General features: G+C 28.8%; 4 protein-coding genes across 5 annotated transcripts; 2 read left to right on the top strand and 2 right to left on the bottom strand.

Annotated features, from left to right (window-relative positions):
- The first annotated feature begins 5,510 nt into the window (after positions 1-5,510).
- Positions 5,511-11,811, top strand: LOC137830210 (fatty acyl-CoA reductase 1). 2 transcript variants are annotated; one of them, XM_068637404.2, is made up of 10 exons: positions 5,511-5,721; positions 5,804-5,907; positions 9,353-9,555; positions 9,625-9,725; positions 9,852-10,053; positions 10,130-10,291; positions 10,471-10,552; positions 10,844-11,113; positions 11,225-11,352; positions 11,448-11,811. In XM_068637404.2, exons 1-10 carry the CDS (start codon positions 5,658-5,660, stop codon positions 11,599-11,601), a joined length of 1,470 nt encoding a protein of 489 aa, XP_068493505.2. In that variant the 5' UTR covers positions 5,511-5,657; the 3' UTR covers positions 11,602-11,811. The 2 variants fall into 2 exon arrangements, with proteins under 2 accessions (XP_068493505.2, XP_068493513.2); XM_068637412.2 differs by lacking the exon at positions 10,844-11,113 and having other exon boundaries at positions 5,512-5,721.
- Positions 11,812-32,171: 20,360 nt separating this feature from the next.
- LOC137831281 (fatty acyl-CoA reductase 1) lies at positions 32,172-36,153 on the top strand. Its single transcript, XM_090297686.1, has 10 exons — positions 32,172-32,235; positions 32,318-32,421; positions 33,897-34,099; positions 34,169-34,269; positions 34,396-34,597; positions 34,674-34,835; positions 35,023-35,104; positions 35,399-35,668; positions 35,780-35,907; positions 36,003-36,153. The coding sequence occupies exons 1-10, from the start codon at positions 32,172-32,174 to the stop codon at positions 36,151-36,153; spliced, it is 1,467 nt and encodes a 488-aa protein (XP_090153812.1).
- Positions 36,154-44,175: 8,022 nt separating this feature from the next.
- On the bottom strand, positions 44,176-50,340 carry LOC137807088 (TCP-1/cpn60 chaperonin family protein). The gene is made up of 12 exons (XM_068607574.2): positions 50,197-50,340; positions 49,458-49,488; positions 49,317-49,373; positions 49,090-49,155; positions 48,880-48,991; positions 48,134-48,262; positions 47,623-47,694; positions 47,330-47,445; positions 46,611-46,687; positions 45,843-46,328; positions 45,015-45,330; positions 44,176-44,627 (listed from the first exon to the last, which is right to left on the bottom strand). Exons 2-12 carry the CDS (start codon positions 49,461-49,463, stop codon positions 44,481-44,483), a joined length of 1,584 nt encoding a protein of 527 aa, XP_068463675.1. The 5' UTR covers positions 49,464-49,488; positions 50,197-50,340; the 3' UTR covers positions 44,176-44,480.
- Positions 50,341-51,810: 1,470 nt separating this feature from the next.
- On the bottom strand, positions 51,811-52,619 carry LOC137833708 (uncharacterized). Its single transcript, XM_090297685.1, has 2 exons — positions 52,239-52,619; positions 51,811-52,107 (listed from the first exon to the last, which is right to left on the bottom strand). The coding sequence occupies exons 1-2, from the start codon at positions 52,617-52,619 to the stop codon at positions 51,811-51,813; spliced, it is 678 nt and encodes a 225-aa protein (XP_090153811.1).
- Positions 52,620-72,089: the final 19,470 nt, after the last annotated feature.

The following is a 72,089-nucleotide window of genomic DNA, read 5'->3' as shown; positions in this document are numbered from 1 at the left end:
AAACTTTTTTTTACTTAAAGAGAAGAACTTCTATATGGTAGAAAAATAAATAATTTGGTTGTAATATTTTCATTTAAAATTTAAAAATGAGCATTTTGCCTTTGAAGAGTATATAAGATGAGCTGTTAATGAATTTTAATAACTATGATTAATTGCTGATAAATTTTTTTTTTTTAAAAAGCACTCATTCAATTCAATCTTTCCTTTTATGATTGAGAGTGACAATTTTTCCGTACTAAGGACCATTTGACACACTACCTATCATTGATGGAACCATTTTTCTAACCATCGCATCAGATGCTTACAGTTACGTATTTAGAAAAAAAAATGGAAATTTGTACTTTTCAATAAATTTTTAAACGTTTAACCTCTGTTTGTTTATGTCGATTATATCCAAGAGATACTGTTGGATGCAATAATCATCACTGGATTTAGTTTTTGTTTTGTTTTAAGGGCTGTATTCTTGAAGAGGAAGAAGAACAAGAATATCAATGGTAGAGATTTATAGAAGAGGAGCGATTGAATTCGAATAAATAGTTATTTTTTTCTCTCATTTTAAATGCAAAGATTGAAATTCAGGCAGAGCGGTGGTGTTTTCTGTTATGTTTGTTATTTTTTTTTACTTTAGGGTTTAGAATTTAGGATTTAAGAACTAGATTTTGATTTTGGTGATTTTGAATGGTTAGATGAGAGGGAGTACGGACAATTTGAGATAGAAGGAAAAGTTCTAATTAATTGGAAGATTAAAAAAGTTGTATTAATATGTATTAGGTTAGGATGATAGGACGATCGCGAGAAAAAATGATTATTATAAATAGATGTATATAATATAAACAATAATACTTTTATTTCTATTATTTTTCCATCATAGGGTATGATATTTCATATTTTGTTCTATATATTTTTTCTTCTTTATAAATAAATTTGTTGTACAAATTCATTATACATATAACATTTTTCATTATAAAATATCATCTAGCATATCTACATGGTTATGTATCTACATACAATCTAATTAAATAGACAAAAACTTTCAAAATGTATAAATAAACATAACGGTAAATTTGTATATACTTAGATAATATTATTTTTACGATTATTTTCATGTTTCGACAGTGTTAAATAACTTGTATTTCTTCCGAAAATAATTATTCAACGGTGTCAAACTAAATTATTCAACCGTATCGAAAATAATTTACCATATTTTAATTAACTCAAATCTACACAAAAATACCTCATATTTTATTATTTAAATATTTTTAAATGAAAAAATAATTTTATAAACTTACATTCTACATCTTTTAAGAAAATTAAAAAATTCCTCAAAAAAATCATATAACTCACAAACTTCAGTAAATATTTCTCACAAATACACACTAACATACATCAATCCAAACACACGATTTTTTCACATTTTTTTTTCTCAAATCCTCACACATTCACTTCCTCATATCCTCACACAACTTTAAAACACATGTAAAGTGTAAGAAATCATCTTCCTCACATATGAAAAAAAAAAAAACATGTAAACCATATCAAATTTACATTATTATCCTTCAATATTTTGAAACCTAACACAAAAATGAATGAAAAAAAAATATAATCGATTATTAAAAAATGGCCAACATAATTCACACAATTGATATATATATATATATATAATAAAAATAAAATATATATTAAATAATATTTTAAATAAAAATATTAAATATTTAAATTATTAATAAATAATAATAATTAATTATAACTATAAAATAATAAAAATAAAAATACTTTTATAATAATTTTTTATATAATAATATTATTAATTATAAAAAAATAAATATAATTTTTTTTTAATTGAAACAACTATTTCTTTAGATAATTTTTCATGTTCTTGTCAATTTCACATATTTTACTCGAAGTCATTTGTAAGATGATATTGGAAACAACGTTTTACTACATTTTCAAGTTTTGGTGGATATCTTTTAGATATACGTAATTAAAATTATATTTTTAAATTAAAACAAGATAATTTTATAAAAAAACTTAATGTATCGATAATTATACATTATTCGTAATTTTCTTAAAGTTAGTTATTATAAGTTATCAAAAATAATAATTTAATTATAAATAATTAAAATTCATAAATATATTAATCATATTTTATTTTTAATTATTTTTAAATATAAGAATAAATTTAAAATATTATTATTTTATTAATTATAAAAATATCATTTCAACTACATATATCCCATCATTCACAAACTTTAATAAAAAAAATTCATACATATTTTAATCCAAATAATCTAAATTTATTTTATATTCAAATTTATTCATTAATTCAAAAAAAAAAACATTAATAAGAGGCTTTTACATAATGTATGTAAGATTGAATCAATTCTACTTACAAACTATTTTTGCAACTTGCACTAAACCTAATTTATCTTAGAATTTTATTTTTCTTATTTTTACTGATTAACCATTATTTAATTAATAGAGTAAATTAATATTATAAAAATAAATATTAAAAAAAACTCAATATATTTTTACAGGTGCAAGAAAACCAAATGTAACCATAACGTTTACAAAAATTAAAATCCAAATAAAATGCGCACTATAGGAACAAATTTTGTATAGTGCAATTATATGGTACTGTATGGGTTGAAACAGAGATATTCGTCAACATATCTAACTTCACACGCTACTGAAGATGGAACCAAATTCTGATAACTTGTCATGAACCAAAACTCAATAAACATGTAATATTAAATAAATACAAAATATTAATCAATAATATAAAATAGAGAATATATTTTATAAAAGGTATTGTTTTTATGGTCCAAAATTAAAAACAAAAATAACCAATCTTATATCTCTTTCATAAATTTATTATAAAAATATATATTTTTGTTAACTAAATATATTTCTTATTAATTATGATATTTTAACTAAATTATAATATATTATAGTTTTTATCTATTAAAATATATCTTAAGACAATAGTATCAATAATTATTAAGAAAGTAATTTATCATAAAAAGTTGGAAAGTAGAAAACGAGAAAATGTATATTAATAAATATTGTAAATATAAAAACAAATTATATCAAAATATTTAGTATTTAAATTATGTTTCATATATTTCAAAAACAAATGGAAAGTTTAAATCACTAACTTTAATACAGAAACAATCTATACATAAAAGCAGTTATAGAAAAATAAGAAAACTAATATTTAGTTCATCAATGGAGTCTTTACAACCACAAGAGAGAAAAAAAAAATCTACAATAAAAAATTATTATTTTATAAAAGAGAAAGTAATTTAGAAAAAAAAACATAACTTTAAAAAAAAATCCGCAAGATTTTTAAAACATTTTACATCGGTAATGTAATATCCAATAAAAAAAAAATTAAGAATATCATCACATATTTGTTTTTCATTATTTTCTGTTTTGTCTAACATAAATTGATTACTTAACATCTCTTATATTTATCATATGAGGAAAAAGTATTCCTTGTATGGACTAAGGAAATGACACCCGTGTTTTAATATTTAATGATAATGAGGTTATTTTCATTTCGTTATTATTTCATTTTAAATTTTTTGTATATTATTATAAATTTTGTAATAATGAAATTTTATAATCTATAAGCCTATTTTTTTTATATAATTAGTTAATATTATTTTTAAATTTACCTATCACATCAAATTTGAAGATAAATTAATTAATATTTTTAATAAGCAAAATGTGATCTTGAGGTACCTAAGCTTTTTTTATCACCAAATAATGAAAATAATAACGTGTTACATTTTTAGATGTTCTAATTAAGGTGGTTAAAAAATTCAAATTACAAAATTCAATCCATAATTATCAATATCTATATTAGTTTTAATCCATTTAAATGGATTTATTTCAAATTTAAATCTATATTTTTGGATTTTAAATTCAATCCATTTAATTGGATATGGATTAGATATAGATTAGATATATTTTTGGATTATCCAAATTGCATTTTGAGATGAATTTTGACTTGTCCCGATCAAAGTTAAGCCAAGACAATCCAGCCGAGCAGGCCCTGGCCGATGTTTAACCAAGCAGTACCGGACCCATATCGAGTCGTCCGGGCCCGAACCGATGTCGAGTCATCCGGACCCGGACCGATGTCGAGTCATTCGGGCTCGAACCGATGTCGAGTCGTTCGGGTTCGGGCCAATGTCGAATTGTTCGGGCTTGAGTCGATGTCGAGTGGAGCGGGCCCGAGTCGATGTCGAGTTAATTGGACCCTAGCTAATGTTGAGCCGAGCGAGCCCGAGTCGATGTCGAGTTAATTGGACCCTGGCTAATGTTGAGCCGAGCGAGCCCGGGCCGATGTCAAGTCGAGCGGGCCCAGGCCATTATCGAGTCTTCCAGGCTCGGGCTGATGTCGATTCGTCCAGGCTCGGGCCGATGTCGAACCGAGTTGGTCCGCGTTCAGGTTGAGTCGGATTAGGCCCGGTTCGAATCAAGTTAGTCTGTGTCCATATCAAAATGGATTTAATGTAATTGACAAAATGTATTTAATATAATTAACAAAATGGATTGAATCTAGATTTATTTCACTTTAAATAGATTTAAAAAATATCCATTTAAATTTGATCTGGTTTAAATGGATATGGATTTTAAATCCAATCCATGACCAGTACTAGTTCTAACTCAATTACCATATTTTTTTTTATTGATGGCAAAAGTTATGTATAAATATGAAAAAAATATCCATATACTCAACACCCTACTCTTTTTTTCTACATTGTACTAAAAAAAATCACTTTTTATACAATTATTTCTTTATCATCACATATAATTATCTCTTTTGTTTTGTTGGGTTAAATTAAATTGTTTGTCCACATATATGCAGGTTATTGAGAAAATTAAATTCATTGATAATATATTGTTTTGCGTGTATATTTTTTTTATTAAGAAGTAGATTTTAAGTATATTTTAAATTTATAAAATTAATTTATAAATGAGGTTTATATTTATTTAAAAATTATAAAATATTTTTATTTTTAATTGATGTAGAATTTTGAACATCATCAAATCTATTATGTTCAAATGTGTTCCACACTAAAATTTATATATATATATATATATATTTTATTTATTTATTTATTTTGTAAAAATATAATTAAAAATAATGCTATAAATAAAATATCAAAGTGCTAGGTTGACAATCATACACCATGTTATTTTTTTTTATGAAGTTAAGTCATTTTGAAATTATATTATATCATATTATAATTATAAATTAATATTTTATAAATTATTAAAGTAACATTTTTCTAAAGCTATAATTAGCAAGTGCCCATGTTTTGTGTGTGTGTTGGAAGGACAAATAGACAACTTCTTAAAGTGCATCTTAAATCATCCCTAACACTCATAGAGTTTAATTTATTAAAATTGCTACATCATTTATTGGGTTGGGTGGCACTGGTAGGTGTCATTAAGGGTTCTTATTCTTTCTATATATATATATACTTATCTAGTTATATTGTACAAGTAAAAAGCATTCCTAAATGATCATCTTCACCATATAACTCTCTCTCATACATCCTATCATTTCAACATCCTCTATCTTCTCCAAATCTTATTCTTAGATTTCTTCTACAATTTCTACTTATAGCAGTTAGTCAGAAAAGATGTCTGAGTTCTTCAAGGGAAAGACCATTTTAATGACTGGCACAACAGGCTTCTTAGCAAAAGGTACTACTAAATACACAATGCATCTATAATAAATAATTTGAAGTTTTTCACCTGCCACTGAATTTGTCTATTACATGCGCAGTTTTCTTGGAAAAGATTCTGAGAACCCAACCCCAAGTACACAAACTGTATCTTCTGGTCCGAGCAAAAACCTTTGATTTGGCTGCACAACGCTTTCAAAATGAGGTTAATCATAATCAATACTATAATAGTATACACATGCTTGCTATATGAGTATATTATACTACAAAATTAACTTTTATGAATAGTAATTCTCCCAAGAAACAATGTAAGAAATCTTTGTGTGAGAGCAACATCTGCATTTCATTTATCTTCTCAGAAGATAATTCTTTTTTCATTTCTCACTCTTCATATTATGTTATCATCAAAACCATTACTTATTCTCCCTTACTTGCATTCTTCTTTCAAATCACTCTACAACCATGATTCCGTTTTTGCACTACTTTTCTATGTTGGGCATCTTCATGTCTCATATTTATTTTTCCATAGGCTTTCTCACTCCTTAATCTTCATTTCCATTTTGCTAAGAGAGTCAAAGAGTTTTATATCTTTAACTCCAAGTTCACCTACTTCTTTTGTTTTAAAACTATCCTCCCATTTATCTAATTCAATCTTCCTATCCTCAGAAGTTGGTAATTTGTAAAAAGACAAAAGAAAAAATGGTAAGCTATGAGAACAAATTTTATGATCCAAAGTCTACCGCAAACATTAAGAACATTCCTTTCCAATAATTGTTTCTTGAATTTTTTTCAAAACAGGTTGCCAAAAATTATATTTCCTTGGATTTTTTTCTCACTGTCATGTCTACACAAGTGAAAGTAATATTCATAATACTATAGTTAAGGATTCAAGATTACCTTTCTAAATTTTGTCTCTCAATAACCTTTAGTCTTGCTATTGTGAAAATTCACCTTAAAAACTTAAGCAAGTTCACTGAATTTTAACATCACTTACTAATAATGTGTCATTTGTATATTATAGTATGTTCACTATCACCTCCTTGCACCTCACTTTAACCTCTTCCAACATTTTTCTTCTAATTGCTTACCTTACAACCTTGAAAATCTTTGGACAACAACAAAAAAACAAAAAACAAAATCAAAAGATTACCTTAATCTAATTAATCCACATATTATTACAACCTAATTTATCTATCATATAGTCCATAAAGTCTTATGTGACTGAGTAATATGATTTTTCATAGTTTACTTTTATTATGATACAATTCTTCTTTTTACAAATACGCTTCTTTCACCAATTCATTTACCATCAAGACACTATCTAACAAACATCTAGATTCTATCTTTTATGCTTTGTTTGGATTCAAGGATGAATTTGAGGGGAAAGAGAGTAGAAAGTGAGGTTGTTTGAATTAAGAGAAAGAAAGTGCAAAGTTAAGAGAAATGAAAGGAAAATTTGTAAAAGTTTGTGAGTGATGTGATGAGTGTAATTGATAAAAAAAATTAATTGATGAAAGTGTAAAATTACAATTTTTTCTTTGTGGTTAAAATTAATTTAAAATGAAATAAAAATTCTTATTTGTACATAGAACTTGTGTTTGATTAAAACATTATTTTTGTTACGGTTAAGTACAAGAAAATCATTAAATAGAAACCAATTTTAGAGACATAAAGTAATTACTTACTATATTGTGACTAAAGTTAGTAGTTAAAACTTGGTAGCTAGTTAGTTATAAATTTAGAAAATGATTTAATTTTTTTTAATAATAATAGAAACTACTTTAGATACCAATAATTTTTTTAGTCTCTAAAATAGTATATAATTTAGTCGATATAATAACTAATTATTTTTTGTCTCTAAAAATTGTTTATATGTAATGATTTTTTTGTAGTGGGTTGGTGATCTCAGTTGAAAAAAATATATATAAATCATTTGAAATTGTGGATATCTAAAAATTGTTGAAAATGAATTTTGATAAAATTAAATAAAATTGAAATAAAAAAATATTATAAAATATTTAATAAAATAAACCAAAATTGATTAAAAAAACCCAATGCCTAATGAGTATTAAACATAGAACCGTCCAATAATATATGATGAAAAAAAAGAGTTAAGTTACAATAACTAGGCGGGAAAAAAACAACAATTATGTCATGACAATTATGTGAAGTTATTAAATCTTTGTTAGAGTTTATCAATTCTTTGGTGAACTCTCTCAAAACCTTTGTTGACATTGATGTTTAAAGTATTTAAGTCTAACCCAAATGCAAAATACCACACACGAATAAATAACAAATGATGTTTAAGACTTACTTGTTGATAATCTATGAACCAAGCACATGATGTTTGACCCACATACAACACCACACCAACATGCTCCTTCATCAAAGCACCTACACCAAAACGTTCCTTCACCAAAGCACCTACACCACAATAATCATACAAGTCAGCCTTCAGTTACCTCCAAATTATACATAGTAAAAAAATGTGAGGATATATGTGCTACATTTTGAAGCATAATCGATTATTACCCATATAATTGATTATCTTCATCCTTCAAACCTCCATTGTCATTTCTTTCAGCCATGACACCTTATCTCTACACTTCCAACAAACTCCAACAACCACCCTTCCACATGCAAGTCCACGAAAACACCTCCACGAACAACAACTTCCTTCAAACAAAACTCCACCACCTCAACTCACATGCAGCTCACACACACCACAAACTCATCTCACACGAACAACCACCAAGTTTTCCAAAGAAGAACAAAAATGGGAAGCTTTACCAAATCCATTCACGAGTATTTAATGGAGTTTTCAAACACTCAACTTCAATAGTCAAAGGACTATTTGCCTCATTTAGGAATCTTTGCATGCATGGCCAATGTGTAGATCATGAATCTCTATCATGCATAGTGTAAAAGTAGGGCACTTTGGTCTTCTCATGCATGTCCAATTGACTTTCCCTCTATTTCTTCATACTTGAGGGTGACACTTCCTTGACCCTTTCCTCTCACATCCACGCTCATATTTCCTCGCTAATCAACTGATACAAATATGTGACCTTCCCTCAAATCCATCTGCGTAAACAATATGTATCCATAAACAAATATAGTATTACACCTTGCACATACATATTTTTCCCTTGCTTTCTCTTCCAAACTTATACCCTTCATACTATCTTTTACCATTTTGTGCCCTTCTCGAACTATCTCGGGTTGAATCTCCATGCCTACACTATCTTAGTCGATTGAGGTGTATATTCCTATTCTCATCCCATATATTTTCAAGTCTCCTCCCAATTTTTGTGATGTTTGCAACATCAATAAAACTTGATCAAACCAAATTTTTGTCCTTTCATGTTAAGATTTTCGATATATCTAAAGATCTCTTATATTCACTCCCACCTTTAAAAATTCTTCCCATATCTTTTCCTCCATAATTAATTGGGAAGTGCGAGAAGAAGAAGGTGTCCTTTGCTTCTCGCATGATCCCAATTTTCTATCTTCCCCCTCTTTCACTCATCACCTTTTAACCTCGGGATAATGAAAAATCAATTTTCTTACTAAATTTTATCATTGACTCATTTTCAGTTGTTCATATTGAATTGTGGCATTCATGCATTTCTTTAATGATCATATTACAGGTCATTCGCACAGATTTATTCAGAGTGTTACGAGACCAATGGGGCGAAGATTTTGATTCTTTCATTTTAAAGAAGATTGTGGTCATATCAGGAGATGTTTCTCTCCATAATTTTGGTTTGGAAGATGAAAAGCTCAAGATTAAGATGTTTGAAGAGATCAACATTATTATAAATTTTGCAGCAACTACCAAATTTGACGAGAGGTAAATTATCTAGTAGGAACCAATAATTTTTTCTTCTTCATATTTTGATTCATTATTATTTTTCTACAGATTTGACATCTCAATGGATGTAAATACAATGGGTGTCTTACACGTCTTAAACTTTGCAAAGCATTGTCCTGAGATAAAGATTTTTATGCAAATATCAACTGGTAATTGTAGTTGATTATAACTTGATCATAATGTAATATAGGTTACTATATTTACCAAAACATTATTCAGTTACCATTAAGCCAATTTCCATTAATAACACATTTTTTGGTATGAATGAATGTTAGCATACGTGTGTGGAGAGATTAAGGATGAAAAAACAATTGTGCAAGAGAAACCCTTTGAGATGGGTCAGACCTTGAAAAAGTCCTCGAAATTAGACATAACTGAAGAAATGAATTTGTTGAAGAAGAAGATAGATGAACTTCGATCAAAGAATGCTACTGAAAGCACAATAAAAAATGCATTGAAAGATTATGGAATTGAAAGGTACATCAAATTCTTATTTTGTTATAAAGCTGATATTCATTAATCTATAAATGAAATTATTTTTGTGATGTATCAGAGCAAATTTGTATGGTTGGCCAAATACATACACATTCACAAAAGCAATGGGAGAGATGCAATTGGTTCATCATAAAGATAATGTTCCACTAATCATTATACGTCCCACCATGGTTACTAGTACCCTTAAGGACCCATTTCCTGGTTGGATTGAAGGCTTGAGGTAAATATTTTTAACATTGTCTCAAATGTGTATTTCATTCCAATTATTCCACTTCCTAGACAAAAAAATAAACTCTTAATTTATCAGTTCTACTTAAAGTTAAACTTTTAGAGTTTATTTCATCATGTTCAAGATTTTCTTAAAGAGAAATTATAAATTTATTTATTTTGTATTTGCAGAACTCTCGACAGCATAATATGTAGCTATGGTCAAGGGAAAATAACAAACTTTCTTGGTCATCCCAAGACAATTTTGGATACGGTAAGTTAAATGTATAAATTTAGTTTTGGTTATATGTATTAATCGATACTTAAATGATTATGTAAAAAATAAAACATCAAAAGTTTAAACTACTTATCATTTAATGTGTTCTTTTATATATCTAAAAAGCATTGGTTTGTTTTGCAAAACATCTATGGATGTCTAAAGAATAACTCATTGAATTTTTTTTTTTTTTATAAAAATATTTACCTTATAACATGATTTTGTTGAAAAAAATATTACTAGTTCAATTTTGTGTATATACTAACTACTATGTAATATTATATGCAGATACCTGCAGACATGGTTATCAATTGTATGATGACAGCAATTATTGCTTTTTCAAATCAAACTCCCAAGAATTTCGTCTACCACATATCATCATCATTAAGAAATCCATTCAGAATTGTTGATGTTCGTGATTACTGCTATCATTATTTCATTAAATTCGCGTTGAAAAACAAAAATGGAAAGCCAATAATAGTGCCCAAGCCAAATTTGATATCAAGTAGGGCTGTTTTCGACATTTACATGACAATTCGATATGTTTTTCCACTAAAGGTTTGTTGACTACCAAGTTTAACTAAATAATGAAGCAAAACTACAATAATATGTTTTGCTAATCTTTTAAGGTTTCATGTTGATCTTTGTGCATGGGTTTGATATATTTAGGTCTTAAATGTGGTGAACAAAGCGTTTTGTCAATGCTCTCGAGATGTTTATGACGATAGCTACAAAAAATTCAAAAGGGTGACACGACTAGTTGAAGTATACAAACCATACCTGTTTTTTAAGGGCGTGTACGTGTTTTTCCTTGTCTATAATTACTAGAAATGGTACATGAACTACTTTTATTCGTAACCATCATTCTCATACAAATTACTTTCGGTTTCAGCTTTGATGATTCAAACACACAAAATTTACGAAGAGCAACAAGTAATAACATTGAGGTTGCTGCTGGATTGAACTTTGACCCTAATAGCATCGATTGGAAAGACTACATGATGAACACACACATTCCTGGTCTTGTAAAGTATGCGTTGAAATGATCTTAGAAATTATGCTTTGAAATGGTTGCACACTATAGTCTTTGTATTTTTATAAAATTTTATTGTTCGGTTTACAAAATAAGAGTGGACTATCACAAAAGAGAATTGAGCATTATTCATTCCATTCATTATTTAATTTTACTTTTACATTTGGGATTTCATTTATGTTGTGAATGTTTAAATTGTTAAATGATATCACTCTTCATTTCACAGTCATACTTCTCATTTTTGTTGTCAATGTGGTTCTTCTTTTCTACAATTTGAACCATGCGGTCTTAATTAATTGTCATACATTCAAACTATTTGTATTCTTATCATTACAAGAAAATTATTAAATATCAATTAATTTAGAGAGAAAAAATAATTAGGCTTTATAATAAATAACTTAGATACTATTTTATAACACTACAAGAAAATGATTAAATAACAACTAATTTAGAGACCAAAAATAATTAATCATAGTATTGATTAAGTTAGATATTATTTTATAAACTAAAAATTATTAGTATCCAAAGTAGTTTCTAATTTGGTATCTAATATTAACTACCAAAGTTTTGACTACTACTAACTACTTTAGATTCTAAATTAGCCTTTAATTAAATTACTAAATAATTTATAATCTAAAGCAATTAGTAACTAAAACCTTGGTATATAAATAATCACCAACATCTTACCTAATTGTAGTCATTAAGAAACCTCCACTACATAACCCAACCTTGTTTAGCACCAAATTAATGCATGATTAAGCAAAAAGCATATGGATAAATTCCAAACAGAAAAATCCATAGTATCCAGCAATACCATATGTTTAGTGAACACGTGAATTTCTTTCTGCACCTCCATATTTTGTTCCTGTCCTCCATAAATATTTCAATTCCAAAATTACCATTGGACAAAAGGTGTAGGATCTGTTTTTTCTTTTTTTCATTTCCGAATTGTATAATCCATAGACCTTACAAATTCTAAAATTCATAATACAATTTTGTATTCTGAATTTTAGAGTTCAGAACATATCAAATACAATACTACAAGAAAATCATGAAATAGAAATCAAATTTAGAAATAAAAAATAATTAGTTACTATAGTAACTAAATTAGATACCATTTTAGAGACTAGAAAAATTTTTGGTTTCTAAATTAGTTTTTATTATTGTTAAATACTTTCTAAATTGGTATCTAATTAACGACCAAGGTTTTAACTACCAGTTATTTAAATTCTAAATTTGGTAGCAAAAATCTTAGTAGCTAATTATATACCAATTTAGAAACTATTTAACAATAATAGAAACTAATTTAGAAACCAAAACAAAATTTAGTCTCTAAAATGATTTCTAATTTAGTGATTATAACAACTAATTATTTTTTGTATCTAAAATTGATTTATATTTAATGATTTTCTTGTAGCATTTCGAACTCTAAAATTTGAAGTACAAATTTATCCGAATTCTAGAGTTCCGAAGATGGGTGCCAATAAAAAAGATGAAGAAAAGGAAGTTGTCATTTCATTTCTTCTCTGGAGGAGGTTCAAGGAGGAGGTGCAAGAAGAAAGTGTGGAGGTGCAGGAAGAAATTGCTGTCTGTATATAGTAATAAAAGCATCAATAAAACCAAACTGAAGGTAACTTTGAAAATAAATGTTAATCTATACCTATATATAAAGGGGATTCCCCTCTTAACTGCTCTTAATTTTTTTTCCTATTTTATCCTTATATTAATATTTAATTTTATCATTATATTATGGTTATTGTGTCATTTCTTATTTCCCTCCTGCTCTTTTTTTTTCATTTTATCCTTACTTAATAATTTATTGTATTAATTTATTTTGGTTATTTGGACATTTTATAATTTCAAAAATTAATAAATTAATTTTAAAATTTATTCTATTTGTTATTATTTAACTGGAGAGTGGAAAGAGTGATTAGTTACTTTTCTATTTTAAAGATCTTCTTCTCTATTAAATAAAAAAATTAAATATATTTGTAATATTTTGTGGACCACTTTAGCGGGAGAGTGGAGATTTGTTACGTTACTTTTTTTTATTTAAACTGATATTCTCTTTTATTAAAATTGTAGAATTTTAAAATTGATTTAAGAAACGGATTTTATGATTCTCCACTACACAACATAAACCACGTATCCTACTTCTCACTCTCTCATATATAGGTACCTACTCCTCACTTTCTCTCTCCACTACACATAACACATTTTTTTTTACCATACTTCTCACTTTCTTTTCTCTTTCTTTTCACTTTCATGTAAATAAATAAATTCATTCATTCTCTTTGTCATATGTAACTTTTAATTACCGCTCTCCACTATTTTATTAACATACTCTTTAACAGTATACTCTTTAACTTCTCATTTTAATGTTATTAAGAGAAGTTGTTTTTGAAAAATAAAAAAATACTAAAGAAAGAGAAATAAAAAATGCGGATACACACTACTCTTTAATTGTATACTCTTTAACTTCTCATTTTTATTTTATTAAAATAAATTATTTTTGAAAAATAAAACAAATACTAAAGTAACAAAAATAAAAAATGCGGATACAGAGTGTCTGCGTTCCCGCTAGTTATTATAAAAAAAATAGTTACTATTGACTAGTTGATTTAGTTTTTGCATTGATTTAAACGTGTTTGTTTTAATTTCATAATTTTCTACTACATTTGTTTCACTTTTTTTATATTTTATTATGTAATTTTTTTCTTTATTACACATAGCGAGGACAATGCGAGTACAAAGGTCAAATAAAATTTACTCTGCGAGAACCATAAAGCGGAATAATGTGACCGTGCGTATAATTTATTTTTTTTCCATAAATAATAGTGTATATGTTAAATATTTTTATTTATTATTTCATTAATATCATAATATATATATATATATTATTGATGTTTGAAAATTGATTATATTCCAATATTAATAAATTTAACGGGTTCAATAATTAAATTCTATTATCTTCAGTTATGAATAATTTGTATTTATTTAGACTTACATTTACTTATAAATAAAAATTTAAATTTATGTATTTTCTATTTTAATATTTTTTTACATTATGATTTTTTATATATTTATAAATAGTAAATATTTAATTTTAAAGTTTTTTAATTATTTAATATCTTTTTACTTAAATATTTTTTTTAGAACAGACTATTATTTAGGATAAAAAAAAGTTATCATAACATTCACTAAAAAAATTAAAAGTAATCTAAATTGGAGACTAAAAATAATTAATCACTATACTGACTAAATTATATACTATTTTATAGATTAAAAAATTAGTTGTATCTAAAGTGATTTTTATTGTTAAAATAAAAAATTTATAAAATGGTTTTTGAATTGGTATCAATATTGGATACCAAGATTTTAACTATTATTATTTTAGATTTTTTAAATTAGTTTATAAAAAACTAATTGAGGCAAATTATAAAATATAAAATAATAATTAACTAAAATTTTGGTAAGTAATAATTAGATATCAATTTAAAAATTATTTTATAAATTTTATTAATAATAAAAATTACTTTAGATACTAATAATTTTTTTAATTTATAAAATAATGTCTAATTTAGTCAAATAGTCCGCTCTACAAATTTTAAGGCTTCAAATGGGAAAATTCTTTCTATACCCAATTTTTTTAATCCTGTATACTACATAGTTTTAAATTTTTGAAAATATCTTTCATTTCATAAGAGATTGTTGTATTTTAGAAAAGTGAATTTGGAAGAGATTATTGTATTTTAAAAATAAAAATTAAGAATAGAATTCAAAAAATCAAATCCCATTATGGAAAACAAAAATCTGCAAAACAAATTCGTTATGGAAAAAAAAATTAGAAACATATTATGAAAAAGGGAGACCAAAATATATTTGTATATGTATCCTCGTTTTATTTTATTTAGGTCTTTTTCATCTTTTTACATTAGAATTGGGTGCAGAAAGTAATTGCCCTTAAAAAATATGACTTCACAAAGTAAAAAATTAAAGATTGTTTCTTCCTACTCTTCCATATATTCTTCTCTCACCTCTATAAATTTGTGTATCTCAAAAATGTCCATTTTAATATTCTGAATTACATAATTTGGAAATCTTTTTCCAAATTTGTAATTAGTTTTTAGATTATATGATCTGAAAGTCTTTTTTCAAATGCGTGATTAGTTTATGGATTACATAATTTGGAAGTTTTTTCGAATATGAGATTACCTTACCGATTATATAATCCAGAAGCCTTTTTTCATATGTGTAATTAGTTTCTAGATTATATAATCGGAAAGTCTTTCTAGATTTGAGAGTACCTTCTAAATTATGTAATCCAAATATATTGCAAATTACATAATCCAGAGGCTACTCTCAAATCTAAAAACAAAACTTTTGGATTACATCATCCGGAAGCTATTTCCAGATTATGTAATAAAAAATATCATTTTTTAAAAATATATTTTGGAATTACAACATAATTTGTAAGTTATTTCCAAATTCGAGATTAGCTTCTGAATGATGTAATCCATAATATATATATATATATATATATATATATATTATTTTAATTGCCCTCTGGATTTTATAAATCTATAGACGTGGTATAAGAAAGATAAAAAAAATATTTTCAGATTTTGTAGGGAGGTGACACAAGAACATATGGAGATGGAGGTGCAGGTGCAGGAAGAAGCAGTCAAAACGAAATAGTGGGCCTCCAGAGTAATCCAGAAACACTTCATGAGAAAGACTTTTGTTTTTTGCAGCTCCCCATTTTTCAACCTGCAATCCCATAGTTGTATGAATTGTCTTTTATTAGCTTCAACCTCACTATACCTTACCACTTTCGTCACCATTCTCACTCTTGTTGCATCATCACCGCTGCAGAAGAAAAGGAAAGGAAAGCACCGCATAGGAAGAAGAAGAGCGAAAAAAAAACTCATTCTAGAATGTTCTTTCCAGAATAAGGTTTAAAGATATAGTACCTATTTTTTTATATTCAAAATAACCAAGCAATATAACTAAGTATTCAAATGTGTAAGAAATAAAGTTCAAGAAAAACAAAAAATTTATATTATATTTAGTTGTTTAATAATAAATCAATCTATTTCTTACAAACTCTTACAAGAATCAAATGAGTACACTGATTTTGAAACCCTTCCACCTTGATAACCCTAAAAGTTACTCAGACACAAACAAATAAAACCTGGACAATGAAGAACAAAGAAAAGAAAAGCTTCAAGAAAAACTTTAGCAAAAGCTCTTTAAAACAGTTTGTGAAAACTATTCTCTAAAAGACATCTCGAGTTTTCTATGTAAAAAAAAATATACAAACTACTTTTACTTAACTAATATAAACAATAGTTTAAATTCTGTTTTATTCAATTGAAAGAGAACGAATTGAGTTTCACGATACATTTGATCCTCATAGTTTAGTTAAATAATCTTATATTAAACAATTTAAAAATATATTTTAAATTACATACTCTAAAAATACATTTAAGATGGCATAATCTAAATAAAAAAAAAGTCCATGTCATATTTAAAAGAGTTGACGAAGCTAAACAATTTTTTGATGAAATATTGAGGGGCAAGGAAGATTACATAGAAGTATTTTCCCACATAATAAGTAAAACTTATGCACAAATATTTGCACATTATCGTGTTCATTGTTTGGGTGTCTCCAACAAATTGGTCATCAGTGCCACATTTTTTTCCAGTTGATTATAAAAATGAAAAAGAAGTAATGAGAGTGGGAAAACATGTAACGAGAAGAGAAACAAAGCAGGAAAAAAAATACGAAAATGATTCTTTAACAACTATGCAGTCTACAACTTTTACTAAATATTAATATTTTATTCGGAAAAATCCTTAATTTATTGAAATTTTAGGAAAAAAAAACTAATTCTTTTTTGTTGTAGTTTTCTTTAAGGGTCTTCTTTTCTTTCTTTCTTTAACTTTCTATGTCGTTGCAAATCTTTTAGTGTAAAATTTGTTTTTCTTACTGTGTTCATTTATATTTAAGTGCAATTTTGAATTATTTATTATTAATAATATTATTATTACTATTCTTATTGACATTATTATTAAAATTATTAATATTAATAGTGACAATAATTATAATAACATTATTAATAATAGTAATAGTAATTATAATAATATTAGTAATAATATCAATAATAATAATTAAAATAGTATTCATAATAATAGTAGGAATTACAATAATAATAAAAATATTAATAATAATTATAATAATAATAATAATTTTAATAATAATATTAATAATAATAGTATTAATTTTAATATTAATATTAATACTAATTGTAATATTATTATTAATAATAATAATAATGTTAATATTAATAATATTAATAGTAATTACAATAATATTCTTTCAACTTAGTGTTATCTATCTATCTTCATATTCTTACATTTTCAATTTAACCTAGTCAAATATTACTATAAGAAAAACATGAAATAAAAACCAATTTTTAGAGACTAAAATAATTAGTTGCAATAGTAACTAAATTAGAGACCATTTTAGAAACTAAAAAAAAAAATTGTTTTCTAAATTAGTTTCTATTATTGTTAAATAGTTTCTAAATTGGTATCTAATTAACAACCAAACTTTTAACTACCAATTATTTAGTTTCTAAATTTGGTCTCTAAAACCTTGGTTGCTAATTAGATACCAATTTAGAAACTATTTAACAATAATAGAAACTAATATAGAAACAAATTTGTTTAAGTTTCTAAAATGATCTCTAATTTAGTTACTATTGCAACTAATTATTTTAGTCTCTAAAAATTGGTTTCTATTTCATGGTTTTCTTGTAGTGTTTTTTTTTTTATCAGCAATAAATAAATAAAATTAAGAGGGATACTTCAGGGGTATCCCAACCCATATACATCAACCACATAGTTACTCTCCCCTTTATGGCTTAGGGATACAACGTTTTTGTGGCATAACCTGCTTAAAATAAAGCTGTAACCACAAAACAACAAACCAATTTGCACCATCATGACAGAGGACCTACACGGTTATGACAGCAACCAAAATGATTTTCTTGTAGTGTATGTTATTAAATAAAGTAAATATTTATCGTAAGCATATTTTTGAATTGGATTTTCTTGACATCATTGTTATAATTTTATTTAAAATATTATTTTTTGGTATGTTTAAATGAAGTTTGTGATTAGCTTTAGTACGAAGGCTTTCATTTATTGAAGTAATGATCAATTAGATTCGAGTGAGGTTGAAATTAATGTGTTAGTCATTCATAAAAATTGTTTAAGATTAATGTGTTAATCATTCATAAAAAATTGTTTAGGTTGGAGTGATTTGGTCAAAGTTTGTACACACTAATCAGAAATGACAAAATTAAAACAAGAGAGTTTATCACATGCTTTAAAAGGACAAAATCTTTTATTCATAATTCTTCGTAAATGGACAAGTGGACTTGTTGGAAAAAAATATCACAACCTAGACAGTTTGCCTTGATCCAAGGGTATTTAAAAATTATGTTTGACAGATTTTACATATTCATATTAAAATACTTGATACCAAATATTCCACATAACAATACAAAATACATTGTTTGAAAAATAAATTTACGTAATAAATAAAATGTGATAAAAGTCTAGTGAAAATTATGTGTGTGGTTATAAACTCGAAACCAAACTCATTATTTGTAGTATATGTTATTTAACTTTATAAACAACATAATATAGTAGCAGATGTTTGGACTTAGATTACAGTGAGATGACTATTGTTCTTTGTTGCAATGTAGAAGAAAACATTGCACCTTAGATTCCAAACCTATGCTAAAATAACTATTCACTATTTGAGCTACCACCAACTATTTTGTATATAAGTGGTATTACTACCATGACCAATTTTTTGACTCCTCTGCTATTGAATGCCGAATCAAATATAATAGAGTCATAATGTACAAGAGTTCCATCACCATCAAATAACGCAATTATATTTATTTTATTTGATATTGGTAAAAAAAAATAAAGAATCATAATGGATGATTAAGGTGAAACTGTCACCGCCTGCAGAATCTCAAAAAAAAAGTAAAAAAAAAAACTTTAAACATAAATCAACCTAATAAGACTGGATTATAAGGATAGATTTGCACCACTTATATACTATAAAATATCTTTACCTTTAATAGATGTGCGATCTATAAAATCTCAATACTTGTCTGGGAGATTTGTATGAGGAGTTGATAGCAATGGTCTGCTAAGTTCAACAAACTTTGGCTAGGATAAGTTTTAGATGACTTTGATACCATATCAAGAAGACAACTTGAAATCTAAATCAACTTTATAAAATTGGTTTATGAGATGAGGTTTGCACCCATCTCTTTCTCTCCCTCTCCCTCTCTCTCTCTTAAATTTTGAATTTTGAATTATGGAGTAGTTGTAAACATAATTCACAGTATTGAAAGAGTAATCTTTTTATCACCTCTCCCAACTTCAAAAATTAAGCGAGAGTCACCCCTCTTTTGAGTTATTCAACCAAACATTTCCCTTCAAACCCCATTCTTCTCCCTTTCTTCTTCAATGGTTCAGAAAAAACACTTACGTCATCCAAGAACCTTTCTCCGCAATGTCATTAAACATGTAACTTTCTCAATTCACGTTAGATCTAAGAAGTGAACCATTTTTCCCAAAAGTATAATTATGTGTATGAAAGAAGAAGAAGAAGAAGAAGAAAGTTTTATGCTTTCAACAAAAAGAATTCTTTCATTCTTCTTATGTATGCACATTCTGTTCTTCACTTTACCTAACTTCTTTGTTACACTTTTTATGATTATATATTATTTATCATTATATTTATTCAACTCTCATTTCTCCTCTATTTTCTCTGCAAATTTGTTATTTTCTTTACAAATTTGTTTTTGCGTATCTTCGTGCACTTTTTTTTCTTTCTTCTTTATTCTTCCTAGGTGTGCTTTCGTGTCAATATTATGTGTGCGAGTACACATTTAAATATTTTGTGTAACTTTTTGTTTTTTTATCTATTTTTTTTCATTCTCTTTGAACTTTTATTGAGTTTTTTTATACAGAGAAAATTTAGAGCAAGAGAGAAAACAATGGAGATCACACAGCGTGAAGGTTATGATCTCATGATTCTCGCAAATGCTTTCAACAATGAAGATCACTTCGGCTACTTCCAACACCACATCATCAAGGAGTTAATCATCTTTGTCGATCTTACCGTCGCCAACCGCATCCCTCAAGGTCAATGTTAATCTGTACAATACAAAGGTTCTTTTTTCTTAAATGTCGTTTCTTAGGATTTCTTTTTTTTATCCTCATTGCTCCCTTTGATAATAATAGAAATCGTAAATTTTTGTATCGAATATAAACGTATTTTTTTTATCTGCGGTGATTTATTTTATTTCTCGAAGAATTTTTTATTTTTATTATTTATCGAATTGTGAACGATTGAAAATGTTTTATTTTTTTCAGAGTATAAAATCACCTACAAGAAAAATCATCTTTGGGATGAGACATGCTGATATCTTATAAATTATGATCTGCCATCTCAGCCAGATAACTATCATCTCCAACGAATTGGTTGCAGTGGTCGGGTTGGGAGAAAGGGTGTTGCTATCAATTTTGTGAGCAGTGATGATGAGAGGATCCTGCTTGACATCCAAAAGTTCTATAATTAATGTGATGATTGAGGAGCTGCCAGCCAATGTAGCTTATCTCATTTGATTTCGTGTCCCTTCATTGTTGATTGGTATGATTTTTGTTATGGAGGCCTCTGTCACTATTTCATTTTCCATGATCTGTATATAAAAAAAAATCCTCAATTACCATTTTATTTTATTATATAAGAGAAGATATTTATTATTTTATGATTCTTTTATTTTTAAAAATTAAATTTTAAATTTTAAATTTATCTGACAGGGCCTTTCTCTGGCAAGACTTGAACTTAACTCCAAACCGGTGATTTTGAAATGGGCATACTTCTCTAATTTTGGGTTTAGCAGAATGCGTTGCTGCAATTTTGAAATGGGCATATTTTATTAGAATTAAATGTTATTATTCGTATTTATATTAACAAAATAAATTATAATACATTATGAATAAAAAAATATTATTATTATTATTATGTAAAATTATTATATATTAATATAAAATGACTTAATTTAGTGAGTGATTGATCATCTTTATAAGTGTTTAAATTTTTACAATTTTTTTTTAATAAATATTATATATATATATATATAATTATCTATTTCCATAGATAAATGTGTAAATACATCTTCATTTAATTTAACTATAAGGACTCTTTGTATATATATTATGTTACCTCTAATATATAATAATAAATAGTGTAAATAAAATATTCATGTATACTTATCTTTATAAACATAAATAAAATGAACAATACTTGATTTTTTAGATAACAAAATATCTTTATAAACAATATTTTTGGTCAAATTTTCATCTTCTTTAATCCATTATATTTTATTATATCATAAATATTAATAAAATATTTAAAATTATAATTAATTATGTAATTAATATTAACATATTTTTTATTATAATAAACTTAACACTTAAAGTAATTCCATGAAAATAAAGATAAATGAAAATATTCATTACAAATAATTTTCATTTTTTATTCTAAATTTAAACAATTTTACTTTACTATCTTTTTTACATGTTTCTTTTATTTCTTCTTTTCCAATCCAACAATTAATCAATGTTTATAGATTTTGAATAAACGAAGATTTAAAAGAACAATTAATCAATGTTTATAGATTTTGAATAAACGAAGATTTAAAAGAAAATATAAAGACTAAGAAAATCACTCATTTTAAAAGAATAATTAATAATTTTAAATTATAAAAAGTGAAAATCTTATTTAGAAAGAGAAAGTATTCCTTTATTTTATAAATTTATTTGCTGAATTTTTTCTCTTTTTATCCTATCATATTATTTATTGCTCTGTTTTCTTTTTAATCTTCCATGCTTCCTTTCATCTTATTGATTGGTTGCTTGAATTTTTTATACATAAATTGAGAAATATTTAATTATGAAAACTAAGTTAATTTATTATTTTATAAATTTCTGTTAATAATATTTTATCAACTCTTTTATGAGATGATGTGTTTTTTCAACATTCTTCCAACAGTATTTAAAAAAAAAAAGCTATTGATACCTCACTAAAAATAATATTACTTACTCATGTATCTGGAAGTATAATTGGAAAATAAATACATTTAAGTATATGCTAAAATTACTCTTAAAAATAAAATTATTTACACTTGCTCTTTTGAGTGATGAGAGATGTTACCCCTACTTTACCACTTTCATTGACATAAAAAAACACACTAAATTGGTTTTGTTAGCATTCTTTGTAGAGAGAAAAAAGAATAACAATTTTCCTTTCTCTATTTTGGTTAGAGTCTTCCTCTACAGTTCTCCATGACTTATCACATGCATTCTCAAAGTGGAGAATCTCCAAAAATTAAAACACACACAATTGTAAGATCTTCACCAATTATGGTATCTCATCCATAAATTGCAACGCACAAAGACCATTTCTGTTACAACAGTACACCTTATACTCTAAAAAAAACATCTTTTCAATCATTCAAAATTTAAATTTTAAAAATAAAGAAATCACAAAATAAAAATATCTCTTTTCATATATTTTTAAAATAATAAAATAAAACATAAATATAAAAATATAATTGAAATAAAATAAAATAGTAGTTATGAGGGCTCTGTAATAAAAATCATACCAATCAACAATGAAGGGGAGATGAAATCAAATGAGATCAACTAGAATGGCTGGCAGCTCCTCAATCATCACATTAATTATAAAACTTTTGGATTACAAGCAGGATCCTGTCATCATCACTGCTCACAAAATTGATAGCAACACCCTTTCTCCCAACCCGACCACTACGATCAATTTATAACAACTTAGACTGGCTGGACATCGATACCACGAACCAAAAGATCTGTGCTGACAACATATCTATTCGCATTTTTTATTTTTTTATTTATATATTTATATTTAATATTAAAATTTGAATAAATAATATTATTATTCGTATATTTATATTAATAATATAAATTTATAGTATATTAAGAATAAGAAAAATATCATTATCATCCTTATGTAAAATCATTATACATTAATGTAAATTAGTTTAATCAATGTGAGTGATTGATTATCCTTCTAAGTATTTCATTCTTTACAAATTTTGTTTTATTCCAAAGTTATCTTTATACTTATGTTTTATTTTATTATTTAAAAATATATGAGGTGTACAACCGCATCCCTCAAGACCAATGTTAATTTGTACAACACGAAAATTCTTTTCCCTTAAATTTTGTTTCTTATGGTCTCTTTCTTTTACCCTCTTTGCTCCCTTTGATAATAATAGAAATCGTAATTTTTTGTATAGAATATAAACATGTTTTTTGATCTGCGGTGATTTATTTTATTTCCTGGAGAATTTTTTATTTTTATTTTTTGCCGAATTGTGAATGATTGAAAACATGTTTTTTTAGAGTATAAGAAGTACACCTACAATAGAAATGGTCTTTGTGCGTTGCAATTTATGGATGAGACATTATAATTATGATAATTATGTTGAGGATCTTATAATTGTTTGTTTTAATTTTTGGAGATTCTCCACTTTGAGAATACATGTGATAAGTCATGAAGGACGGTAGATGAAGACTCTAACCAAAATAAAGAATGAAGAATTGCTCTTCCTTTTTCTCCCTACAAAGATTGCTAACAAAACCAATTCATTGTGTTTTTGATGTTGATGAAAGTGGTAAAGTGGTGGTAGTATCTCTCATCACTCAACAAAGCAAGTGTAAACAAATTTATTTTTAAGAGTAGTTTTAGCATATACATAATTTATATTTATTTTTCAATTATACTTTCATAGATACATGAGTAAGTAATATTAGTTTTAGTGGGGTATCAATAACTATTTGTATACTGTTGGAGGAATGATGAAAAAACACACCATCTCATAAAAAGGTTGATAAAATATTATTAACAAAAATTCATAAAATAATAAATTAGCTTAATTTTCATAATTAAATATTTCTTAATTTATGTATAAAAATTTCAAACAACCAAAGAATAAGATCAAAGGAAGCATGGTAGATTAAAAGGAAAAAAAAAGTAATAAATAATATGATAGGATAAAAAAAGAAAAAATTCAGCAAATAAATTTATTAAATAAAGGAATACTTTCTCTTTCTAAATAAGATTTTCATTTTTTAGTATTTAAAATTATTAATTATTCTTTTAAAATGGGTGATTTTTTTAGTCTTTGTATTTTCTTTTAAATCTTTGTTTATTCAAAATCTATAAACATCGATTAATTGTTTGGATCCGGAAATAAATAAATAAAAGAAACATGTAAAAAATATAGTAAAGTGAAATTGTTTAAATTTAGAATAAAAAAGTAAAAATAAAAAAAAATATTTGTAATAAATATTTTCATTTATTTTTATTTTCCTGGAAGTACTTTAAGTTTTAAGTTTATCTATACCTATATATATATAAAGGAGATTCACCTCTTAACTACCATTTTATTTTATTTCATTGTTATCCTTATACTTATGTTTTATTTTATTATTTTTAAAATATATGAGCGAGATATTTGTCATTTTGTGACTTCTTTATTTTTAAATTTTAAATTTTAAACTTTAAATTTTCAATTTTAAATTTTAAACTTTAAATTTTAAATTTTAAATTTTAAATTTTAAATTTTAAATTTTAAATTTTAAATTTTAAACTTTAAACTTTAAACTTTAAATTTTTAATTATAAATTATAAAATTTAAAATTTAAATTTTGAATTTAAATTTTTGAATTTTAAATTTTGAACTATGATTTTTGGAGTAATTGTAAACATTGTTGATCAAGAGTGATCAAGAGCTTTGAAGAATCCAAATCCAAGGTGTTTGATGGAAGACTGGAGTTGCTGCTGTGTGTTTGTGTGGGGTTTGGGGTAGAATCATTTGTAATTCACTCCTTGTTTGAATCCATAACTGATTTGATTTGAAAACCTTTTTAAAATGAAATGTTTTTTAACTAAGGGAAAGACAACTTGTTGTTTTGTCGAATCAACCGGTTTTTTTGTTCTTAGGAGGTTTTGAAAAAGGTTGAAAGTTGTTTGACTTGGTTGACTTAACTGTTAAACTAAATCAATCGGTTGTTTCGTGTTTTCAACCGATTGTTTCTTTGAAAATCCTAACAATTCTGTTTTAATTTGTGAATCTCTCTTAAATGATTTCTAACTAAATATGCTCCTTCATTAAATGTTTTAACCAATCTTTGGAAGTATATATAGTTTGTTCTATGTTTCTGAAGAGTAAGAAACAATTTTGAGAAATTCAGTTTGACAAATTTAATCGCAAGTTTTCAAGATTCACATCAAGCTTTAGATTTTCAAGTGAGAGTGGAATAGAATTGCAATTGTATTCTTTTCAGTTGTACTTTGATCAAGTGTAATTTTTTTCTCAATCTTCTATATTTATGTAGTTGTATTGCAGAGAGTGTTGTGTGTTCTTGAGGTGTTCAAGATCAACACTCTTTGTGTGGTTTGCCAAAGATAGTGTGTTTCTTGAGGGGTTCAAGGTCACTATTTTGGTGTGTGTTGTTTGTAATCTGGTTTTGATTGCTTAGTGGATTACCCAGTGGTTTATGGGAACATGATGTATTTCTTGTTGTAAGAGTGAACCAGTATAAACTGCTTGTATGCATTTCTCTTTTTCTGGTCTCTTTTAAATTTTGTTTTTAAGTTGTTTAAATTTCTACTAGTATAAACAACCGATTGAATCGAAGAAACAACCAATTGTTTTTCTGTGTTTCACTTTAAAACAGATTGTGTTCTTTGTTAACTTGGTTCCTCTTTTGGATTTCTTCATTGAGTTTCATTAAACCTTCAAAAGTTTTCGAAAATCTCTTATAAACAATTCACCCCCCTCTTGTTTAAGGCCATTTATTCTAACAAACCTAATTCAAAATTGATTCTTGATTCACAGTTTTGAAAGAGTCAACTTTTGAGTTATTCTCTTTTGAGTTATTCAACCAAACATTTCCCTTCAAACCCCACTTTTCTCCCTTTCTTCTTCAATGGTTCAGAAAAACCACTTACATCATCCAAGAACGTTTCTCCGCAATGTCATTAAACATGTAACTTTCTCAATTTACGTTGGATCTAAGAAGTGAACATTTTTCCCCAAAAGAGTAACTATGTGTAGGAAAGAAGAAGAAGAAGAAAGTTTTATGCTTTCAACAAAAAGAACTCTTTCATTCTTCTTAGGTATACACATTCTCTTCTTCACTTTATATATTGTATAATGTATATATAATGTGATTATGTCCCGTATAATTATTTTTATTATATTAAATAGTAATAACTTTTAAAAAAATATCAACCACATATTATTTATTTCTTTATATAAAAATAAAAATATTTTTATTAATTGATTGTATAGTGTTATATTTTCTCGAATGAAATGACAATCAATCTCAATATGTTTGGTTTTTTCATGAAAAACTGGATTTGAGCTAATATGAAGAGTAGCCTAATTATCACATATAAGTATCATTTGAGTGACCTCTCCAAATTGCAATTCTTTAAGTAACTGTTTAAGCCAAATAAGCTCACAAGTAGCCGAGGCCATAGCTCTATATTTTGCTTCTACACTAGATCTTGCGACAACACTTTGTTTCTTGCTCTTCCAAGATATCAAGTTATCACCAATGGAGACACAATAACCGGAAGTTGATCTTCTATCAGATGGAGATCCTACTCAATCAGCATCTGAATAACAAACAACTTTAGTATGGTTATCATGACCATATAACAAACATTTTCCATGAGAGCCTTTAATGTACTTCATTATATGAATGATTGCATTTCAATGATCTTCACATAAAGAATTAAGAAATTGACTCACCACACTGACTGCAAAGGAAATATCAGGACGAGTAATAGTGAGATAGTTCAATTTTCCAACTAATCTCATGTACTTCTCAGGATCTGAAAGAGGCTCCCCCTGATTGGGTAGAAGCTTGACATTGGGATACATGGGAGTATCAACAAATTCGAATTCATTAACCTAATTTTCTCCAAAATATCCAATACGTATTTTGTTTGAGAGATAACAATACCAGTACTGGCTTATGCTACCTCAATCCCCAAGAAATATCTGAGTTTGACAAGATCTTTGGTCTGAAAGTATTGACAAAGGTGTTGTTTTACTTGTGAGATGACATGGTGATCACTACCTGTAACAACAATGTCATCAACATATTCTACAAGATAGATACACCCAACACTTGAGTGACGATAAAAAGCTGAATGATCTGCTTCACTGCGACTCATACCAAACTGTTGAACAACATTGCTAAATTTTACAAACCAAACCCTAGGAGACTGCTTGAGGTCATATAAGGATTTGTGAAGACGACATATCAATCCAGAAGACTCCCCCTAAGCAACAAAATCGGGAGGTTGCTCCATATAAATTTCTTCCTGCAAATCCCCATTAAGAAAAGCATTTTTGACATCTAGTTGATAAAGAGACCATTGTTGAATAGCAGCAATAGCTATGAATAAGCGAACATAAACCATCTTTTCCACTGGAGAAAAAGTATCACCATAGTCTAAACTAAAAATTTGGGTATAACCCTTAGTCACAAGACGAGTTTTGAGACAATCAATAATACTATCAGGACCAACTTTGATAGCAAAAATACACCTGCAACCAATAATAGATTTCCTAGATGGTAAAGGAACAAGTTCCCAAGTTCCATTATTCTGAAGCGCATTCATTTCATCAAGCATGACCTGACGCCAACTAGGATGAGCTAAGGCATCACCTACAACATTGCTAAATTTTACAAAAGGGGTTAAATAGTCTATGGTAACTCAAAGCAGTATAATATGGAGAGGGATTACGGGTAGAACGTATACCTTTACGAATAGCAATAGGAAGATCAGGTTCAACTGTCAGAGCCGAAGGGGGATGAGGTGTTGACACCAGAATAGAGTCAGCTGATGGACGATAAGACGTTTGACGAAGACTATACACCTGAAGAGTTGGTGGTGGTGGTGAATCGTTAGGTGCACTAGGCACAACAAGAGAAATATTAACTTGATTAGATGAAGACATAGAAGGAGAAGGACAAGACTCAAAGTAAAGGGAAGATTCACTGAAGGTGGCATCTGCTGAAATAAAACAATGGTTTGAAGAAGGTGAGAAACATTTATATCCTTTTTGTGATCTAGTGAACCTTAAAAAGACACATTTGTGTGACTTAGGAGATAATTTATCAAGACCAGGTCTAAAATTATGAACAAAGCATGTGGACCCAAAAACTTTGGGAGGTAAAGAGTGGAGAGGGTCATTTGGAAATAAAATAGAATGAGGAATTTTGTTATCTAAAACTGAAGATGGCATGCGATTAATGAGATAACATTCACTAAGAACAGCATCACCCCCAAAAACATTGAGGAACATCACCATGGATTAAAATAGTACGAGTTGTTTCAACAAGATGTCTATTCTTGCGCTCAGTTATCCCATTTTGTTGAGGTGTATAAGCACATGAAGTTTGATGAAGAATATCATGAGAAGCCATAAATTTTTTAAAAGAATGAGAAAGATGCTCACATCCATTATCACTGTGCAAAATTCGAATGGAAATCCCAAATTGATTTTTAATTTCATTGTAAAATATTTGAAATATAGAAAACAACTCATAACGGTTTTTCATTAAAAACACCCAAGTATTTCTTAAATAATCATCAATAAAAGTAACAAAATACTGAGATCCTAAATTAGACTTAATATGACTTGGTCCCCAAATGTCAGAGTGAACTAAGGCAAAAGGAGATGAAGCACGTTGTGAGACACTACTGGGAAAAGAACTACGAATGTGCTTCCCTAACTGACACAACTCACACGATAAACTAGATATATTAGACAAACTTGGAACAAGCTGTCGCATCTTGGCAAGACTAGGATGACCCAACCGAGCATGAATGAGAGATGGAGAATCCATAATTGCACCAACATGGGTAGAGGTTTGTAGTTGATAAAGTCCATAAGACTCACATTCGGTGCCAATCATCCGTCCCGAACTCCTGTCCGGTAAAGAAACAAAATCTTTGGTAAAAGAAATAACACAATGAAGGGAACGAGTGAAACGACTAATTGATAATAAGTTAAATGGAGACCCAGGGACATAAAGAACATTATCAATAGATAAAGAGGGGAAAAGATTAATAGTGCCAACACCATGTGAGGTACCCTATATCCATTGGCCATGGTGACCGAAGGTAAATAACTCGTAGTAGATAGGGAAGAGAAAAAAGATTGATTACCAGTAATGTGATATGTGGCACCTGAATCTAGAACCCAAGGGCTAAGGGAATTAGAGAGAGTGAGGCCAACAAAAGATGTACATGAATGTGCAACAGAAGCAGTGGAACTAGGGTTCTAACGATCCTCATACCATTTAAGAAATTCATTGAAAATAGTAGGTTGGCCTGGGGTATCAATTGAAGTATGGTCCACAATGGCAACGGAAGCGGAAGAGGGAACGGAAGAAGCCATAGAAGATAAGGACAAATATAGTCACTGACAATTGGCGGCACCAGCAAAGATGAAGGCTCCGATGAGATTCCGACGACGTATCCGGTGATATTCCGGCGACATCTCCGGCGAAGGTCCGACGAGGCGGTGGTTGGAAAATTCCAATGAACTGTGGGTTCACCAATAAAAATTGAACCCTAATCGTATGCTCTAAATACCATATTAAAGTAAAAGAAAGAGTAGGATAAATCTTTGGTCACATAAGATTATGTTTATATAGGAAAAGAAATTAAGCCCATTACATAAATATGAAATACGTAACAATATTTATAATATCTCATAATATCTAATAATATTAACACACATTATAAAAACAGTATTTTAATTATAAATAATTAAAATTCATAAATATATTAATCATATTTTATTTTTATTATTTTTAAATATAAGAACAAATTTATAATGTTATTATTTTATCAATTAAAAATTATTATTTTAACTACATATATCACATTCTTACAAATTTTAATTTTCTTTTACTTTTTTATCTATATATTTTAATCCAAACAATCTAATAAGAGTCTTTTAGATCATGTAGATAAGATTGAACCAATTCTACTTACAAACTATTTTTGCAACTTGCACTAAACCTAATTTATCTTAAAATTTAATTTTTCTTATTTTTACTGATTAACCATTATTTAATTAATAGAGTAAATTATTATTATAAAAATAAATATTAAAAAAACTCAATATATATTTACAGGTGCAAGAAAACCAAATGGAACCATACCATTTACAAAAATTAAAATCCAAATAAAATGCAGACTATAGGAACAAATTTTGTATAGTGCAATTATATGGTACTGTATGGGTTGAAAGAGATATTCGTCAGCATACGAAAGATGGAACCAAATTCTGATAACTAGTCATGGACCAAAACACATAAACATGTAATATTAAATAAATACAAAATATTAATCAATAATATAAAATAGAGAATATATTTTATAAAAGGTATTTTTTTATGACCCAAATTTGAAAACAAAAATAACCAATCTTATATCTCTTTCATAAATTTAATATAAAAAAATGATATTTTTGTTAACTAAATATATTTATTATTAAGTATGATATTTTAACTAAATTATAATATATTATAATTTTTATCTATTAAAATATATCTCAAGACAATAGTATCAATAATTATTAAAGAAGTAATTTATCATTTTCTTATATCAGTAATAAAAATGAATGAGAAATAATTTATCGTAAAAAGTTGGAAAGTAGAAAACGAAAAATGTATATTAATAAATATTGTAAATATAAAAACAAATTATATCAAAATATTTAATATTTAAATGATTTTTCATATATTTCAAAAACAAATGAAGAGTTTAAATCACTAACTTCAATACAGAAACTATCTATACATAAAAGCAGTTATAGAAAGATGAGAAAACTAATATTTGGTTCATCAATGGAGCCTTTACAACCACAAGAAAAAATAAAAATCTACTATAAAAAAATATTATTTTATAAAAGAGAAAGTAATTTGGAAAAAAAATGGCAAAATTTTAAAGACATTCTACATCGGCAAAATTACTCCATTTATTGGGTTGGATGGCACTGGTAGGTGACATTATGGTTTCTTATTTTCTTTATATATATATATATATATATATATATATATATATATATATATATATATACTCATCTAGTTATATTGTACAAGTAGAAAGCATTCCTAAATGATCATCTTCACCATATAACTCTGTTTCTCATACATCTTATCATTTCAACAACCTCTATCTTCTCCAAATCTTTGGCTAGTCAAAGGAAAAAAAAAAGGCTTTAAAAGGTTTGGATGTTTGTTAGAATGAAAGATAAAATTAATTTTTTTATATTTATATTATGGTTCTCTTATTCTTAGATTTCTTCTAGAATCTCTACTCATAGCAGTTAGTCAGAAAAGATGTCTGAGTTCTTCAAGGGAAAGACCATTTTAATGACTGGCACAACGGGCTTTTTAGCTAAAGGTACTACTAAACACACAATGCATCCATAACAAATAATTTGAAGTTTTGCACCTGCCACTGAATTTGTCTATTACATGTGCAGTTTTCTTGGAAAAGATTCTGAGAACCCAACCCCAAGTACACAAACTATATCTTCTGATCCGAGCAAAAACCATTGATTTGGCTGCACAACGCTTCCAAAATGAGGTTAATCAATACTATAATAGTATACACATGTTTGCTATATGAGTATATTATACTACAAAATTAACTTTCATGAATAGTAATTCTCCCAAGAAACAATGTAAGAAATCTTTGTTTGAGGAACATCTGCATTTCATTTATCTTCTCAGAAGATAATTCTTTTCATTTCTCACTCTCCATATTATGTTATCATCAAAACCATTACTTATTCTCCCTTCCTTGCATTCTTCTTTCAAATCACTCTACCACCATGATTCCATTTTTGCACTACTTCTATGTGTTGGGCATCTTAAGTACATACCTTCCCATTTTGATAATTGATTATATGTGCTACATTTTGAAGTATAATCGATTATTACCCATATAATTGATTATCTTCATCCTTTAAATCTCCATTGTCATTTCTTTCATCCATGACACCTTATCTCTACACTTCCAATGAACTCCAACAACCACCCTTCCACATGCAAGTTCACGAAAACACCTCCACGAACAACAACTTCCTTCAAACAAAACTCCACCACCTCAACTCACATGCAATTCACACACACCACAAACTCATCTCACATGAACAACCACCAAATTTTCCAAAGAAGAACGAAAGTGGGAAGCTTTACAAAATCCATTCACAAGTATTTAATGGAGTTTTCAAACACTAACTTCAGTGGTCAAAGGACTATTTGCCTCGTTTAGGAATCTTTGCATGCATGGCCAATGTGTAGATCACGAATCTCTATCATGCACAGTGTAAAAGTGAAAGGCACTTTGGTCTTCTCATGCACGTCCAATTGACTTTCCCTCTATTTCTTCACACTTGAGGGTGACACTCCCTTGACCATTTCCTCTCACATCCACACTCATATTTCCTCGCTAATCAACTGATACAAATATGTGACATTTCCTCAAATCCATCTGTGTAAACAATTTGTATCCATAAACAAACATAGTATTACATCTTGCGCATACATATTTTGCCCTTGCTTTCTCTCCCAAACTTATACCCTTCTTATTATATTTTACCATTTTGTGCCCTTCTCGAACTATCTCGTGTTGAATCTCCATGCCTACACTATCTTAGTCGATTGAGGTGTATATTCCTATTCTCAATCCATATATTTTCAAGTCTCCTCCCAATTTTTGTGATGTTTGCAACATCAATAAAACTTGATCAAACCAAATTTTTGTCCTTTCATGTTAAGCTTTTTGGGATATCTAAAGATCTCTTATATTCTCTCCCACCTTTAAAAATTCTTCCCATATCTTTTCCTCCAAAATTAATTGGGAAGTGCGAGAAGAAGAAGATGTCTTCTACTTCTCGCATGATCCCAATTTTCTATCTTCCCCCTCTTTCACTCATCACCTTTAAACCTCGGGACAATGAAAAATCAATTTTCTTACTAAATTTTATCATTGATTCATTTTCAGTTGTTCATATTGAATTGTGGCATTCATGCATTCCTTTAATGATCATATTACAGGTCATTCGCACAGATTTATTTAGAGTGTTACGAGACCAATGGGGCGAAGATTTTGATTCTTTCATTTTCAAGAAGATTGTGGTCATATCAGGAGATGTTTCTCTCCATAATTTTGGTCTAGAAGATGAAAAGCTCAAGATTAAGATGTTTGAAGAGATCAACATTATTACAAATTTTGCTGCAACTACCAAATTTTACGAGAGGTAAATTATCTAGTAGGAACCAACAATTTTTTCTTCTTCATATTTTGATTCATTATTATTTTTCTATAGATTTGACATCTCAATGGATGTAAATACAATGGGTGTCTTACACGTCTTAAACTTCGCAAAGCATTATCCCAAGATAAAGATTTTTATGCAAATATCAACTGGTAATTGTAGTTGATTATAACTTGACCATAATGCAATATAGATTACTATATTTACCAAAACATTATTCAGTTACCATTAAGCCAATTTCCATTAATAATACATTTGTTGGTATGAATGAATGTTAGCATATGTGTGTGGAGAGATTAAGGATGAAAAAATAATTGTGCAAGAGAAACCCTTTGAGATGGGTCAGACCTTGAAAGAGTCCTCGAAATTAGATATAACTGAAGAAATGAATTTGTTGAAGAACAAGATAGATGAACTTCGATCAAAGAATGCTACTGAAAACACAATCAAAAATGCATTGAAAGATTATGGAATTGAAAGGTACGTCAAAATCTTATTTTGTTATAACGCTAATATTCATTAATCTATAAATGTAATTATTTTTGTCATGTATCAGAGCAAATTTGTATGGTTGGCCAAATACATACGTATTCACAAAAGCAATGGGAGAGATGCAATTGGTTCATCATAAAGATAATGTTCCACTAATCATTATACGTCCCACCATGGTTACTAGTACCCTTAATGACCCATTTCCTGGTTGGATTGAAGGCTTGAGGTATATATTTTTAACATTGTCACAAATGTGTATTTCATTCCAATTATTCAACTTCCTAGACAACAAAATAAACTCTTAATTAATCAGTTCTACTTAAAGTTAAACTTTTAGAGTTTATTGTATTATGTTCAAGATTTTCTTAAAGAGAAATTATAAATTTATTTATTTATTTATTTTGTATTTACAGAACTCTCGACAACATAATATGTAGTTATGGTCAAGGGAAAATAACAAGCTTTCTTGGTCATCCCAAAACAATTTTGGATATTGTAAGTTAAATATATAAATTTATTTTTTGTTAAATGTATTAATTGATACTTAAATGATTATGTGAAAAATAAAACATCCAAAGTTTAGACTACTTATCATTTAACGTGTTCTTTTATATATCTAAAAAGCATTGGTTTGTTTTGCAAAACATCTTTGGATGTCTAAAGAATAACTAAGTGAAATGTTTTTTTTTGTTATAAAAATATTTACCTTACAACATGATTTTGTTGGAAAAAAAAATAGTAATTCATTTTTGTGTGTATATACTAACTACTATGTAATATTATATGCAGATACCTGCAGACATGGTTATCAATTGTATGATGGCAGCAATTGTTGCTTGTTCAAATCAAACTCCTAAGAATTTCATCTACCATATTTCATCATCATTAAGAAATCCATTCAGAATTGCTGATGTTCGTGATTACTGCTATCATTATTTCATTAAATCTGCATTGAAAAACAAAAATGGAAAGCCAATAATAGTGCCCAAGCCGACTTTGATATCAAGTAGGGTTGTTTTCGACATTTACATGAGAATTCGATATGTTTTTCCACTAAAGGTTTGTTGGATACCAAGTCTAACTAAATAATGAAGCAAAACTATAATAATATATTTTGCTAATCTTTTAGGGTTTCATGTTGATCCTTGTGCATGGGTTTGATATATTTAGGTCTTAAATGTGGTGAACAAAGCATTTTTTCAATGCTCTCAAGATGTTTATGACGATAGCTACAAAAAATTCAAAAGGCTGACACGACTAGTTGAAGTATACAAACCATACCTGTTTTTTAAGGGCGTGTACGTGTTTTTCCTTGACTATAATTACTAGAAATGGTACATGAACTACTTTGATTCATAATCATCATTCTCATACAAATTACTTTCGGTTTCAGCTTTGATGATTCAAACACACAAAATTTACGAAGAGCAACAAGTAATAACATTGAGGTTGTTGGATTGAACTTTGACCCTAATAGTATCAATTGGAAAGACTACATGATGAACACACACATTCCTGGTCTTGTAAAGTATGCGTTGAAATGATCTTAGAAGTTCTGCTTTGAAATGGTTGCACACTACACTCTTGGTGTTTTGATAAAATTTTATTGTTTGGTTTACAAAATAATAGTGGACTATCACAAAAGAGAATTGAGCATTATCCATTCCATTCATTGTTTAATTTTACTTTTACATTTGGGATTTCATTTATGTTGTGAATGTTTAAATTGTTAAATGACTATCACTCTTCATTTCACTGTCATACTTCTTATTTTTTTTGCCAATGTGTTTTTTTCTTTTCTACAATTTGAACCATGCGATCTTAATTAATTGTCATACAATCAAACTATTTGTATTCTCATCGTTACAAGAAAATTATTAAATATCAAGTAATTTAGAGACAAAAAATAATTAGTCTTTATATTTAATAACTTAGATACTATTTTATAACATTACAAGAAAATCATTAAATAACAACTAATTTAGAGACCAAAAATAATTAGTCACGGTGTTGATTAAGTTAGATATTATTTTATAAACTAAAATATTATTGATATCCAAAGTAGTTTCTATTATTAATAAAAATTTATAAAGTAAATTTGGTATCTAATATTAGCTAACAAAGTTTTAGCTACTACTAACTACTTTAGATTCTAAATTAGCCTTTAATTAAATTACTGACTAATTTATAATCTAAAGTAATTAGTACTTAAAACCTTGATATATAAATAATGACCAACATCTTACCTAATTGTAGTCATTAAAAAAACCCCATTACATAACCCCACCTTATTTATACCAAATTAATGCATGATTAAGCCAAAAGCATATGGATAAATTCCAAATAAAAAAATCCATAGTATCCAGCAATACCATATGTTTAGTGAACACGTCAATTTCTTCCTCCACCTCCATATTTTTCACCTTCATATTTTCTTCCTGCACCTCCATAAATCTTTCAAATCCAAAATTACCATTGGATTAAAGGTTCAGAATTTGTTTTTTCTTTTTTCATTTTTGAATTATATAATCCGTAGACCTTATGAATTCTAACCTCATAATACAATTTTGTATTTCAAATTTTACAATTCAGAATGTATCAAATATATTTTGAACTTTAGAATTCAGAATATATCAAATACATTTTGAATTCTAAAATTTGGAATATAAATTTATATTTCCAATTCTAGAATAAGGAATTTTAGAAGCTGAAAAAAAGGAAAAGATGGGTGCCAATAAAAAAATGAAGAAAAGGAAGTTGTCATTTCATGTCTTCTCTAGAGGAGGTGCAAGAAGAAATTGTTGTCTGCATATAGTAATAAAAGCATCAATAAAACCAAACTGAAGGTAACTTTGAAAATAAATAAGTTAATTATTATAAAAAAATAGTTACTATACATTTAATGTGACTAGTTGATTTAGTTTTTGCATTGATTTAAACGTGTTTGTTTTAATTTCATAATTTTCTACTATATTTGTTTCACTTTTTTTATATTTTATTATATAATTTATGTATTTTCTATTTTAATATCTTTTTCTATTTTATTATACAAATTTAAATTTATGTATTTTCTATTTTAATATCTTTTTTACATTATGATTTTTTATATATTTGTAATAAATAGTAAATATTTAATTTTAAATTTTTTTAATTATTTAATATTTTTTTACTTAAATATTTTTTTAGAATGGACTATTATTTAGGATAAAAAAAGTTATCATAACATTCACTAAAAAAATCATTAAATAGTAATCAAAATTAAAGACAAAAATAATTAGTCACTATATTCACTAAATTATATATTATTTTAGAGATTAAAAAATTAGTTATATCTAAAGTAATTTTTATTATTAGTAAAAATTTATAAAATGGTTTCTGAATTGGTATCTAAATTAACTACCAAGGTTTTAACTATTAATATTTAAGATTCTAAATTAGTTTCTAAAAGACTAATTGAGACTAAATACAAAATAGTAAGTAACTAAAACTTTGGTAAGTAATGATCTGATATCAATTTAGAAACTATTTTATAAATTTTTATTAATAATAGAAATTACTTTAAATACTAATAATTTTTTAAAATTTATAAAATGGTATCTAATCTAGTCAATAAAACTAATTTTTTTAATAATTTTCTTGTAGTTGTAGTGATTATTAAGTTTTATTTTCTAAATAAAATCTTATGGGCTGATTCTCCCTGCACCCAACACATTTTAACTGGCACCCAATCACATATAAGAAAAAGATAAAATTACCCTTAATGAATTTCATAATACCACCCAACCCTATTCTTCTTCTTCTTCCTTTCTGCGTGAAGCAGCTGTGGCAGCCACGGTGAGCCACCTTCTTCTCCATTCGTTTGCAGCCACTGTGACCTTCATTATCGCAGGCAGAGCAGCAGCTGCGACGGAGAGCTTCTAAAGTCGGAGAAGGAACCATCAAGGTACGACATGTCTATCGGATATTTGTATCCGTAATTCACTATTGCGTTCCGCATAAATTTTTTCGTAATTCATTATTGCATTCCATATATTTTTATCCGTAGGTAATTAGTGGCTTCCGGATATTTTTATCCATAATGGACTTTTGACTTACGGATATTTTTATCCATAATACTCTTTGGACTTTTGACTTCTGGATATTAATATCCGTATTGAAAATTTTGACTTCCGAATATTAATATCCATAGTGAAAAAAACATACTTCCGGATTCTGATATCTGGGACCAGCTGAGCTCGAACAAAAACCAGAAACGATTAATGTCTGTGCACAACAATGAATGTAACCTCCTCTTTTGTAGCTCAAAGCAAAGCTTCACACAACAATGAACTTCCTCTACCTCACCATACAATATTTTTCAAAGTGAAGAAGACAAGGACATGATGAGATTTTAAAAAGTTCGTCGGGTGCCAATCACAATTGATCGGGTGCAGGAAGCAATTGCCAATCTTATGTTTAGCTAGGTCCTCAATGTATTTCCTTTTTCATGTCACCACGTAATATCCTCAATAATTATTAACCATGGATTCTTAAAAGATTGTTTGAATACACAAATACCAAAATCATGTTGTCAATATTAAGTGATGAATGTAGTTATTATCAAGTGACAAATTAGATTAAGAAATGTTTATTTATATAAATGGTAGCCCAGTTTATAATTTAATGTCCACCTAATTATTTTATAGTTTTTATTTATGAGAATTAAACACGTCTCAAAGAATTTAACTTACACACCATACCCAATTAATTGAGCTAAACTTCTTTAATATTTAATAATTCCTTAAATCTTGTGTGAAAAAATTAATTTCTTAAATCTAACTAAACATTTCTTAAATCATCAAAGTGTGTATTCATGTTATTTTGTTTTCTTTCAGTAATATACTAGTTTTTTTTATGCACTTATTATTTAACTTTTAATTTTAAGTAATGTATTAATCCTTTTATTCTTTTAAATGTATTAATCCTTTTATTCTTTTAAATTCCTGTTATATAATTTATAAGAAATAAAATGTCGGGCATTTTTATTCTATACTTTATTTATATTTCTATCATTTATTTATATTCTATTATTTATTTATGTTTAGTAAAATATTTATAGTAACATATTGATATCCATGTTCAATCATTTATTTAAACCTTTTGTTTTATTTTATTTATTTTGTATTATGTTATGTAAAATATTTTTAGAAAATTATTATGTTCATAATTAAGTTTAAAAAACTACACAAAAGAGAAAGATAAAAGTAAATAAGTTTAGTCCAACAAATTAAGAAAGTAATTATTAAGTAGGTCAATATTTAGATAAATAATGTTTTGAATTCGGAGATTCAATTATGTTTAAGATTATTCAATTCCTTCTCAACACACTCATGCTTAGATAGTGAATAGACATTTTGATGTGATTCCACTAGCCATATAGAGAAAGGTTCTTGACCTTCTTAGGAATCACCTTGAGTTGGACAATATAGAGGACTTTTCTTAGAGTTGGATCATTTGTTCTAAGACAAGAACTCACCAAAAACTAGTACCAAATCCCAAACTCATTTGGATGAACCAATTTTAGTCAAATTGAACCAAAAAAGAGGAGAAACTAAAAGGAACCAAACAGAATTGAAATTAAAAGGCAAGAACAGAACATAAGTGCTGGAAAAACAGAAAAACCAAACCAAAAAAAACTCAAGAACACAAGACAACATGAACAATTGAAAGAGAAGAAAGGAAGGAGAAGAGAGTGCTCATGAAGATGGAAGAATGTTGGATGATCTCGCCACTAGAAGTGTGGAATGCTCCTAGATGAGAGTGATGCCGCCACTTGAGGATTCCAATGATCCATCAAGATAAGACTAGAGAAGAAGGCTCCAAAAGCTCTCCAAAGTTCACTCAAAATTTGAGTAGAGTTTTCTTAGATTAATTCCAATCTGAATTTTACAAAGGAAGCACCTCTATTTATAGCCTAAGGTGCTGAAAAATAGGTGGGAAATTTCAAATAAACTCATTTGAAATTCCCACCAAAAACAAGTCACATGGGAGGTGTGACCTTTTTCTACTATGACACCTCCCAAAAACTACACCTACACCACTCTCCTAAGTCACATGGGTAATGTGACTTTATTTTACATTTTCACACTCCTTTATTTAATAACCACACCTCCTAAAACTATACAAGAGTATTTCAAAGCTTGACCTTGCCCCTCATGGGATGGACTTGGGCTCTTTGGGCTTTGGCCTTCTTGGGCTTGGGCTTTGGGCTTGGGCCTCATCTTTATTTTATGTCTTCTTTTAATTTTGAGAAGACTAGAAGGAAGAACTTCAAATGTGAGGGTGGATGTCCTCTTCCTCCATTAATAAAAGCCTCCTTTATTTGATTCTCATCACATTTTGTGTGATTGAAAGATTATCGATTTTTTTAAAAAAAAATTAATTATAATTATAACAATTTTTTTTATAAAAAAATATTTAACTACCTCATCACTTCTATAAAAAAAAAAAATTGTGTTTATAATGAATCATGAGATTGATTATAATCATGATATTAGTCTTATTCAAATCCAAGACCTATGTAGTTTGTAGTTGTGTTAAATTTATTAAAATTTATGTTTGAGACTTTAAAAAATATTAGTTTTTAATTTTCTTTAATATATATTTGTGATACTAGTAGAAGATGAACTTTCTCCATAGAAATTATTTAGAAGAGTTTTAAGGAATTCTTCCTAAATGTTGATTAGTAGACAACTTAGTTCTTAATATCTCTAAAAGACATTAAGTTAATAAATAGTTACATTCTTAATACAAATCTTAATGATTTATTAGCTGGGATAACGAAAGAAACCTAAAAACAATCTATTTTTAGGATTTGTGACCTATATTCCATCAGGAATCAATAATATATATATATATATATATATATATATATATATATAATTTTGAATAATTGTAAGTTTGTAAAATATTTTTTGTTTATACATGTATATAATTAATATTTCAGTACATTATATTGTGATTAGGGTTCTTTACATAATATTTTTTGAAATTTTAATACAAAATTCACTCCTAATTTTCTAATCATGTACAAAAATTATTTTATAAAAAAAATTACGCCGATAAAAAAAAAGCATAATTTTTTTAAGTTACAAAAATAAATAGAATTTTAAAAAAAATATTCAGTTTGATCAATTGTCAACAAATATAAGATTTCATTATGAAAGAGTCATAAATACAATTACAATTTTTTATCTTTTATCTATTTTCTAGAAGTCGTCATCTACAATTTTATTTAGTTTTAATTTTAATTTTAATTATAGAAGTCATCACATTACACACAATTAATATTTATTATTAATTTATTTAATCTAAATTTATAGAAGTCAAGACTTTTATTAATTTTTATTTTAATAAATTAAATTCATCTAAAAAATATGACTTCTACAGATAAAAAGTCAGCTTTTTTTTTATTTGGCTAATTAAAATGTGTTTATATCCATGCATTTCCGCTGTAAAAATTGTAAGGCTTCAAATTCTTTTTACACCGAATTTATTTTATCCTACATTCTACATAGTTTTAAATTTTTAGAAAAGTGAATTTGAAAGAGATTATTGTATTTCACAAATAAAAATTACGGAATAGAATTCAAAAAATCAAATCCATTATCGAAAAAAATCCGCAAAACAAAGAATTCGTTATGGAATAAAAAAATAAGAAACATATTATGAAAGAGGGAGACCAAAATATATTTGTATATATATCCTCTTTAATTTAAGGTCATTTTCATCTTTTTCACTGGAATTGGGTGAGTAATATGGTGCACGAAGTAATTGCCCTTAAAAAATAGGACTTTACTATGTGAAAAACTAAAGATTGTTTCTTCCTACACCTCCATATGTTCTTCCTTTCATCTTTATAAATTTTTTATCCTAAAAATGTTTCTATGTAATATTCTAGATTATATAATCTAAAAATATTTTTATAATAATTAGCTTTTATTATTCATATGTGTGATTAATTTTTAGATTATATAATTCGAAAGTATTTTCTAAATTTAAGAGTAACTTCTTAATTGTAATCCGAATATATTACAAATTACATAATCTATAAGCTAATCTCAAATTCAGAAAAACTTCTGGATTTCAGATTTATAATCCAAAATACCATTTTTTAAAAATATATTTTGAAATTACATAATCCATAAGTTATTTCCAAATCTGAGATTAGCTTTTTAAATAATATAATGCAGAATATTTATCATTTTTTTAATTGGCCTCATGGGAATGACATAATAAGGATAAGAAAATATTTTCAAATTTTGTAGGGATGACACAAGAACATATGGAGGTGGAAGAGAAAGGCTTTTGCTTTTTGAAGCTCCCCATTTTTCAACCTGCAATCCCATAGTTGTATGAGATGATTGAATTGTCTTTTATTAGCTTCAACCTCACTATACCTTACCACTTTCGTCACCATTCTCACTCTTGTCGCATCATCACCGCTGCAGAAGAAAAGGAAAGGAAAGCACCGCATAGGAAGAAGAGCGAAAAAAAAACACATTCTAGAATGTTCTTTCCAGAATAAGGTTTAAAGATATAGTACCTATTTTTTTATATTCAAAATAACCAAGCAATAGGACTAAGTATTCAAATGTGTAAGAAATAAAGTTCAAGAAAAACAAAAAAATTATATTATATTTAGTTGTTTAATAATAAATCAATCTATTTCTTACAAACTCTTACAAGAATCAAATGAGTACACTGATTTTGAAACCCTTCCACCTTGATAACCCTAAAAGTCACTCAGACACAAACAAATAAAACCTGGACAAACAATAGGTTAAATTCTGTTTTATTCAATTGAAAGAGAACGAATTGAGTTTCACGATACATTTCAATCAATTTATTTGTAATTCAATCGATTTAAATCACTTTAAATAATTTTTTTTAGTAATTTTAATAGATTGATTTGCATTTCAATCGATTGAAAACCAAATCATTTTCATTCAAAACTGATTGATTACTCCTCCTGTGTTAAAATAAGGCGATGATATATACAAGAATTCTCTCATTAACCTTCATCCCTCCAACAGGAAATCCTATTGCCGTGGATGTTGGGTCTTTGAGAGAATTTCTTAGACCTGAACTTATTGTGTTCATTGTTTGGGTATCTCTAATAAATTGGACATTAGTGCCACATTTTTTTCCAGTTGATTATAAAAATGAAAAAGTAATGAGGGGTACATGGAAAAACATGAAACAAGAGAAACAGAGCAGAAAAAAAAAATACAAGAAACGCATTTTTTCCTTCACAGTCCGCAAAGATAAATGTAGCGCATCACCGTCAAACTATTTTCAACACTGGCCGACCGTGGACTTTTTTCCCAATTTGCCCCACTGTCGGTGGTGACTATTTGGAATTTCCACCGGAAAACTCACCCATAAACTTTCATGAAAAGTTAGTGTGAATTCTATAACATCGCCCATTCAATGAAATCACTATATCTAACTTAAAAGCCATCCATGTCTGTTTAGATAGTAATATAAAATATTTGTAAGCAGTGGGTGTATCTCTGAAGACGAAGTTAAAGAAAAAAATCTTGAGACATTTTGGTTGAAGAATGAAAGATAATGTTCTTAAATTCAAATAAACATAGTGAACCCTAATCGCAGGGAAGGAATAAGTGGGTTCTACGTAAAATTTATCCACCAACCTGACCCTGCCACCCACCCCAATCCACTAGCATGCGACAGAGTTGCAAAACAAATCAAAACTTTACCTAACAGACATTTAGCATTACAACCAGTTTTTCCAATCAAAACCACCATATAAATATCACAGCACTCGCTAATGGTACGCCAGAAAATGCCAAGGTACCCTCACCATATTTTACATTCTATCTTCTCTCCTCCTTGGAGCACACGTGATGATTTCGTCAACTCTCAGGATCATCTCAGTTGCCTCTGTTGAAGATAGCAATACAGCTTGCTTGACTTTGAAAGCTTCACATATCCCCCGTTCGGCCATGTCTCCAACCTTTCACAAAAACAAAACACAGGTAAACGTAGAACAGGAAATCAAAAAAAGGAAACGCAGGATACTTTTCTAAAAACCTACGCCTATACATAAATCATCGTAAAATTCTGCTCTTGCTAAAACGTTAAATTTGAACACGCACTCGCTAATTATAGGTTCTAGCTCATCCAGCATTAGGCACATACCCTCCAGGAACATATACATATATTTTATATTTCGATGAGGCAAATCAAACTATATATACAAAAAAATCAGATACTCAATATAGATGACGATAAAAGATTACATATCAAATGAAATAATTCTAACATATTCCGACAAGAGTGCATATCATACATCATGATGCTCATTCAACAAATTAACCAAACTCTTGGTTTCAATACTTACAGAGCCAGAAATAACATCAATTCCTGCAGTACAGCCCTCCTTCTGATGCTCGGCACGGAGCTGAGAAATCAACTCGGCACTATCCAAACCAGCATTATCAGCAATGATAGTTGGGATAGCCAAGAGTGCACGGGAGAATGCCTCAATAGCAAGAGACTTCTTTCCAGGAGTTTTCTTAGCCAATGCATCCACTTCCTTTGACATCACCATCTCCGGCCACCCACCTCCAAGCAACACTCTGCTGTCATTTACAGTCTGTGATAGCACACACAAGGCATCATGCAATGACCTCTCAGCCTCATCAAGAACATGGTGGCTGCCACAAAAGTAGATGCATCAGACTTAAAGTGAACATACAAACAACATTTGTTCTAGTTTGTTTTAAAAAATGTCTATTCATACATAGACAACACTCCTAAGCATGTGAAGCTCACAATGCACTGACTGAAATAATAAAATTTGATTTGAACAGCCCTATATAAAGACATAAATTTAGTATGATGACATGAGCATACATAAAGACACGCATATAAAGCAACTAGCATTCAGAAATCCAGCACTCAGTAGTTCAATCATTGTGTTGTACGATTCTAGGTGTTAAATTTCAACAAGGCACAGAAACAGCATAAGATTATAATCCACCGCAAAATAGTTAATGGTTCTTGTCAAGGTTGATAGGAGCAGCATATTACAAACAAACCCTATTGCCAAAATATAAAAAACTTCAGCTGACAATTTTGAAAAAACATGTTATCAAGATTAAAATGCCTAACTACGTAAAGGAACAGTGGAAAGAAATTTTGTAAATAACAAAAGAATAAAAAGTACCTAGCACCTCTCAGAACTATTGTACATGCCTGCCCCATAGCAACACCAGAGAAATGAATCAGTTTATCCTCACCAATCATAATCTCCTCAATAAGGTCACACTGCCCAAGCTTAACAGACTCGGGATTGTCAAAAGTTGATGCTATTTCGCCGCCAGTTACCAGAGCCAGGCGCTCAATACCATCAAAATCAGCATGCTCAATAGCTAATATCCCTGCATCAGCAAAGAGCTCCTCTGGAAAATTGTAAATCAACTGCCTGTTCACAAAACAGTTGATACCATGACCTATTATCTTCTGCACCTTTTCTCTCATTTTCTCTTTCTCAGCTGTTTCAATCTGAGCAACTCTAGCCATAGAATCAACACGAACACGTGCCCCATATATCTTCACTTTATCTGTATCCATGGCAGTGTTGGCCACCAGTATCTTTGCATTCTCAATACGTTTGGGTTGTCCAATACCGATTTTCTTGTCAAGAATGAATCTGGCCAAAAATATGAATCCAATTAAGATAGCTAAACTTTTACAGAGCAGTGCAATGTTAAGCAATGGTTAGGGGAAAAAACAAGAATACTATTGCAAAACCCTTCATTACACAGGAAATTGCAGAAGTTTATGATCATCTTTTTTTGAGCATGACTTTGCCCATGTTTCTTGGAAAAAAGCTTATGCAATTCCTTATAATAAAGATAATCAGGATTCAGCAACAAGTTGAAGAATTCCTATTTGCAAACTGTAAAATAGTCCCACTTTTCAGCAATATTACCCTTCATCTAAGAATGAATCCATCAGTGAGCCTCCAGGTTTCTTTATAATCTGGATAGATTCTAAATTAGTGCTTCCCTGCATTTAAAAAACACCATTGAAAAGACGGATATAAGATGAAAGAATGAAAAGACATACTTAACTTAATAAAAATATAGCTCAAACTAAAAAAATAAATATTGAAGCATCATAAACATTCGTTTGCACAGTAAAATCATTGAATAGCATATTACCAAATTAACAAAACAGCTAAAGGACACTTCCTATTTTAAGGCCATCTAGAAAAGGAAAAAATCATTACTCGACATGAAAAGCTGCCATAATCCAGCAAAAAAATACCAAGTTCAACAAATAATTTCTGAGTCTTTACAGAGTATTCCAAATTCATTAATGAAATCTTACCAAATGTATATTTTTATTTACAGATTGGAATATATTTGAATAGCCACACTCGTACTGTAGGAAATTATTATGAAACTGCAGATATTCATATATAAGTAGTTATGTAATCCAACTTCCTAATAACATGTTCAAGAGAGCTTTCAGTCAAGTATGTGGAAAAAATACATCGATTAAGTTTGAATCTGGTGTATCAAGACTGAAGTTCTTGTGCTGTTCAGAATTTGTCCAAGGGAGAAAATTCAGCTAACAGCAAAAGGCTCTATTTGCTATATCCACTAAAATTGCAAACTGGTATTCAGTAGGATAGGCACAGTTTACCTTTAGTCTCATTACAGCATCCACAGCTAATTTTGCAAAATGCTCCTTGTCCTGTGAAAGAATCTTTGAGCTCAAAGTTGTCATTGCAATGTTCAGTAAGTCTGACCGGAATTTCTCTGCACATTCCAGTAAATTATATCAATATATGAATATATTAGATAACATGACACGATAATGCCTGTAGACGTTGTCCTGCTAACATCGTGATAATAATAACAATGTAACAAAAGGCAACAGAGACGATGATAAAACCCTGAAAAAAAATCCTACTAAAAAAGTGGGAGAAACAATACCAGAATCAGCTTTGTTGTCCACAACCTTCTCTAATAAAGCATTTCGGGCACACTCTGCAGCCATTCGGAAACCTAGAAAGCATGCGGAAAAATAAGTACATATGGGGCAGCATTTGAAGTAAGAGAATAAAAGATTGAGAATGGAAATTTTCATTAGCTACTTCTATAACCGCACCTCTCAATAACAACCACCCACAAATTGATTCTTTAATTAGAAAACAAGAACCAAATTTTTTTAAGACGGTAGATTTTGCATTCATTGCTTAATATCAAGCTTCAAAGGAACACTCAATGATGTTAGACATCAAAGAAAGACATTTGAATACAATTTAAAAATGGATAATGCACAACAAGGAAGATGTTGCCTTCTTATCCAATATAATTATGTAATGCCTTGTACTCAAAGTGTGAATCAATGAAGTTGGCAGTATAAAATTCATTTCTATGAAAACTCAACAAAATTTTCAGGATAAGAGCAGTTGAGCCACTGTAGAAAAGAAAATAAATGAACCTGATATTATTGTCATTGGATGAATCTTGACTGCAACCAGCTTTTCCGCCTCCCTTAAGAGTTCACCAGCCAAAACAACAACAGAGGTAGTTCCATCCCCAACTTCATCATCTTGTACTTTAGATAGGTCTAACTTACATTAAGGATGGTTATCTTGAAATTTAATCATGAAAAAAATATCCACATCAATGCTCTAAATAATAACTGTATGGGTTTTATAAGGGTGACAGAACACACAAGGCTCCCACCAAGTGGGATCTGGGTTGTGTATGTACACAACCTTGTACCCCACCACACATTCAAAACTAGAGAAGTGCTTCCAAGACTTGAACCTCTGAACTATGAGTCACAAGGTGGGTGCCATATAGTGGTGAACTGCAACATAGCACTTTTGCATCTCTTCCCCAGATTCAGAAAGGTGATAAAAGTATCTTAGTCTGTGTCTATTAAAATTGCAAATTCCTTAAATTAATGATGGCCTTTAATCTATCCAGACAGACATCAATTCGATTTAGGTTGATTAGGGCCTTCCATGGAACTAGGTGTTTCTCTTATGCTTTAGAAATTCAAAATCAAAAGTTCTCAATTTGGAATAATCGTATTGTGCTTTTTCATGGTTAAAAACTATTCATTTAGTAACTTCCAAACCCTTTGGTAACACAAATAAGAATTTCACATTAGCTCTCTCCAAAATCCGAAATTTTCTATGCTGCTTTCACCGCAAAAATAAAAATTGATAAGGATACCCACAAGGACTTTAGCAGCTGGGTTATCAATATGGAGGGACTTCAAGATTGTAGCCCCATCATTAGTGACAGTAACTTCACGTCCTCTACCTGTAGACTGCAAAATTTTATCCTGCAGTAATCACGTCCAAGATATATGAATTGGATAGAAATAGAAAATAATGCATTCATCACCACCACTTATAAAAATGTGCCAAGAAGAGGTATTACCATTCCCTTTGGCCCTAAGGTTGTCTTCACCAAGTCAGCAATTGCCATGGCTCCAACAAAAGAAGCCTGCACAAAACCAAATCATACAACACACATAACGAGAGTTAACAAACTTTTCCTAGACTCATAAAAAGAATAATGCATGGTAAAACTTGCTGATACAGATCATAAACAGTATATTATAATCAAGAAAACAAGGCAAAAACATAAGAGCATAACATGCTCACCATTCTGGCCCGCTCTCCTTTTTCTTCACTGGCTTCATCTTTAAAAATTCTATCAATCTATAGCATTCACCACAAAAGAAATCCTCAAATGAAGCAAAAAAGAGAAAAGAAAACAACAAAAGTGTATAGTACGTAACTTACCGCCATAACAGGCAAATTCAAATGCAATCACCTGAATAGAGAAACAAATCATATAAGTCATAGAAAAAAAAATATCTACATTCTGAGAGGATCAGGCCAACCAAAAAAAGAATAACAAAATCAAGTAAAAAAAAGCACCCTAAGGAAACACTGCCCTATGCATATTAGGGCTCGATTACACTGTTTGTTCCTTTCACCTTTCACAATAAACCACCTCTCATATTATGCATCACTCGGTTACACTTTAAAAAAACTATAAATATAGTAATTTCTCCCAGATCATCATCTACCAGCAAGTTACTAAAATAACACAGATCTACCAAAAGAACAGGAAAAAGAATTATATATCCTGTACATTAAATAAAATAATAAATAATACTAAAGAACCCACTATGTCCAAAGTGTAGACAAAGAAAACATAAACCCTTTGCGTCTGGTTTTAGGTTACACACTGCAAATGCAATTATTACTTCTATCAACTAAGCCATTCTAGCTATTCATCTACATCGTCCTATAAAAAATGAGAGCATCGGGGATTGGCTCGGACAACGAAAAGGAACGTGGATTTATTATGAGAAGGTGAGAAATGAAGGAAGAAAAAAGAAATGCGATTTGAAATGGTGGAAGTTAAGAAGTTGATGCAGAGCAGAACATAAAGGAACTTCCGAACGGAGAGAACGAGAATCGAAATGCATAAAATGGTTCAAAGCTTGAAATACAGAGAACGCGAGAGACTCACCGGCGGAAGAAGGTAGGGTTGGCGAAGCGAGTGAGAGAGCTGCGATGCGAACAGAGAGAGCGTAAGGGTTTTGTTTCAGTTCTGTCAAAATATGGGTTTATACTTCACAAGGAATATGTTCCATAAAACGAATCGTTTTGACCTACTCTCTCTCTTCATTTTTTTTTCATAACATTATACATGAATAATTTTGGTAATTTAAGTTTATAAATTTCTTTTACTGCGACAATCTTATTTTGAAATAAAAATAATAATTTATTTATTTAATAAAATAAATAGTTAAATATTTTTCTTCAACATAATAATACAATTTCTTCTTTCAAAAATAGGCGTAGTATAGTTTTTAAAATTATTTTTGCAAGATTATATTTTTTTTTTATAAATTATATTATCTATACCTATATATAAAAAAATTCCTCTTTATAACCATTTTTTCTTTTTTTCCATTTTATTCTTATTAGTTATAACAATCTTTCATTCTATTAAATTGTCCTGGGCATTTTGTAATTTCATAAAGAATAGTTGCTAAATAAAAAAAATTCTCCTATTACAATAATCAACTAACACCAAAAAATCCACAATAACCACCTCACATTACTTTTACATCCGCCTCCATTATAACTCTCAAATTGATTTTTTGATCTCATTACGTTTCTCTCTCTTCTTATCTCTTCAAATCAATGTGCCTCTTGCTTCATCTTGTCGCCGATGCAGAGAGTGGTTCTTCTCACATGGCCTACACTGGCCTTTCTACGCCTACTTCTGCACCCTCCTTCCTCTCATTCTCGTTATCTGCTATGTCATTTCAGACTTCTTCCCCTGACCACCGCCACAACACCCTACACGACTTCGACCTCTACGTGGTCTCGAGAAGCCCTTCCTCATGGTCATCAAGGGTCAAATCTATGATGTTTGGCAAAGCACGTATAAAGAGGATAAGACCACTTTTTGTGTTTTTTATTTTTGCCCTTTTTGTTTTTTGTTTTACTTTTTTATTTTGGGTTTTCGTTTGTGTGGTTAATAGAGGCATTTTTTCTTTCTTGGATGTGCATTTCAGGAATGGAGAATACTTACAAGCTCATTGTTTTGTCCTTGCTAAGCACCAAACCCACAAAAAGGGAATTTTTTGTTCAAATTTTGGGCGATTTTGGTGTCTCACCCTCTTAATTCCCCAAAGGATCAACTTTTCTTATTCATGTTACAAAGACCGAGGTCAGAGACTCATGAGAATGCGGGAAAACCATAAACCAATGAATGGTTACACTTTGTTGTACAAGAGGACGTTTGTGTTTTCAGCATCAATTCCATTTATATCTCTTGCTCCCAGTTTGCAGAAGAAGAAGAAACGACAGTTACTATGTTTTTTCATGGTTGTTAATGCCATTGAAAATGGATGATCATGATTTGCCTTCACAAGGTACAAGAGTTACACAACGTCTCATTCGAAAATATCGATACTTTTAGGAGCCTGTGGTGCACCAGAAGAAACTCAACAAAGCAACAACAATGATTTCTTAAAAGCATTATTGGAACACTAGTTTTGAAATTTAGGCAATTATTATGAATTCCTGAGCATCTAATATCGTTTAAAATCTCGGATGTAAACCACCCAACTTAAATGTCTTCCTGTTCATCAGATTGGCAAGATGAGTCTGAACTTAAGTAAGTAACTTCTTCTTCAGGCATTAAACATAGGATAAATTCATTAATTTGATCTACACATTCAGTCGTTGGACAAAGTATTGCACCGTCATCAAAATAGTTAGCATTGCTCATATTATCCAAGAATTTAGGATACACAAATTCAACTAAGCTGAGTAAAGGTGAATCACTGTGTTCGATTAATAGATGTTTGGGTATTTCAATCATGTTTTCCCCAATTTCTTTTAAGTTCATATTTCCATCACCAATCTTTAGAATCCATTAAACAAATTCATTGATCTCTAGAGCACTTTCAATTAATTTCTGACTTGTTAATCTCATATTCTCTGAAAGTTTTAAAACTTTGCAATATTTCTATAATTCATAATAGTTTTATTTACATTGTCATATCTTGATCCCTTCTTGACAACTGGCAGAATTTGCCTAAAATCACCTCCCAGTACAACAACATTACCACCAAAAGGCTTGTTATTGTTCTTTTCATCTACAACCTTCATAATATCTCTTAATGTTCTGTTGAAAGCCTCAAAACACAACTTGTTCATCATTGGAGCTTCATCCTTTATAATCAACTTTGTCTCAATCAATAACTTAGCACGAAGGCTTCCATGACTTATGTTACAGGTTGATTCCTTATTTATAGTAAGTGGAATACAAAAGGTAGAATGAGTTGTTTTTCCGCTAGGAAGCAATAAAGAAGCAATCTCACTTAAAGCTACATTTAATACAATCATTCTTGTTGATTTGATTCCACTAGACATTGTTTTCCACATAAATGTTTTGCATGTTCCGCCATATCCGTATAAGAAAAAAAAACCCTCCTAATTGTACTGCTGTCATTATATTTTCACATACATTCAGTTGTTCAGCAGTAAGACATTTGAACAGTGATGCATGCATTTAAGACATGCTTGTTATATCATAACTCAATTCATCAATAAGAAATCTATTTTCCAAAATATATGAATTTGAACGAATTGGTTGAGGTAGACAATTGAAGTCCTTCAAAGATTTACCATTTGAAACTAATAATTCATCTATTTGTAGAAGACAAATATTCTGTAATTCATAATCCTCAATATGAAGACCTAGAAAAAGTAAGTTATATTACATAGGATTTGAATTATTAGTTAATCTTGGATTAAGTCATACAGATATAAACATACATTACATAACTTTGAATCATAAGTTAACTTTGGAATAAGTATTTCATTTATACATGGTAAGTTGAACTTTCATTTTTTTATATAGAATATCATCAGATAGTAACTTCCAAGTAGATCTCCAGACTTCATCAGGCTTAGCCATTGTATTCATCATTAATAGTGTAACAAACAAAGTTCTCAGTTGATGTGCAAAAACAATGCAACTAGATTTTTTAATTGCATCAATAAATTTTTTATCATCGGTCAATAGCCCCACTGCATAACAAGCTTCTTGATATGTCTTGTAAGTTATGATATTAACAGTTTTTATGCTCTGATAATTAGTACAACCTTTTTTATCTGTTAGCAATATCCTTAAATAATACAATTTGCCTGAGCCTGGAGGAACAAAGGTACGTTTTATAATGCTAAATCCATTTTTTATTGGTTTTAATTCCTTCTGTTGAACCATCCAAATGTTAAAAACACAAATATGTTTTTCTGAATTTAAAGTTAGGTATTTATGTATAAGGGTTGGACCACCCCTGAAGTGGTCCCTATTTATTTATTTATTTTATTGCTGATAAAAAAAAAATATGTTTTTCTGAATTTAAACCAAGTTGTTTGTTGCATAATCTCAACAAACTATTAATTTCATTCAAAGATTGGTCAAAGCATTAAAAACTGGAGCGTAAACAGTTAGAAAATCATTTAATGCTCAGTCAAAGCACAAAACAGTTTTTTGTTATGGTACCAAAACAAACAATCCGTTGTTTCCACGAATCAATCGGTTGTTTTGGTTTTGACAACAAGTCAACCATAAAAACAGTTTTCAATCTTTCTAAAAACATCTAAGTATAAAACAATCGGTTGTTTCGACAAAACAGCAGGTTGTTTTTCACTTAGTTTGAAAAACACTTTTCTTTTAAAAAGATTGAGAGTGTCTAAGCTTTGGATTCAATCAATAGTGGATTATACATTAAATCTACCCCATATCCTATCTAAAAGATAGCTCAGCAACAGCAAGCACAATCAACCTTTCATCATCCTTCAAATGGTTTGGATTCTTCAAAGCTTGAACACACTTGGTTCAACAATAATGTATAAGCATATGGACATCGTGCATAGGCATTTGAAGTTTTTTATTCACCATGACCTATATTTATTGAATATATGATTAGTACTTGGTTAATCCACACAAAGAAAAGTTTGTTAATGCATGGACGTATACGATCATGCACTTAGGTAACTCGACAAGTAACAAGTATGCTTATGTCTTAGTTATGATAACGTTTTTTTTTGTTGTTGCAAGGTTTAGGTTGCATATTTCATTTAGTGACATAATATTCTTTGTAAGGTTTTTCACATTGAATTTTAAAGAGGATGTTTCAGACATCAATGGGGGACTTGTGCTTTTGTTAGGATTCCATGAACAAGATTATCATCTTGCAACATAATGCAATTAATTTTTCATTTGAAAATAATTTGCATCTTATGGGTCATGTATTTAACGTGACAATATATAAGAAATTGTTTTGGCTTTGTATCGAAATATATTTTACAACATATTGTAGAAGCGAGTGATCGAATTGAATATGTTGGGTTAGATAAATTTCATTGTAGGTGCACCCTTAGATACACTCATGGGCTTCCTTGTGTTTATGAATTGATGTCCTTTGGTGTAGCATATCATTGCAGCCAGTGCATTTGATATGGATACAATTAAGCTTTTTAGATTTTTTACATCAGGATTCTTCAGCAGAGTTGTCCATCTAACAATAATTTGAATTGATTCAAAGAGGTTGACATTGCTGGGAAGGTTAACATCAAAGACAAATTACATGAGATTGTATATCTAGATAAGACATCTATGTGACCACCATTCGAGAACGTAAAAACAAAAAGTGCACAAAAAAAACATGCCACTAAATTTCCTAGATTAAGGAAGTGAATCCTTTCTTACTTTGAACATGTTGATGTCATACATTCACAACAAGATAGTTTGTCTACTTTGAAATCTACCAATGGATTCATGAAGGACAACCCTCTTACTAAATCGAACCCATTGCTAGATCAATTTCCTATAGGGTTTCATTCTTACATTGTTGATATTGTTGATGTTAATGTTGACTACCACTGTGGCTATCGTATTGGTTTGATTCATCCTCCACCTCCACATGGGGTTGGGTTTCTTCAACTTCATGTCAAACATGTTCTTCATCTTCATGAACACGTCTTTTTCTTCTAACCGATGTTATGGGTCGTACATGGTCACCCTGTATACCTCAACCCATAGTTCTCGCCATTTTGATATGCACATACATTATTCCAATTAAACCAAACTCATCCAACAAAAACAATGCATCTAACATCAACACAACGTCTTCCAACAAAAAAAAATGTATATAACGTCAATAAAAGCTGACCCAACAAAAACAATGCATATAACATCAACAACCAACAAAACAATGCATATAACATCAACAACCAACAAAAACAATGCACATAACATTATAGATTTGCAAATCCGAATCAATTCTTAAGAGCCTATTTCGGATCACCTAATCTGATTTGTTATTATGGGTTGGTCAATCTGGAAGCATACAAATTTCATAATTCGCAAAAATAATTGATTACCCATGCCGTAAAAAAAAACTACACTTACCTTCTTCTCCAGTAAAAGACGCTACGAAAACAACCACTTACCACCACAATGCCGCTAGAAAGCAACCAAGTCCACTCATAACACACCAAAATCACCATAAAGTCACCGTCGTGCTTTCCATTGTTTGCTCTCTCAACATTGTGCACCAAAATTGCAGAGAAGAAAGAAATACGGTGAGGGTGTTTTGCGCTGCCTTTATGGTTTTTAAAAAGTTTCAAGAATAACTTTATAAATCCAATAAATGTAGGGGCATGAACAAAAATGTAAGAGTGTGGGAAGAAACACCTCTAGCTTTTGTATATAACAAGTTTAACTTATTCATATAATATATTTTTGTATTGTGTAATGAAAAATTATTTTCAAATTATGTAATTTAAATTTTATTTTTAGATTTGGAAATGTATTATAAATTATACAATTCATAATCTATAATTATAATTCTGTACGGTATAATTTATAATATATTTTTAAACTGTATAATTTGAAACATATTTTTAAATTGTGTTTCAGATATAAAAATGTATTTTAAATTAACAATATAATAATGTATTATGAATTACACAATATAAATTTTATAATTTATATTTTTGGATTGAATTTTATGCAAACAATTTATAAGTTTCACAATTTATAAGTTAAAATTACAATTTTAAATCGTCCAATCTCATATTGTTTTAATGTAATGCTAGATTGTGAAATATAAAAGTCAAAATAATAATAATAATATTATTATTAATTATACAAGAATACGATAATTAATTTTCATATTATATAATCTACAATTTTATTAAATAGAAAATTATTATTTTAGATTGTTTAGTCAAGATACTTCCTATTTTTCAATTTATATATAACTATAGAAAAAGTGTCACATTCATAATTATTCAAATATTTTAAAATAAAAAAATAACACAAAAGGACTAACTAACTTCAACATGTACAAAATCTTTATCTGTAAGAATAATCATTGTCAGATTCAATGTTCAAAATAAGAACTCAATTAGTACACGAGATAATAATGAATCTTAGGGCGATTGAATGAATTATAAAATGTTAAGGGTAAAATGGACATCTTAAGAAAGGGAAGGTGCAGATAATAAATATGTGGGTGTGAGATGAAGGAACCCAATGAATATTTTTCATAATGGGTCGGATTGGTTTATGTACAGGTAATTTCTACTGCAACCTCCATAAAATTACAGTTTTACCCTCTTCTTCATGTTCTCCATTCAGTATCTTATACACAACTTCCACTGCAATAACAGCTACTCACTTATAGGTTGTCTTTGGATTGGGGAGAGGATGAGTGTAAATGTAATGATTTGAGAGGAAAGTACAAAGAAAATGAAGTTATTTGGATTATGGTATATTATAGTGGATTTGTGAAAAAAGTTTATTGAAGTTTGTGAGTGATATGATGGTTATAAGAGAATTTTTTTTTTTAAATGTGTAAAATGTAAGTTTATAAATTTACCCTTTCTTTAAAAAATATTTAAATAATAAAACTTTAATTATTTTTAATATTATTATTTAATAAATTTATTTTAATTATTATTAAGTATTAATTTATATTTATATTTATTTTGATTGTTATTATTTTAGTTACTATTATTATTTATAATTTTATTATTATTTTATATATTATTTCTATTTTAAATTTTAAAAATTAAGGGTAATTTAGACTTTTGTAATGGTATGATGTATTTTTTAAATGTTTTCTTATCTTTCTTCGCTTGGCAGAGCATATGGCTTTTATCTCTCTCGCAAATCAGCGCCCTCCAATTCGTGCAATTGAGTGGAAACAATAAAAAACAATTCTTGTATTTCTATCCGAGTGAACGTTCACTCAGATGCAAACAGAGCAATAATGTTACCTTCACAATACCTCTCACATTCAGCGTCATCATCTGCGACAGTCTCTTACCTTCACCGTCCAAGCAAACAAAATTGTATTTCAGATTTTAAAATTTGAAATATAAAAATTATATTTCAAAATCTAGAATTTAAAATATAAAAATTTATTTCAAATTCTAGAATCCAAAATACAAATTTTTAATTTCAAATTATAAGATTTAAAATACAAATTTTGTATCAAATTATAAAATTCAAAGTACATTATATTCTGAATTGTATAATCTATAATCAATTTTTTTATTTCAAATTTTATAATTTAAAATACAAATTTATATTTTATATTTTAAAATTCAAAATACAAATTTTTTATTTCAAATTATAAATTTTGGATGAACAATTTCTTTACTTTCAAAGATATGGGGATGTGAGAAGAATTAGGCCAAAGTGCATTATTTTGCTTGTGAGGAAGTTTCACCATACTATCTTAAATTAATAATTGAAATTTTTGAGTAGCACTTAGTCAATTATTGTGACATGTATGTCTATTCTTCTCCATAGATTGAAAAATTCCCGAGGCATGTGATTTTTCATTCCAACAATTAATGTAGTCGATGTAGAGGCTTGAGACCGGGTCATCCAAATGAACACATGAACTCATCGGAATTACTTCAACTGAAGGACATTTTTCTTAACTCTCCAAAGTCTTTTTCTTTTCACAGCTGACAGATTAAAATTATTGAAACTGAAACAATGAACTCTTTACTTATATTTTAAAATTAATCGATAGAAATATGTTTTGAAATATTAATAATTAGTTTTAATTAATTTTAAACTATATTGTTTATTCTTTTTTATATTGATATTCTACTATTAGTTTTATATTAGAATATTTTAAATCAAGTTTCTTAAAACAAATCACTTGTGTAAATGTCGTACATTCCTTTTGTTGGTTTTTTTTTTATAATGGTAAAAATATCTTTAAACATAATTAATTTTGTCCTATTTAAGAAAAACACAAAATTATGTTTTACAAGCAAAATATAGAATGTTGGAAGGTAAATACGTCCCTTTCTTAATGAAAATGTGTATTTTTCAGTTCCCAAGAAAAAAATGAAAACCATATAATAACTATTTGAATTACCATCGTTATTAAGACTATGAGTTAGATGGGTCTCCTAGTGTTGGATGGTTTGATAACCATTGAATTCTTTTATTTGTAATCTAAATTTAAGAATTTTTGTCATTTTTAATTCTTTTTTGTTATTTTTTTATTTTTAAATCTTTCATTTTCTTCCTCTTCTCTCACCTCGCACCTTCATTGTGTCTAACTAGCACCTATCTGTATTTTTTTATTTTTACCAAATATAGTAAATGTAGTAGTTATATATAACAAATTTACAAACAAATATCTTTAATTTTAATAATAGACAAGAAAATCAGTTTAAAACAGAAAATTAGTTTTCAAAATAAACGGGCAAAAACTCAAAATCAAACTGTTTCGTGATTAATTTGAATCAAATTGAAAATTAAAAAAGTTTTTAGTCATAATCAATTAGATTAAAAACAATCAACATAAATCCAATCACAAATTTCATAAATTTAGAACTTTATAGCAATTGAAAAAAATAGTCTCAACATATCAATTTCTCCACTTTCTTCAAATAAAGTGGTCTACATCTAGTAGATAATAAATAAAATAAAAATTTTAAAACTAAAAATTACTTTGTTAACTATTGAAATTACAAAATAACTATAATAATAAATCAATCAATCAAATATCAAAATGAACCATTTTTTTATTCATAAACAAAACTACCAACATTTCCCTACACTCTGAAGTGGATGTAGAAACGCATACGGTTGAAGATGGATGAAGCCTCTTCTCTACCTAGTGTTAGTTTGTGTTTGATGTAGAAAATAGCTAGTTTGTTGTAAAGTTTGTAATAGGTTTAGATGATCTTGTATGTAGGCTTGTGGTTGTGTAAGGTTGCCTTTTGCTACATGATCTATCCTAGATGTCTAACCAAGCCTAGATCAAGCACATGAAGTGGTTAAAAGTTTTTCCAAAAGCGTTTTAGAGTTTTCTCCTAAAATCAGGATACTGCACAAAAATAAATCTGTTTCTATGTAAAAGAACAGGTTTATTCTTTGGTCTGCTGAAAGGTTTTTCGAAAGTTAGTTAGGACACCAAAGGTACAACTCAGACAGTTATTTCAGTTAGCTGAGTTAGCAGTTTTCACAAAATAAATCTATTAGGTTCAAAACTGAATCGGTTGTTTTCATAACAGCTTTTCAACTGTTTTTTAAAAGAAGTTAGAAACCGTTTTCTATATAAAGAAAAGCCTCTCTCACATAAAAGGATGCTGAGCAATTACGTTTTTGACAGAGATCAAACATTTTCTATGTGAGAAGAAGGATTGAAAGGTTTTCCAAAGGAATTTTCAAGTGTGCTTGTTTTAGGAAACCTTTGATCTTGGTGAAGGTGTTGGTGCAGTTCTGCAGCAAATTGAACTACTGGTTTTGAGTTCTTGCATCTTCTTTTCAGGTGTAATCTTTCCTTTATTCTGGTTTGTAAAGGTGTAAGTGTTAGTCACTCCTTGATAGGGTTTCTTGGAGTGCAAGGTGTGTTGAAATAGGGTTTTTCAGCATTGGTTGTATTGTTCTTGTAGTGTTCAAGAATTGTTGTGCTTGTAAGTGATTGGTACTGGTTTTAGTGAATTCCACCTTGGGGTAAGGTGAAATTGGACGTAGCTCTGTATGAGTGAACCAGTATAAAAACTTGCGTGCCTTTTCTTCTCATCCCTGCACTCATTTCTGGTTTTGCTTAATTCTGTTAAGAACTAAATCTGTTCTTTTGAAATTGAATCTGTTAATTTTGGGTTTAAGTAAAAACTGTTCTTCCTGATTTGTTAAAGCTCTCTGATCATAAACAAGGCAGTTGTATATGATGTTTTAATTGATCTGTGAACAAATAGTCTATTCATTAAAAACTGAGAAAGATTCATTCTCTTTAAAACCTTGTGTTGAATGAATTTGATTGTTCTCTTAGCATAGTTGTATTCTTCATACTCATAAAATCCAACTAATCTGATTCTGTTATAACCCTCTGTTGATTACAATTTTAATTTGAACAAATTCAAATTGTGCTAGACTGCTATGAAGAATCAATCTGTTTCATGTAAAACAATCTGTTCTTTTGCCTCTGATATACTGTTAATGGTGTGTTCTTGCGAAAATTTTATAAGCTCAATTCACCCCTCCCCTCTTGAACTTAGACACTAAGGCTTCGTTTGGATCCAGGGGTGCCACTGTTGGCGACGACGGAAGTCACAACAGCACCCCGTTTGGATCCAGGCATGGTTGCGGGTGAGGGTGCAGCGAAAGAGAAAGTTGAGTGAATTGTGTTTCTTCTGAAAGATGAAGAGAAAGTTTCACTGTGCAGTGCAAGTCCCAAGTCATCACCACGAATTTCCAATGCTGCCCTTACTTTTGTGCTGGAATCAAGAAGCACAGTGGCTCTGCGTGCATGCCAGATGTAAGCATGAGATTCCTGACTTGGCTCAGGAATCTATTGACCATGTGAAAGTTTGAAACCTCATCAATGAAGTGGGTGAGAGGTAGGTGCGTGAGGTTTCTGGTTTCTTTATAAACGTTGTTTCCTCCATTCACAGTCACAGATAAGCGAAGCATAAGCAAAGAGAGAGCGAAGCATAAAGTGTGTAGTTGGAGAGATTCATAAGTCATAGTGTGTGTTAGGGGCTTCATTAACGTAGAGGTTATTTATCTGAAAGTGCTGTGTTCATCTCTGGGTTCATCTGTGCCTTCATCTCGTTCATCTCTGGGTTCATCTGAGGTGAGTTTATATGTTTGATTGTTGGTTAATCGATTATGGTTTAAGTATCACAGGCAAAATAATCAATTATAGTGTAATCTGCAAAATTTCCCAAGCATAATCGATTATCTGTAGTGTGTAAAATTGCTCTTAATCGATTATTTGTTGTGATAATCGATTATTGTTGTTTTTAGCCTAGTAGCATAATCGATTATGCTTTGATAATCGATTATCTTAACTGTGTAAAATGGTTCCTAATCGATTATGTGCTGTGATAATCGATTATGGTTGTTTTTTGCTTGCTAACATAATCGATTATGCGTTCATAATCGATTATCCTGTGTGTGTGTAAGTGATGCCATAATCGATTATGTTCTAAAATTTTTGAAATATAAATGTTTGTTAATTTATTTGTTTTCTATTATTTTCAGGTGTGTTGATCTTCCTATAAGTCATCCTATTGCTATTCTTGAGTGCTTATCTTCGGGTTTTAAAATTTTTTTATGTAAATTTTTTTTATTTAATTTCTGTTTTATATTTATGATTATGGTTTTGTAATATAATTTGTTTAGAATTTATTTTAGTTTATTATGTTAAGGCTGTTGTTGTAATATAATTTTTTTAGAGTTTAGTTTAGTTAATTATGTTAAGTAGTTACTAGATAGTTAATTAAATATGTTAAGGAGTTTAGTTAATTAAATTAATTGTTTCAGTTGATTTATTATTTTAATTTTCGTAGATAGTTATTAATTTATTAAGAAAAATATTTATTTCTATGAAATGAATTATTTACGTAATGGAAACAGAAATTTGTAAATTTTAGATTTTTTATTATATTAAACATAAATTATTAATGTTATAATTAAATGAAATAAAAAAAGTTGTTGTGATTAAAGAAAACTGAAAAATTTAAGATAAATATTGTTTATAAGAAAATAGATATTGTATAATAATAAATATACAAAGTTAATAAATATTGTATAAGAAAACTGAAATATTGTATAATAATAAATATACAAAGTTAATTTTTGTTTAACATTTAATTTAATGGTTTATAAGAGAATAGATGATTTTTTTAAATGAATATTTGTATTCTGTATGGTTAATATTTTTTTAAATTGGACATAAATTATTAATGTTATTAGTTGAAAAGATTAAAAAAAATGTTTTTGTAATTTTTGTTATAAGATTTAATTGTTATAAGAAAAAAATGAATGTATTTAAAATGAATATTTTTACAAGTGGAAATAAAAATTTGTAATTTGTAGGTTTTTTAAAAAGTAATTGATATTTTAGAAATATTTTAATTATAAATGTAGAAAGTAATTATTTATTTCAAAATGAATTCTTTATGAAGTAGAAATAGAAATTTTAGGTTTTTATTTTATTTTATTTGTTTATATTTATTTGTTGTTTGATTAAATTATGTTATTGAATGATATAGTAATTTTGATTAATTTTTTTATTAAAATTAATTAAAAATACGTTTTAGGGTAACTGTATTGGTGTACTTTTACACCGATACGGTAACCGCGTTCGGTATGAATTCGGAAAGAAATTATGACGAGTCAGAGATGGTACACTTTGAGGAAACAGTTGCAATTTATGACGATCTTGTTGCGGCGAACATGAACTTAATTTCATAAATCGAAGAACAAATAAAAAAAAATAATGAAGGTACAGTCATGATTCTTTGTATGATTGCTTTTGGATTGAAATTGTTACGCACAATGCCTACTACAAGCAACTGTATCAGTGAGTCCCAACCACAAAAAGAGCGTCACAGACAAGAATTGATGGAGTACTTGGTTCACACTGAACAATCTCGTCACATTATTCGCATGGGACCGAAAGCTTTCATTAAATTATGTGAACGAATACGGGGAACTGGATTTGTTAAAGATGCATATCGATCAACCGTGGAAGAACAAGTAGCGAAATTTCTGCACATTATTGGGCATAATGTGAAGAATCGAAGTGTGTCATTCTTTTTCCATCGGTCTGGAGAAACAGTTTCCCGTCACTTTCATAATGTTTTGAGTGCCATTTTAATGTTGGAGAGGGAATTTTTAATTCAACCAAATGGAACGGTTGTAGAACCACACATCCTTAACAACAGTCGATTTTTCCCGTACTTTAAGGTTTGTTGATAAAAATATTACTTGAAATTATTGTAATGTCTTCTTTAGTTTGTGGTTAATTAAAGTTATGAATTTTTGTTTACATTAGGATTGTTTAGGGGTCATAGATGGGAGTCATGTACGTGCTAAGGTTGCACGTGCTAATGCGCCTCGTTTTCGAGGGAGAAAAGACTGGCCAACCTAAAACATATTTGCAGCCTGTGACTTTGACATGAAGTTCACATATGTCTTAGCCGGTTGGGAGGGAACTACCTTCGATTCAAGGATATTGAAAGATGCTTTGGTACGAGGCGATCCTTTGGTTATTCCAGAAGGTTAATTATAGGGGATTGGGTGTGCAGAAAAATTAAAAGGTTGTAGTAATATTGCTCGTGCACAGGCAACGACAGCTCAAGATATAGCTGCCGAAATTAGACGAAGAAACGACCTATATGCTGAGCATGTACACCACCATCGACGCCATGCCTCATACCAGTACTCAGAGTCTGATATTTGGGCAATGCTCGTGGAGCTAAACATTCAAGATGAACAACTCATGGATCAATGCTATGAGTTTTTATGTGACCATCCCGGAAGAGTTAAGCAACTATTTGGGATGCCATATGAGCGTCGAATGACAAAATTGTTTGGATTTATGACTAGGCATTGATTTCATATCTCTGCGTGGGAGTTACCTTTAATTATTATTAATCTAATATTCGACTGTCTTTGTTAGTAGCTGGACATGTAATATTTGACTATCTGTGTTAGTTATTGGACATGTAATATTTTGCATTGTGAACTTCTACTTTCATTAACAATGTAATATTTTGGTTTTTGAGCTTGCATTATTGCTTTATGATATTATGTTGACTTCTGTTTAGTTATTTATTGTAGTAATTGCATTATAGATGGCATCATCATCGCACAAACGTAACAGAACCCGTAAGGGTAAATCTCCAGCAGAAGATGTTGACGTTCCTCCTCCACCAACGAGGATTCCAGAAGTTCTTGATTATTCAAGATACTTCAGTACCAGGCGTCAAATGGTGGTTTTTGAAAAGAACTTTCACGCAAGAGCAGTATTACCACCAAAAGTGATGCATACTCCCTTTTTTGTTGGTCCAGGATTTGAATTCCAAAATCTTCTGAATTGGCAAGGTTTACAACCTTTCCTTGGAATTAATCATCCGTATTATGAGGATTTGATCAGAGTATTTTATACAAATGCAAAATTCACACCTGCTGGTCACCTTGCCATTGAGATTTGCGGAAAAATGATACACATTAAAGAAATAGATTGGATGACCATTGCTCATCTACAGTACGATGGTCTTAAGTTAACCCCTGGGACGATACCTGAGGAACTGAATTTTGATCGAGGCCTAGCATTATCGTCCATGATTCGTGAAGATGTTGAAGGTCAAAATCTGAAAAATGTCGGTAGTCTGAAAATGAATGACCGACTGTTGCATTACACATGGGTGCATATCTTGTGCCCTCGAGGAAGCAACTATGCACAACTGCTGAATGAAGAATAATGTACGCATTAATTGGCCTCATTACATAATGCAACAGATCATCAAATGCTGGGATAATAAGATGCCTCTCGCATATGCAAATTTGATAACGAGGATCTTGTGGGTGTATGGCTTTGACTTGTCCAATGAACAAGCAACAATGCTAGGTTGGAATCATTACTTTAGCAAAAAAAGTATGACAAAATTAAATATATTCCAGGTCAATGTCTTATGGCAACTTGGTAGACCACAACATGCAAACGAAGAAGATGATGAAGAGGATGAATTGCCACCACAAGATGATGAAGGTGGTCAACCTGAAGGGGAAAACCCCACATAAAGGGAATTGTTAAATCAAATTTTGTCTGGCATAGAAAAGATGAATACCCAAATGGACAGAATGGAGGTTACTCTGACTGACATTCGACGTCATCAAGGCCATTGAGTGTGTTATTATTATGTTATTGTCATTGTTATTTTTATTTCTAAGTTTCATGTTGAACATTGATGAATTGTGTTTGTTATTTTTGACGTTGACATTGTTATTGTTAAGGTTTTATGCTACTTTTCATGCTACTTATTTACATAATCATATTGTTTTTAATGCAACTTTTTTACCATCTTATTACTTCGACAACATTGGTTAAGTGTCATTAATGTCTGCGTATCACAACACGTTGTCATCTAGTTGTACTGGTTGTAGTGTGCAAAAACGTGGTACTTTTACCCATGCTACTGGGACCACAAGTGCCTTCGTTGATCCTATTTGTGATTGTGGACAATTTGCTGTTTTAAGAATAGCAACAACACAAAAAAATGGTGGAAAAAAATTTTGGGGTTGTCTTTATTCAATTAGGTTTCAAACAAACTTAAGAATGTTATTTTAATTTTATTGTTTTCTTCAAAACAGATTAGAAGTGACATGGTTTTAGGCTGTAATTTTTTCAAATGGTGCATTGAAGACGTTGCCGATGAAAAAGATTAAATTATTATCATACAACGGAATAAGATATGTCTTCTAGAAAACCGTTTGAAGGTCTCCACAAGAAGGATTCAAATGTTATTACTGGGAATGTCTTTTCTTTTTCTAATTAACATTATTATGTTCTTCATGTAATGACTTTATATTATATATTTTGACACCTGCTTAATATTCATGTTATATTCTAAATTTCTATTTTCTTTTTAAAATATATTCATTTTGCTATTCATAATAATGGAAATTATTATTAAAATTAATTTTATATATATTTGTATATATATAACATAAAATAATTTATAAAATCATTTATAATATTAAAATTATGTAAATAAATTAACTTAAATAAAAAATAATTCTTAATTAATAAAATGTTAAATAATATAATTATACTTTAATTTTAAATTATAATTAACTAAAATATGAAATAGGATTAATCGTTATTTATTCTTTTTTTATATAAAGGGTAAAATTGTAATCTTACAAATTTTACTATTCAAAATATATTAAAATATTCTCACAACTATTACATCATTCACAATTTCCAATAAACTTTCTTCACACATCCACTCTAACATACTCCAATCCAAACAACCTCAACTTTCTTCACACTTTCTTCACACTTCCACTCCCACTCACCCTCAACTTTCCACTCCCCCACACCCTCTAATCCAAACACACCCTAATAGACTCAACACATACAACTTTTTTTCATAGAAACGTGCATGGAAAATAGTGTTTCGAAAATCAATGTCTTACTTTTCTTACATTTTTCTTAATGAAATTTCTCTTGAATAAGTAATAATAGATAATAATAAATAATAAAAAATGGGAGAAGACAAAAGAAAACTATCTCTCACAGTAAAATTTAATAATGTTAATCACTTGACAATATATTTTTAGAAATAATATAGTTATTAAAAATAAAGGTTTTATATTTATAAAAAACAGAAAATGTAAAATAATATGCATAAAAAGTTATTGGATATAAAAAATATGATTATCCTTCTACAAAAATGTCTCATCATAATTTGAGCCATTAGTACTGTTAAGAGCTGTCACGTTGAGAACAGTTCATACAAAAGATTAAGTCATTTTATTTGTTGTCCCACAATTGCCACCAAAAGTCATTCAACTCAATCAGAATTGGTCAAAGAATGAATAAAATAATATAATACCCAACTAAATGTTTAAATTATGTCCGAAAAAATGAGTTCTTGAATATCAGATATTTTGGATACCATCACGATACAACTCAAGTCATCAAAATATAGATAATATCATTGATTTGGAGATTGAGACAATATAATTTTTTTTTTTAGAATACAGATCGTTATGTATTTACAAATTATAAGTCACCTTATAATTGGATTTTATGTGAACTATATATATATATCTAAAAATTATTTAGATGCTTATGATTCGGAATGTGATAAACAAGTATAATAAATATTATTTATTAATGTGTACTTTTATATTTATATTGGATGTTGGTCTACTTAAGTGTATAGACCATCTATTCAAGATAGTCAAGATAGTCAATGATAAATATATCCTTTACCGGTGTGTGTTAAATCATCATTTATGTAGAGCATTATCTGGTATATATGGACCGAATTTCGACCTCTCCGTCTTTAGTCATAATTCTGTTTTAATTGAGCGATTAAAGTTAATTGATTGATATCCTTTGATTTGTGCTATAATATAACGTTAGATAAACAGGTCGAAAAATGATCCATAAGTTGTCAATCTTTGGGTCAGATCCATGACCCCACATGCCTCCAGTCTCAGGCATAGGCCAATGAGGCTATGATGAGTTGAGATTGAAAGACAACCCATAAATTATCCATCATCGGGCCAGGTCTATGACCTTACATGCCCCCCAGCCTTAGGCGTAGGCCAATGAAGCTATGGTGAGTTCATTGGTATTGCTTGATTCCTCCTTTCAACTAATTTCCAATAGTGTATCCAACTTGAGCTCGACACTTCTTTTACCTGAGTGAGTTTTTTTAAATTGGACCGATCGTTGTCGGCACCCTCAGGCTCTTCACCCGAGTGAGGTTTTTTAAATTGGATCGATCGTTGTCGGGACTCCCCCAGGCTATTCACCTGAGTGACGTTTTTTAAATTGGATCGATCATTGTCAGCACCCTAGGCTCTTCACCTGAGTAAAAGGCTCTTCACTTGGTAAGGATTTTTTTTTACCTTATCAAGCTTTTCACCTAAGTAAGGATTTTTTTTGTACCTTATCAGGCTTTTCACCTCAGTAAGGATTTTTTGTGTACCTTATCAGGCTTTTCACCTGCGTAAGGATTTTTTTTGTACCTTATCAGGCTCTTCACCTTAGTAAGGATTTTTTTAATTGATTTCGACTGAGGTCGTGCGCCTACAAATTTCAAACTTGTACACCATGTAGTATACTGAATACACAATCTTATTTTCAATCAACATCAATTCTAAATATATCAAATTGTACCAAATACAAATTAAACAAATAAGAAGAAATTTTATAAATATTTAATTAACTGTAATAAAAACATAGATTAGTCACGTTCCATGTTCTTGGTATAGGTCTTCTATCCAATAATTTATAAACAACTAAATGAATATTCTCCAAGAAAATGGTAATGGTTAGAGAAAAATATTCAAAAACATAAATATTCTATATTTTTTGTAATTGTTTTTTGTCCGTATACAAGAAATCATTTTTAATTCTTGAATTTCACATTTTTAATTTAATAAACTTTCTATCAAATGGATTTTCAAAATTTAATAAGATTCATTATTGGTTTTTTACTCTTCTATACTCTTTCTTTAATAAGAACAACATTGTAATATAGTGATATTTTATAACAAAATATGACATTGTTCTAACCAAGACAGATGACCCTCAACTAGAGTATCAAAGATAACCAGAAACAGTGCTTTCCAGTCTTAGTGTCGTCATGTATTCTCTACTCGGTCTCCCTTCCCTTCCCTTTTATAGAAGTCTCGACGTCTATCCCTTTGTAACGGTCTTTCTGTCATAATAAATTATCGTAAACCCCCCCTCCGGTAACTCCACCAAAGTTCTTTATGAAGATTCTGTATCATCGTTGGATCCTTCGTATCAAACGTTATGATATATTAATTGGGTCGGTCCATGACCTCATAGCCCCTCAACCTCAGGCGTGAGTCAATGAGGCTTAACCCTCTATCTTTCAACACATTCTTCTCTCCTCTAGCCTGATCAGTCCCCCTGCTTTAATCTCATCTGACTCGGCCCATGACCTCACATACATAATCTTAAAAACTATAGAAGAAAAAAATATGAATGAATGGGTAAGTTATATTGATAAATAAGCAAAGATTTTATTTTTATTTATTTATTTATTTTTTAAACCTGTTATAAAATCAAATAATATTCAGGAAAGGATCATAATACTGTGTATAAATTTTCTAATGTATATAATAGCATAAAAGATAATTTTATAGTAAAAAAAATTCACCTTAATAATAATAAAAACACATTTGAACACTTGTAAACATCCTGATAAACTCCCAGGTGATAATACTATTTTTTTTTCACTTTTCATAAATTTTAAAAACTTAAAAAATTCATCATGTAAAGATTATATTAATGAAAAACTTATGAATGAAAAACTTATGAAATGAGTAAAATTTAGGAAAATTTATAAACAAATATGACCAACATAATATTTCTTCTAGTTTTCCATAAACACCTCATAAATATTTTAACCAAATAAAATGCAGCACAGGATAAATTTAACTAATAAAAAAATAATATTAATTTAAGAATAGTAAAAAAAAAGTTCTTAAAACTCATAAAAATCACCAGAGGTTGCGAAAGCACACTAAACTATGAAAATGTATTATAAACACCCCAAAATTTCACAAATATTTCCAAAATTCTCAAAACGCAATTCTTATCAAATATACTTTAAAATAATTAATAATTAATTTGTAGTCGTATAAATTCTCACATTGAAAAAAAGTGTGGTCATTATGAATTTATATATTACGAACTTATATATTAAAGTAATATTCATTTTTGTAATTTATTACTATGGTATCAAATTAACTTTTCTTTTAACTTTTTTAATTATTTAATTAATACTCAACTTGCACTACAAGAAAATCATGAAATAGAAACCAATTTTTAGAGACCAAAATAATTAGTTACAATAGAAACTAAAATAGAGACCATTTTAGAAACTAAAAAAAAAATTGGTTTCTAAATTAGTTTCTATTATTGTTAAATAGTTTTTAAATTGGTATCTAATTAATAACTAAAATTTTAACTACCAATTATTTAGTTTCTAAATTTGGTAGCAAAAACCTTGGTTGCTAATTAGATACCAATTTAGAAACTATTTAACAATAATAGAAACTAATTTAGAAACCAAATTTCTTTTTAGTTTCTAAAATGGTCTCTAATTTAATTACTATTGCAACTAATTATTTTGGTTTCTACAAATTGGTTTCTATTTCATGATTTTCTTGTAGTGTTGTTTCAATCAATATAATAAAGTAAAATAGGATGCTTACAAATCATTATCAAAATAATATTTCATTAACTAAACAATTATTAATATTTTGAAATAGAAAATAAACAGAAAAAAATAGCAATGGCATAAAATCATAACAATGGATTCGGACACCGAATCACTAAACATTATTTTTTTATATGAATTCGATTGCATTTCCTTTATAATGATATTTCTTTTGGGTTTCAATTATCTAGAAAATCTCTGAATAACTTTATGTGGCAAAGCATGAACACCAAATCAATAAATAGTATAATGATGTTGAAAATATAATGATGTGACTGTTTTACTTTATTTAATCTATTCACTATGTTTTTTTATTACGATTTGATTTTTGAGCTCAAGGTGATCAATCAAGGATAAAATAATAACGAAATAGAAATTAATACGCTCATTAAAAATTAAAGACACATCAGTGTACCCGGCATGGCGGCGGAGAACTGTAATCAACTACGTTACAATCGTTCTTTCATGGGTGCTATGGGTGTTGCCGTGTGTGAATAAGGAAAGTTATATATATATATATATATAATATTGCGGAGGTAGGAAAAGTTTTATGTGTTCCATAGTAGACGCCAAGAGTTTAGGCAACCTTCGACCTAGAACATTTAAGGTGATCGAGGATAAATATACCATTAACCGGTGTGTATTAGATCATCATTTATGTAGAGCGTTATTTGGTATGTATAAACTGAATTCCGACCTCTCCATCTTTAGTGATGATTTTTTCTTAATTGAACGATTAAAGTTAATTGATTAAAATATCTTGATTTGTGTTATATAATATACTGTTAGATACACAAATTGAAAATCAAGAGATACCAATTCTCAAACCAAACACATGACCCTACCTATATAATGTATATTTATAGTGTCATAATTATTCTTATCTAAATTAGGATAAAATAATTGACTACTAGTTAGATATTCAATCACATCAATTCAACCACATCAACTATGAGGTATCCACCACATTACTTCACCGATGAGATACTCCATCACATTACTAATGAAGTGAAGTCCGAAACTCACTATTAAAATATACATATTTTTTAATGTTTTATACTTAAGAACCGTCAACTACTTTTACTATAACAATTATATATTATTTATTTTGTATTATACATATATTTTTCTAAGAAAGATTATTACAACTACGATAAATTGAAAAAAAAATAAGTATAATTGTGAAAGTTGTGATAATTTAGTTATGAAGTTTATGTGATGTAGGAGATAAGATCATAATATGTGTCTGATAGTGTCGCGCAAAAACGTGGTTTGATTTGAAGTGACAGAGCAATTCCCACGATTTCATTTGGAAGTCCTTCACATGACCCTACCAACCTTCAAATCTAGATCAAGAAAATCACAATGATCATTTATTAGTATGAGATCACTGCTGAAACCATTCTGAACATGGGTTGCAATTTTAGAATTATTTAAAACGTGGAAAACATGTTGTACGAAAATAATGGAGTGCAACACCATGCATTTTCCACATAATAGAATACCCGGCATCACCTTCGTTACTTACTATACAAAATCTTAAACTTCAATCGCAGATTATGT

This window comes from Phaseolus vulgaris, chromosome 11, assembly GCF_051622355.1.
Source record: "Phaseolus vulgaris cultivar YP4 chromosome 11, ASM5162235v1, whole genome shotgun sequence".
In the NCBI taxonomy this organism is placed as follows: domain Eukaryota; kingdom Viridiplantae; phylum Streptophyta; class Magnoliopsida; order Fabales; family Fabaceae; genus Phaseolus; species Phaseolus vulgaris.
Note: the sequence above shows the minus strand (reverse complement) of the source record. Positions and strands in the feature narration are given on the sequence as shown.

Bases quoted from the DNA above. Each gene is read 5' to 3' on its own strand.
- LOC137830210 (XM_068637404.2), top strand. From the start codon at position 5,658: ATGTCTGAGTTCTTCAAGGGAAAGACCATTTTAATGACTGGCACAACA. The intron at 5,908-9,352 runs GTTAATCATAAT...ATCATATTACAG, and splicing joins CACAACGCTTTCAAAATGAG to GTCATTCGCACAGATTTATT. The intron at 10,292-10,470 runs GTAAATATTTTT...TTGTATTTGCAG, and splicing joins GGTTGGATTGAAGGCTTGAG to AACTCTCGACAGCATAATAT.
- LOC137831281 (XM_090297686.1), top strand. From the start codon at position 32,172: ATGTCTGAGTTCTTCAAGGGAAAGACCATTTTAATGACTGGCACAACG. The intron at 32,422-33,896 runs GTTAATCAATAC...ATCATATTACAG, and splicing joins CACAACGCTTCCAAAATGAG to GTCATTCGCACAGATTTATT. The intron at 35,908-36,002 runs GTACGTGTTTTT...TTTCGGTTTCAG, and splicing joins TACCTGTTTTTTAAGGGCGT to CTTTGATGATTCAAACACAC.
- LOC137807088 (XM_068607574.2), bottom strand. The intron at 45,331-45,842 runs GTACTTTTTATT...CTTTTGTGGCAG, and splicing joins ATAGTTCTGAGAGGTGCTAG to CCACCATGTTCTTGATGAGG. The intron at 44,628-45,014 runs GTAAGTATTGAA...TTTTTGTGAAAG, and splicing joins TTGATGTTATTTCTGGCTCT to GTTGGAGACATGGCCGAACG.
- LOC137833708 (XM_090297685.1), bottom strand. From the start codon at position 52,619: ATGTCTAGTGGAATCAAATCAACAAGAATGATTGTATTAAATGTAGCT. The intron at 52,108-52,238 runs GTAAATAAAACT...TGGATTCTAAAG, and splicing joins AGGGATCAAGATATGACAAT to ATTGGTGATGGAAATATGAA.